The 70,087-nt window shown below is 36.7% G+C and overlaps 7 protein-coding genes and 1 non-coding gene across 15 annotated transcripts in view; 4 read left to right on the top strand and 4 right to left on the bottom strand.

Annotated features, from left to right (window-relative positions):
• The window catches only part of ephx2 (epoxide hydrolase 2, cytoplasmic), an 18,028-nt gene extending 7,690 nt beyond the window's left edge, over positions 1-10,338 (bottom strand). The window contains exons 1-13 of the mRNA XM_017476915.3: positions 10,132-10,338; positions 9,971-10,055; positions 7,824-7,998; positions 7,531-7,721; positions 6,721-6,843; positions 5,366-5,434; positions 5,087-5,182; positions 4,814-4,892; positions 3,783-3,817; positions 3,667-3,693; positions 2,483-2,568; positions 1,971-2,082; positions 946-1,020 (exon numbers count right to left, since the gene is read on the bottom strand). Of these exons, the coding sequence (XP_017332404.1) occupies positions 946-1,020; positions 1,971-2,082; positions 2,483-2,568; positions 3,667-3,693; positions 3,783-3,817; positions 4,814-4,892; positions 5,087-5,182; positions 5,366-5,434; positions 6,721-6,843; positions 7,531-7,721; positions 7,824-7,998; positions 9,971-10,055; positions 10,132-10,229 (1,251 nt within the window). The 5' untranslated portion in view covers positions 10,230-10,338. The remainder of the gene's footprint in view (positions 1-945; positions 1,021-1,970; positions 2,083-2,482; positions 2,569-3,666; positions 3,694-3,782; positions 3,818-4,813; positions 4,893-5,086; positions 5,183-5,365; positions 5,435-6,720; positions 6,844-7,530; positions 7,722-7,823; positions 7,999-9,970; positions 10,056-10,131) is intronic.
• An 8,176-nt stretch (positions 10,339-18,514) lies between these two features.
• chrna2a (cholinergic receptor, nicotinic, alpha 2a (neuronal)) lies at positions 18,515-23,724 on the top strand. The gene is made up of 6 exons (XM_017476524.3): positions 18,515-18,679; positions 19,088-19,230; positions 19,408-19,452; positions 19,732-19,841; positions 20,769-21,843; positions 22,703-23,724. Exons 1-6 carry the CDS (start codon positions 18,598-18,600, stop codon positions 22,826-22,828), a joined length of 1,581 nt encoding a protein of 526 aa, XP_017332013.1. The 5' UTR covers positions 18,515-18,597; the 3' UTR covers positions 22,829-23,724.
• On the bottom strand, positions 23,720-41,985 carry ptk2ba (protein tyrosine kinase 2 beta, a). 3 transcript variants are annotated; one of them, XM_017476520.3, is made up of 32 exons: positions 41,763-41,985; positions 40,587-40,636; positions 38,392-38,634; positions 36,943-37,121; positions 36,773-36,860; positions 36,610-36,689; positions 36,415-36,477; positions 36,240-36,294; positions 36,007-36,147; positions 35,595-35,669; positions 35,232-35,333; positions 34,449-34,566; positions 34,269-34,308; positions 34,123-34,163; positions 33,983-34,027; positions 33,763-33,860; positions 32,341-32,422; positions 32,145-32,245; positions 31,855-31,970; positions 30,295-30,398; positions 30,044-30,133; positions 29,514-29,718; positions 29,333-29,426; positions 27,692-27,748; positions 27,236-27,355; positions 26,816-26,965; positions 26,189-26,224; positions 26,002-26,026; positions 25,722-25,768; positions 25,242-25,376; positions 25,005-25,085; positions 23,720-24,840 (listed from the first exon to the last, which is right to left on the bottom strand). In XM_017476520.3, exons 3-32 carry the CDS (start codon positions 38,602-38,604, stop codon positions 24,625-24,627), a joined length of 2,997 nt encoding a protein of 998 aa, XP_017332009.1. In that variant the 5' UTR covers positions 38,605-38,634; positions 40,587-40,636; positions 41,763-41,985; the 3' UTR covers positions 23,720-24,624. The 3 variants fall into 3 exon arrangements, with proteins under 3 accessions (XP_017332009.1, XP_017332008.1, XP_017332010.1); XM_017476519.3 differs by lacking the exon at positions 40,587-40,636; XM_017476521.3 differs by lacking the exons at positions 27,236-27,355; positions 40,587-40,636 and having other exon boundaries at positions 41,763-41,984.
• Positions 41,986-42,026: 41 nt separating this feature from the next.
• On the top strand, positions 42,027-57,105 carry LOC108270139 (transcriptional-regulating factor 1). 5 transcript variants are annotated; one of them, XM_047157744.2, is made up of 15 exons: positions 42,027-42,133; positions 48,079-49,452; positions 49,544-49,590; positions 49,694-49,835; positions 51,943-52,146; positions 52,922-53,216; positions 53,319-53,379; positions 53,500-53,636; positions 53,768-53,871; positions 53,969-54,044; positions 54,267-54,355; positions 54,476-54,589; positions 55,807-55,944; positions 56,171-56,355; positions 56,493-57,105. In XM_047157744.2, the coding sequence occupies exons 2-15, from the start codon at positions 48,274-48,276 to the stop codon at positions 56,680-56,682; spliced, it is 2,961 nt and encodes a 986-aa protein (XP_047013700.1). In that variant the 5' UTR covers positions 42,027-42,133; positions 48,079-48,273; the 3' UTR covers positions 56,683-57,105. The 5 variants fall into 5 exon arrangements, with proteins under 5 accessions (XP_047013700.1, XP_017332012.1, XP_047013702.1 ...); XM_047157746.2 differs by lacking the exon at positions 42,027-42,133 and adding an exon at positions 43,655-43,867 and having other exon boundaries at positions 52,033-52,146; XM_017476522.3 differs by lacking the exon at positions 42,027-42,133 and adding an exon at positions 43,655-43,867.
• Positions 57,106-57,813: 708 nt separating this feature from the next.
• trnal-cag (transfer RNA leucine (anticodon CAG)) lies at positions 57,814-57,896 on the bottom strand. Its single transcript has one exon. It is a non-coding gene; the product is annotated as a tRNA-Leu (tRNA).
• A 228-nt stretch (positions 57,897-58,124) lies between these two features.
• On the top strand, positions 58,125-60,250 carry dusp23b (dual specificity phosphatase 23b). The gene is given in 3 exon segments (NM_001200660.1): positions 58,125-58,297; positions 59,400-59,693; positions 59,785-60,250. Coding segments are annotated over 2 exon segments (459 nt in total). The 5' UTR covers positions 58,125-58,297; positions 59,400-59,423; the 3' UTR covers positions 59,974-60,250.
• A 1,775-nt stretch (positions 60,251-62,025) lies between these two features.
• txlnbb (taxilin beta b) lies at positions 62,026-67,516 on the bottom strand. Of its 2 annotated transcripts, none has more exons than XM_017477113.2 (10): positions 67,394-67,516; positions 65,864-66,112; positions 65,152-65,243; positions 64,860-65,030; positions 64,562-64,756; positions 63,327-63,446; positions 63,159-63,233; positions 62,980-63,072; positions 62,727-62,822; positions 62,026-62,634 (listed from the first exon to the last, which is right to left on the bottom strand). In XM_017477113.2, the coding sequence occupies exons 2-10, from the start codon at positions 66,099-66,101 to the stop codon at positions 62,116-62,118; spliced, it is 1,599 nt and encodes a 532-aa protein (XP_017332602.1). In that variant the 5' UTR covers positions 66,102-66,112; positions 67,394-67,516; the 3' UTR covers positions 62,026-62,115. The 2 variants fall into 2 exon arrangements, with proteins under 2 accessions (XP_017332602.1, XP_047013699.1); XM_047157743.2 differs by lacking the exon at positions 67,394-67,516 and adding an exon at positions 66,238-66,290.
• Positions 67,517-70,078: 2,562 nt separating this feature from the next.
• The window catches only part of LOC108269676 (gap junction epsilon-1 protein), a 2,206-nt gene continuing 2,197 nt past the window's right edge, over positions 70,079-70,087 (top strand). Inside the window, exon 1 of the mRNA XM_017475635.3 lies at positions 70,079-70,087. This exon is cut by the window's right edge and continues 24 nt beyond it. Coding sequence (XP_017331124.2) covers positions 70,079-70,087 — 9 coding nt within the window.

The raw sequence follows: 70,087 nt of genomic DNA, 5'->3' as shown, positions 1-70,087 counted from the left end.
ACCAAGAAGCATATTGCCGCATATACATTTCCTGCCTTGTTCCTCACTGACTACTGATAAACATCCTGATTGTGACATTTAGAGCTCTAAATCAAGCAGCCCTAATGCACTGGAAAATATATTTCTTACCTCTAAACTCTAGAATTTTGTTCCAGAGAACATTATCAGAATCCTGTATTCATCTAGCTTATTTATAAATACTGTTTTTTTCCATTGTTTCTACATAAATTAGATATTTTTTCAAATAACAGCACAGGTAGTTTCGGTTGTGACATGAACGATGGGTAAATATTGATGCACTTGTTCTAATACTGTACATTAGTGTTTCTATAGTAACAGCTCATACACAGGGACGTGTACGGTGGACGTTCCACATAATCTAAGACCAACAATAAACAAATTTTTTTAATGTTAGTTGTTTAACAAAATAATTTGTATAAACATTGATGTTGTGAAGTTATTTTGTTAGAAGACGTTTATTTAACATGTATGGAAGGATGCTTTCCCTTTTCTCTATTTTCACAGTAAAATAACGGGTTGTGTCTGTGTGGGTGGGTGGGTGGGTGGGTGAGAGAAAGAGAGAGAGCGAGAGAGAGAGAGCGAGCAGCTGTAACATTAATAAATTAAACATTTTAATCGTATGACAGCACAGTCTGTCATGTGTTATTCCTTACATAATTATTCTATTAATGACTGACTTATGGTTAGATTGAACTAACTCATTAATTAATTAATCAATCAATAAAGCATTATTTTAATGTTTTCTGTGTAAAAGTACTACGTCTTTTGCTTCAAAAGACAAAACTGTTGAGTCAATACAAATGATGAAAATTACAAAAAGAAGAAGAAGAAGAAGAAGAAGAAGAAGAAGAAGAAACCTTAAACTTTCTATTGTAATTTGTCACGGCAATGTTTTTCAGCAGCAACCTACACTCTGTCACTTACATTCTCATAACTAGCAGTGAACAGCAGTTTGAAAGTTCTCTCCAGGTTCTTCTCCAGCTCAGCCTCCGCTACACCCTAGATAAACAGGGACATGTCACTCTCCCATTAACACCAAGCTTCATTCAGTCAATAGAGTGCTTGCAAAAATATTCATAACCAAATGTTGCTTTATCGTAAATGATTCTTGACATTTTGCAATCAACAAAACGTGTTGTACATGAAAACAAGCATGTAAGCAAGATAACAGTCCTACTCTGGCAAAAAAAATAATAGTAAAGTTAATTTCACATCACATTTTTTAATTACAAAATGTTTTTTTGTGTATTACTCATGACTGGTGGCACACTCAAGCTTTCAGGCCCACAGACTCTTAAATTAATGTAGGAGAAGAAAGGCTTCAATACTGCATATTTTGCATTGAATAAAAATGTGTTATGACTTATGCCACATTTAAATCCCCAAACGCTTATCTGTCTCATATAATCACACAATTTAGTGTAGTTGTCACAACACCAATGGACTGCTAATGCTGTTCATAATATGGAATAAAAATGTCATTCTTAAAAGGACAGTTTCCCCAAACACAAATCCTTAATACTCACGATAATACCAATATGCCTAATGATAATTCAATGAATAATTCAATTAATGTCTAATGACTAGATTCATCTTCAGAGCTGGAAACTGCTAGGCATAAGCTATGTATAATAACCTACAGAAATCTTTAAACAGGAATTTACACTGCCACGTCCAGCCAGAGTAAAAGATTAAAATGACCTTTCTTCTGAAGGGCCTGAAAACTTGTGTTACTGATCAATTTCGTGATAAATATTAACCAACAAATACCTAACAAGTAAAAAATAAGCTTGCTGTTGTTTTACCTCAGCTCATCAATGCTTGCATAAATGTATTGCATATTTCAGATGTTTTGGGGGGTTTGTTGTTGTTTTAAGTAATATACAATACAATACAATTTGATTAAAACAAACCCTGAATAATTTAGCAAGAGAGAACATATCACTCACAGGCTCCTGGAAGTAGATTTGATATTCAAAGACTGGTATAGACTTAAGTGTCTGCATTGGGTTTTTGTTTGGATCCACAGGGAAAAGAGGAGTGTTGAGAGAAGCCACAGCCCTTGAGTCAGAAAGAACGATCGTTAGATATTTTACCACAAACAGTAAAGCTATGCAGTGATATCAAAGTCAGTATAACTTGAATTTGTAATATTTGAAAGAAAACCATGTATAATATGATGTTTTTCATTGTGAATATTAAGATATTTGAAAACTGGCTGTACTAGATACCCTGTGATAAGAAAGTAATCTGTTGTAGGGTTCTACATAGAAGCTTTATGGGCTCCTCTAGTGGGGCAACTGAAGAACATTCTTTTTTAAATCATATATCATCAAATAAAAAGCTTAAATTGCTGCGCTCATGACCTTCCCAGAACTTGCTAAATATGTAACATGTTATCTAAACTGGGACAACACTGGGACAAGTCATGCTGTTAGAGTTGTGTACTTGACATACATACCTCAGTCTCTCTGGGTAATACAAAGCCATGTTCCATGCAATAACACCACCCCAGTCATGACCCACCACAGTAACCTGTGCAAGGCCCTGCGTTTGAGAACAGAGATGGCATTTAAACCTCATTAGACAACCATATTCTGCTGCAAGACGCTCAGCTTGTTTTTTTCTTAATCAGCCCAGGACTAAAATTGAATTTTCATAATCACTCACGTTATCATTAAGAAATAATCTGTAGTTTTGGCAAATGTGTACAAATGAATTCCAACCATTTTAGTGCCTTGTTCATCTTACAGTGTTCATCTCTGCCACAAAGTAGTTCCCCTGTTGTTTATCTGTCAGTTAGTGTAGAAGCATCCAGTAGTCCAGTAGTCAGTCATCGCTCAAATTAAAATACAATCCCCCCAACCACCAGCTCAATTAACTTTATTTTAGACAATATTTATTTGATTAAACTGGCAACTGCAGTGCATAATGAGTGGATAATAAGCACCTTCAGACTAGAATGACAGTCCTGCGACATCCCCAGGCACCTTAATCACATCACCTCAATATTGACTTCACCATCAAATAAACCATAAAATGAGCACTTTGTTTGCAACTCATCTCAGAACTTAACTGAAACCAAATTCTTTTGTCATTTCAGACTGCAGAAGAGCTTCAAACACACTAGTTCATTTGGCATGAGAGAGAGGTAGTTATGTAGGAAGGAATATTGTTAAAGGAATGTTAAAAGAACCATAACATGTGCTGGTAGATCCTTAAGGTTGTAGGGCTGTTTTTTTAACAAATATATAGAAAGCTTTACACAACATGCTCTATAAAGAAATGAACAAGGCATGAAAATACTGAGTGGTAGTGTCTCATATACTATGCATGTGTTCACCCAGCAAAAAAGCACTCAGTGTTTCAAAGTGTTAAAAGAAATATTTTAATTACTCAAATTAATGTGACATGGAAGAAATATTGCACATTTAAATTGATTTCAAAAGGACTGCAGTCGGGTTTGACAGGTCTACTTGGCATCTTCTATTTTGCACATAGATCTGCTCTAAATATATTTACAAATTTTCCATTTGTAGAACACAATTTCTGCTGGCTTGCACAACCTGAACTGTCAAGTGGTTCTAGGTCAGTTTGCAGGCACCAAGGAGGAGGACTGTAATGGGGTAAAAATTATATACATACCAACCTATCCAGAAAGGTCACCAACTCCTACAGGCAGCCAAAGAGATAAACATTGTCCAATTATTTTCTCTGAAATCTCTGTGTCTATTCAGTTGGGGCTGTGTGCTTTTGCTTACCCGTAAAATATTTTCTTGAGAATACTCAGCAATATCTGCAAAGAAAACTGTGAGTAAGATCAGAGTTGTGTGGTTTAACTCTCCATATCATAATGTCAAGAAATCCACAAAGAAACCAATAACTGGAGGGGGAAACTACCCAATAGTACATTTCCAGGTGAACATTTCTCAGGATCCCATAAGGGAGTACTCAGCATATAAGGTATTAAAAGGGCACAGTTCTCATTTTCATTCCTAGCATGACGTCTAAATCATACAACAAGAATAGAGTCAGAATACATTAAGGTAGGTGTTGCACTTACCTAGACACCCACACCTAATGTTTAAATTGAACATGTATGTCACAGGAGAATATATATAGATATACTGTAAGTATAAGAACTAAACTACTGAAACACTACCAGTCATAGATGTTGGTATGTTGCTAAATGTATTTTATCACTATCAATGAAACATCATCTAATTTCATATTTATAATGGTTACTTAGATGTAGTGATATTTGCACCATTTATTGTTTTGTTATAACAGTTATAATGGTTTGAAAAACATTGTTTTTTTAACATGTACTTTTCAAACTTGATGAGATACGTTTTAAAAAGTTTCAAAAGAAATGGAACATCATATCATAGTGTAAGAGTTAGACCACAAATAAAAATATTACTACAAATGGACTTCATCAATGTTCACATCAAAGGTCTCATGATTAGGAATTCAGTGAGAACCAGAGAAAAAAAAAAATGAAAGTGGATAGCATTTATGAGGTTTTCAATCTCACCATGAGCTTCATAGAAAATCCTGATATTTTTATTCTAATCTCACTCATAAGAATGCTCTGAGACCCTAATCCAATGTGTTTATACATTACAGTATAATTAAATATTAAAATGTTTTATATTGAGACAGTGATATATTAAGAATGATCAACTAGAGAAGAGAGGGAGAGATGGTAGAGAAGAGATATAAAATCAGACTAACAGACTGTGAAATAATATCCAAACAGGGTTAAGGTTAGTGCATTATATGAACTGACCTGCTGGAGTACTCGAGTCACCAAAACCTTTTAGGTCTATAGCAATAGCCTTGAATCCAGCATTAGCCAAGGCAGGAATCTAAAAAAAAATAAAGAATAAATGTCATTTATGGCACTGTAGTGTGCTGGAATCAAACATTCAATCACACATGCTCAGCATTGACAGGACACTTCTCTCTGCTTTCAGAATACTGCCGATTCTCTGAACTACTAAGTTTTATATCACTGGCTCTCAGCTTGAATTTTCACTTTTTTTTTTCTTCAAATTCTTACCTGGTATCTCCAAGAAAACCAGCTTTCTGGGAATCCATGACAGAGCAGGACTGGAGGCCCATCCCCCATCTCCACAAAATGAATCTTCACCCCAGGCTAAAAGAGACAAGGACACTATAACTTCACCATGCTAACCAACAGTGTCAACTCTGCTGTTAACCTTTATCTGCATTCAGTGTACAAGTCTTACAGCAACAACAGCAAATAAAACTTGTAAATAGGGAAGTGCATGCAGTCACACATTCATGACTAGGTTGAATGTCTACTTGCTGCTTTTACCTTAATAGTGACATATCCATGGCTGATCTCTTCAGGATTACAGCAGAGAGGCTGTTGCTCAGTGGTAACCTGTGGATTCCACAAAATGTAAAGAATGTATAGAAATCTGGTTAAACTATCAGTGCTCTGATTCTATTTCTGAATGAACGTATATATTTAATATAATATAACAGTGCTAATCAATAACTGTCCTTTAAAAAGGCTTTTAAAAACTTGCCCTTCAAGTTGATAAGCATAATAGACCAAAATATGAATGGTGGAGACAGCACTTTATTACTTCATATTGATTAGCATACCCACAGGGCTTGGAATAATATACACAAATACCTTTATTGCATTATGAATTATAGATTTAAAAACCTAGTTGGTAATAAAACCTAATGTCTTAATGACACTCATTTAGTGTACCAATGATTTTCTTGTTAATAATTTACAAATACCATTTATGGGACTTGCAAGTCACCATGATGGTGTGTTTTGTTTTGGGTTTTTTTGTTTTGTATTGTTGTTGTTTTTTTGGGAGGGGGGGTTCAGTTTATGTCACACTTTGGTACACTAATGGTTTGCCAAGATCTGAGTCTTGCAGTGAGTCAATAATTATGATGAAAATGTATTGGATTCTATTAAAAATGTCACGTTTCAGGCAACAGCTGGACAAAAAAAAATACGCTGCATGACTTTGGTATAATATCTGTAAATTGATGTGGCTGGTGTGTTTTTATTTTATTTTTTTGCCTTGGTGTAACTTATGTGAACTTTGTCATTTATGGACAATTTTCAGAATCACATTATTACATTTTTGAATATGCTCCACTGAAATAACTGCATCTCTGTTACAACAATTATTACAAAGCCTCAAGTCATGTCCTATGAGGTTATTTTGAATTATTTTTGATGAGTGATTTTAGTGAACAATTAGGGTTCATAAGGGCTCCATGACTCCATGATTTTGATATGTGTTTCTCTGTCCTAGAGTAAATCTTCACTACATCTGATTATCAGCTAAGCGCAGGAAACTGTGGTCACTGGGGCGCACTCAGAAAACTGCTTCAGACATGTTCCCTTTATGAAAGTCACATGAATACATATCTAGCTGAGGAATATTTTCTATTTGTAATTATACTGTTTTATGAACATGGCCTCAATTACTGACCTATTGAAGTCAATTTGATTGGATTCACATTCACAGAAGAAAATAATTACAGTGTGACCAAGAATCAAGTCTGATATGACACTTAATGGATGAAACCATGTTTGAAACAAACAAAAAAATAAACATAAATTTCATTTAAGATTTAAAACAGCACTGAAATGATGGTACAGTATAGTTAAATACTCATATAAATGTTCATTACCTTTATCTCTGTAAATTTCTCTATTTCCATCAGTGCTTCACTGATGCCAGTAATCTTAACAGCTTTCATGCCCAAGCTTTCAGCTGCCTGAACACTCTTTTCATTAACATCCAACCAGATAGACTGAAACAAGAATACAGAATAAAATCACGTTCATATTACAAATGCAATGGCTGGTGAGTATATTAACTTGGGGGCAGTGGCGGCCTGGCGGTTAAGGCTCTACGTTACTGCTCAGAAGGTCAGGGGTTCAAGCCCCAGCACTAGCAAGTTGCCACTGTTGGGCTCTTGAGAAAAGCCCTTAACCCTCTCTGCTCTAGGGGTGCTGTATCATGGCTGCCCCTGTGCTCTGACTCCAACTTCCCAACATGCTGGGGTATGCAAAGAAAATTTCACTGTGCTTTAATGTATATGTGACCAATAAAGACTCATTATTAAATCTAATATTTATCAATGGATATACTTTTAAAGGTAAATAGGGAGCTGCATTAGTGATTAGAAGTTTTTGTAGCGGTTCAAGCCTGTAATGATCTACTGAGTTCATGGAGTGCATCCTCTGCGTGCAAACAACTATTAGCAAGCAACATTTAAACAACTAATTGAACACAAAAACATGCATTTTAGTGATGAATAAAATGTGGTTGCAAGCTAGACAGATATGACTAGTGTAAAACTGATTTGTGTTACATTAGACACAATATAAGTGTATAGTATAACATAAGTGCTCATGAGGTTTCTCTCTCCACCAGTTAAAATAAGCTTAACTCTACAATCATAATCAGCGACAGGGCCCCAGTTGGATATACATGCCTCATGGGGTTTAACATTCAATTCAGCCAAGGCAGTGTGGAATATCTCAGGTTCAGGAAGCCTTGACCCAATGTGGCAAGACTGTACTACCACGTCAAAACAGCTTTCCAGCACTGAGAGCATCTTAGCAACACTGTCCCTCTGAGGAGAGTCATCAACCCAGATATTGGCCACGATACCAGTTTTTATGCCTTGAGGGAAAAAACACAGACAAAATATATATTGTACATCAATATAGGGCACTGTATACTTCTCAGACTTTATGGAAAACTTAGCTACACAAAACTGCATACCATTTCTCTTCAGGGTGGCAGCAGTATCAAGCACATTTGTACTAATCTCCACCTTCCTTATCCCACCTCCCCTCTCCCCAGAGAGTTTCTGGGCTGAAAATGGTGCAGGCAGAGACTTGGGCTCTGACTGACTGACTGCCTCTTTTCCACACTCAGTTTCCAGCTCTGCAAACATCTTTAAGTAACAGAGTCATAAAGTTACAAAGATCATAATGGTGCAACTAATGCAGTGGTCATTACCATGAGACTTACCATGAGACTTACCATGATCAACCCGGTTCCGCATGTGATAATGACCACAATGCTAACCAAACATTTCTAAATTCTAACCTCAGTGTTATAAGGTGTTATCTGGCATTTTGGATGAAAATTAATGAAACAAATAAACTTCATCACTGACAGCAGATACTGACAGATTCTGTTTATTTTGATGCAATCTCCAATCTGGTCTGGTTTGTAAGGTTCTATACAGACAGCATATTGTTTCACCTGCCCTTGACCTGCATGAATTTGGCTACTGGTAAACAGATTCTTCATTGACTACAGCTCTGCTTTTAACAAGATAATTGCTGGCGATCTGATCATAAAACTGCTCAACATGGGCATAGAAACCAGCAATTGGTCCTGATCCTGAAAGCAGAAGGGCCCAGGCTGTGTGCTGAGTTACATTCTTTACACTCTAGAATCATTACTCTCCCCAGCCATGTCTATAACACCATCATCAAAGTATAGCTATCAAAATCAGCTTGCACACTAGTAAGGCATGTTTGTATGGTTACACAGAAGCATGTGCAGTATGTTTAGTATTCTGTAATGTACTGTATATTGTTAAAATATCATATTTAAATATTTAGAAGTCACTCACTCACATTTAATAATTATTTTATCCTGATCAGGGTTATGGTGGATTCCGAGCCTATCCGAGGAAAACTGGGTGAGAGACGATTTACCAAATTATCATAGCCAATCTACATATTGGCATGTTTTTAAATGGTAGAAGGAAAGTAGAGAACTCACAGGAAACCCACACGAAGATGGGGAGCAAAAACAACATAATCTGTGATTGGTCAATGTTAAAAAATTTACTTTCTAATTGTCTCAGTAATGTGATCATGCAAATCTGAATTAACCTTAAGGTGTACGCTTTGTTGAGTTTTGATAACTGGAATGTCAAAATCCATTTCTCAAAAGGGCTCTTCAACCAGATAGGACCATGTAATACTAGTCAAGAAATTGCACATTTCTAACAAAAATAGGAAATTGCGTTCCCATTGAATCCTACCGTTCACTACACACCACTGATCACTACTGTTTGTCCCACCCACGTGCTTCTGTGTTCTTCAAATTAAACTCTCTTCTCTGAAATATTTTACTAGTAACAAAAGTGAGTTATTTCATCCAAAACTGTTTTCCTTCATGTCTATTTCCCAACTGCTAATTACCACAACTTCTTCTTCTTTTTTGTGTTCATAATAGTAATTATAGTATTATATAATTTTGTAAATAGTTTGCAAATACATAATTAGTCAGTTTGTGGTGTAGTTTATTCCACTCTATTTCATTCCATTTTATTCTATTCTACTCTACTCTATTCCACTCTATTCCATTCTACTCTATTCTAATCCATTCCACTCTATTCCATTCTATTCCACTCTACTCTATTCTACTCTGTTCCATTCTACTCTATTCTATTCCACTCTATTCCATTCTATTCTACTCTTATCTATTCCATTCTATTTCACCTTTTATTCCATTCTATTCTACTCTATTCCATTCTACTATATTCCATTCCACTCAATTCCATTCTATTTCACTCTATTCAATTCTATTCTACTCTACTCCATTCCACTCTATTCCATTCTATTCCATTCTATTCCAAGTGTCCAGAAAATCTTGCTTCATCATGCAACATGTTTTGATATCGTGACCATTCAATGAATATGTAACATTTTAGTACGTATATGAACGAATAAGTAACTTTTGTATGTAACTTCATCTGACAACTTCTGGCAACTTTTAAAGCATGCTTTGAGCTACTTTCCCCTGAAATGATTAAGCAACACTCGTCCCAGCTCTCCTTGAACTGGATATTATACCGAGTTGAACTTTGAATTGTGCACAGGGATAGCTGAAATTCACGTTTTTACCTGAGAAAGGGTGATTATCCCTCGTTCAGCACGAACCAGAGCATTCTCACCGCATCCTTTGTCACTCGCGTTCGATATTAAATCCCTAAAAGAAAATTCGGTCTGCTGAAATCGACAGAATTTATTAATAATCCAAAAAAGACATGTAAAAACACACATACCTTGGAATGTTTGAACATGTTTCGAATTTGTGAAAAGGCTGGAGCGGGTGAGCAGTTACAACACCGCCCCACAAGCCGAACAGCACAGCTTTACTCATTGTGGAAAAGCAAAACACCTCGACAATTACACTACAACAGCAACTGGACAACTTCTGCGTACTTGTACAGCAGTAGTGATGACGTTATTCATTATATGGGAGAGCAACAGACCAACTATTGGTAACTACGAAGCCGGTCATAGACGAGGAACTCTAATAGCCAATGAGAAGTTGGATAAACATGGAGGCGCGGCTAAGGTCCATATAGACCAATAGACGTTTATTGCGCGACTCTCCTTCTGAACATGTGAAAATATGTGTGTCAAGAGTGAAACAGAAAAAAGGTGAAAGCTGTAGCCATGAAATGTTATGAAAAATATGTGTATATATATATATATATAGTGCATTACCTTACACGGATAGCATTTTGCAGATACCCTTATCCAGAGTACAGAACATCTCATTGTACATTTTCATAACAGAACAGCTGAGGGTTAAGGGCCTTGCTCAAGGGCACAGGACTGGCAGCATGGCAGTGCTGGGGTTTGAACTCATGACCTTCTAATTAGCAGTCCTTAAAGCCTTAAGCACTTGAGCCACAGCTGATACTGACCGACCGTAATGTTAATACCCTAGCCTGAATAAACTGAAGCCTACCTTTGTTAATTGGTTAGCTATATATATCCTAGTTAATTAATCATTCATGTGTGCCATTTCAGTATAAATAAATGATAATGGCAACAGGATGCACCAAAAAAACTGGCTTGTTTTTGAATGGAAAATATTCCTTGGTCCACTGCTAAAGCCAACAGAAAACATCCATATGAAGTCATGATTTGAAACAGAAACTCATATTCACAAATAGAACATAGGTCTTGCATTGTCTGTGGCCTTATGTCTCACAAAGGATGAATAGGATTAAGAAAAGTAAGTTATGCAATGTCTAGACTTTGGTTGTAACATTTATCTTAAACCTTTTATTGCTGTTAATTTCAGTCACAATGTGTGCGTGTGTGCGCGCGCATATGTGTGCATGTGTTGTGTGTGAGTTTTTGTTTGTTCATCCTGAGTTCATCCTGAGCTCAGGGCCTGCGGTCACATTGTGAATAAACGGTTGTACAGACACTAAATAAATTTCACACTAAAGTCTCATTTTTGGGAACCCTGAAAACCCCTAACCCGTTGTGTTAAGAAGAAGTAGCAGTAAAATGTGTAAACACTCTGAGCTGATATTACGTTTCACACCTTCCCACAGTTCTGGGATGATGTTATGTAAAATATTGTCTGGAACAAAAATTTAAACTTGATACATTTTATATTAACACTTTTGGGGCTTATGCTTTGCACAGTCGGACATTTTGCCTCCAACCATAAACTCTGTATATTCAGTAGTATGGGATCTATGCTCGGCAGCTACTACAGAAGAATAAATTGACTGCATAGCACATTCACACCTTTCCTCAACCGTTAGTGAAAAGGAGATTAATGAGTATGTAGAAATTTCTCACTAAGGTGTGAAACGTCAAATGTCACGCTGTGGTTGAATCCAGTGTTTCTGCTAAATACACCTACCTCAGAAAGTTTGAGCATGTTTTGAATATGAAAAAAGGCAGGAGTGGGTGAGGAGTTACAACACATCCCCGCAAGCCAAACACCATCTTTCCTCATTGGAAAAGATAAAACCCTTGACTGTTACCGTACAAAGGCAATGTGACAACTTCTGAGTACTTCTGAGTGACAGCACATTCACCCTAGGCGTATTTCCTCAACCGTTAAAATAAGGGATAAGAAGGTTTCAAAAAACGAGAATTAACATCAGAAAAGCAACATCCTCAAAATGACAGTTGTGTGTTTAGTGCTACAACATTTTCAGGAACAGTCACAGATTGCAGTTTTACATTAACTACTAGGAGGGCACAAGTACAGCAAGCAAACAAACCCTGGAAGAGGGCATATACACAATCTCTGTATTAAGAGATGCTTATCTTGGGCTGATACAATCAGATAGTGGACATTCTCTCTTGAAGTTGCAGTGTTCGCATTTTAGCAAATTAACGAGGTACTCAGCTGATGTAGTAGTTTCTCACTATGGTGTGAAACACTGGATATGAAGCTCCAATCTTGCACCATGTTTTTTGCAGTCAGCTAGTAGCATCTTTGTGGCTGTACCCAAAGATGTTTGTGAGAGCACAGGGTTCTGGTTAACAGTTGAATGAATTTCTAGACAGGGAGGCATGGTGGCTTAGGGGTTAGCATGTTTGCCTTGTACCTCTGGGGTTGGGGGTTTGATTCCTGCCTCTGCCCTGTGTGTGCAGAGTTCGTATGTTCTCCCCAAGCTTTGGGTTTTCCTCTGGGTACTCTGGTTTCCTCCCCAAGTCCAAAACATGTGTTATAGGCTGATTGGAAAAATTTCCAAATTGTCCAGTGTGTGAATGTGTGTGTGATTCTCCCCTGCAATGCACCTTATCCAGGGTGTCCCCTGGGATAGGCTCCAGGCTCCCCATGACCCTGTGTAGGATAATCAGTACAGAAAATGGATTGTACACGATGGAGAATAACAGAATTGTGTATGCTTTTTATTCAAAATAGAAACAGTGTCAACTCATCCTCAATAAAGTACAACATCAGCACTATTTATGAGTCCTGTCTGTTAGTCTGGGGAGTGCACTATCATGCTATGCTATGAACCCTAATGACTTTGATATACAGTATCCACTAGTTCAGAAGTAAACCAACCTATTGGTCTGGAATATAAGGAAGTAGAACAGAAGGTTGCGTACGTAAGCATGGTTCTATGACTGAGTGGAGGGATGCCAGGCAATCTGAGTCACTTAGGCTGATGAGAATATCCAGATAACCATAGCAGAGACCCTTTTCAGGCTTCTCATGTGGTATCACAGTCATGGTTGCGAGGCAACAACTTTGCTAGGAAAGGCAAGGAAACAAACACACAGCAATACTCCACTAGTTCTGAAGGAAAGCATCCTAGCGATCCTCTGCTTTGTCATAGAAACACAGTTACATACATAAGTTTCTGATTTTTTATTGCCCTCCTTGTATGTAAGAGAGGAAATTACTGCAAGGTTTTTGTGCCATTATTATTTTTTCTTAAGATGTTTGTATTTTTCTTGGATGTATTTCTGTACTGAATACACTGTGGTTACTTTTTTTCATTATGTAATGTGATATAGGAAAGAGACGATTCTAAATCAGTAGTAAAAATCTGAGAAGAGAAATTAATATTTGAATATGTTAAACCTAAAACAGCTAAAGTGACACATTTGCAAGTAACAAGACAGTACATTTTCAGGAGAGGTAGTAATGGGATCACACATTGCATCACAAATCCAGTAGAGTCTTGGGGACTTGATGTACACGTGCATTATGGAGCCTTCATCAGAAACCGACTGCAGAAAGCAGTGGAGAAATTTAGAACCATTAAAAAAAATGTTTTAACAAATGTTTTCTGTTTTAACAAATACCTATAATTATGTTACATTTAATTTAAAAAAAAAAAAAAACTTTTTTTTTTATTTCAGCTCAAACAAACAATCTCCAGTTTCATTTCTGTTGAACATTTCTACTGAACATTCCTGCTGAACATTTATTCTGAACATTTCTACTGAACATTTCTAGTGAACATTTCTGCAGAACATGTCTGCTGAACATTTCTGCTGAACATTACTTTCTTCCTCCCTTCCTTTTCCCAAATATTTCATTGAGAAGAAAAAAACAAACCCAGCAACACACAGCAGAAATCATTCACAGTTTTTTCTTTTTCTTTTTATACTAACAAAGGAAAACAAAATTAAAAGTACAAACACCGAAAAAAAATTTAAGCTTCTGACTTGATGCAGGGGTTTGGGTGGTCAGTTGTGTAGACTACAAATCTTTACAACCTCAGATGTACAAGAAAGTATATCAAATATTATTGTTTGTCGTTAGTTGATAATAATGCAATTTGTCTTTTGTAGTTTTAGCATCACAGAAACTAACCCATGTCCATTATGCACAATGCCTGTACCCAGGATAAACTCTGTTCTCCTGCCCAATTAATTTCACCTCCTAGACCCACACCTAGCACAGGGTCAACTTCCCTCACTTGTTCGAAGGCTGATTTTAGCAGTGGCTTTTAATTTATGTCATAGCGCAACCCTAACTTTATACATCTGAAAAATCTATGACAGTACAGTAACCTCTTCAACCCAAACAGTAAAGTGCTTTTACATGTCTGTATCTACAGAATGAAAACGTCTAAACATTTCTAATGCAAGAGGTTAGAGACAGACACATACAGTGAGGGAAAGAAGTATTTGATCCCCTGCTGATTTTGTACGTTTGCCCACTGACAAAGAAATGATCATTCTATAATTTTAATGGTAGTTGTATTTGAACAGTGAGAGACAGAATAACAACAAAAAAAATCCAGAAAAACGCATGTCAAAAATGTTATAAATTGATTTGCATTTTAATGAGGGAAATAAGTATTTGACCCCTCTGCAAAACATGACTTAGTACTTGGTGGCAAAACCCTTGTTGGCAATCACAGAGGTCAGACATTTCTTGTAGTTGGCCACCAGGTTTGCACACATCTCAGGAGGGATTTTGTCCCACTCCTCTTTGCAGATCTTCTCCAAGTCATTAAGGTTTCGAGGCTGACGTTTGGCAACTCGAACCTTCAGCTCCCTCCACAGACTTTCTATGGGATTAAGGTCTGGAGTGGCCTAGCCAGTCTCCAGGACCTTAATGTGCTTCTTCTTGAGCCACTCCTTTGTTGCCTTGGCCGTGTGTTTTGAGTCATTGTCATGCTGGAATACCCATCCACGACCCATTTTCAATGCCCTGGCTGAGGGAAGGAGGTTCTCACCCATGATTTGACGGTACATGGTCCCGTCCATCGTCCCTTTGATGCGGTGAAGTTGTCCTGTCCCCTTAGCAGAAAAACACCCCTAAAGCATAATGTTTCCACCTCCTTGTTTGACGGTGGGGATGGTGTTCTTGGGGTCATAGGCAGCATTCCTCCTCCTCCAAACACGGCAAGTTGAGTTGATGCCAAAGAGCTCCATTTTCGTCTCATCTGACCACAACACTTTCACCCAGTTGTCCTCTGAATCATTCAGATGTTCATTGGCAAACTTTAGACGGGCATGTATATGTGCTTTCTTGAGCAGAGGGACCTTGGGGGCGCTGCAGGATTTCAGTCCTTCACGGCGTAGTGTGTTACCAATTGTTTTCTTGGTGACTATGGTCCCAGCTGCCTTGAGATCATTGACAAGATCCCCCCCATGTAGTTCTGGGCTGATTCCTCACTGTTCTCATGATCATTGCAACTCGATGAGGTGAGATCTTGTATGGAGCCCCAGGCCGAGGGAGATTGACAGTTCTTTTGTGTTTCTTCCATTTGCGAATAATCGCACCAACTGTTGTCACTTTCTCACCAAGCTGCTTGGCAATGGTCTTGTAGACCATTCCAGACTTGTATAGGTCTACAATCTTGTCCCTGACATCCTTGGAGAGCTCTTTGGTCTTGGCCATGGTGGAGAGTTTGGAATCTGATTGATTGATTGCTTCTGTGGACAGGTGTCTTTTATACAGGTAACAAGCTGACATTAGGAGCATTCCCTTTAAGAGTGTGCTCCTAATCTCAGCTCGTTACCTGTATAAAAGACACCTGGGAGCCAGAAATCTTTCTGACTGAAAGGGGGTCAAATACTTATTTCCCTCAGGAGCTGAAGGTTCGAGTTGCCAAACGTCAGCCTCGAAACCTTAATGACTTGGAGAAGATCTGCAAAGAGGAGTGGGACAAAATCCCTCCTGAGATGTGTACAAACCTGATGGCCAACTACAAGAAATGTCTGACCTCTGTGATTGCCAACAAGGGTTTTGCCACCAAGTACTAAGTCATGTTTTGCAGAGGGGTCAAATACTTATTTCCCTCATTAAAATGCAAATCAATTTATAACATTTTTGACATGCATTTTTCTGGATTTTCTTGTTGTTATTCTGTCTCTCACTGTTCAAATAAATCTACCATTAAAATTATAGACTGATCATTTCTTTGCCAGTGGGCAAACGTACAAAATCAGCAGGGGATCAAATACTTCTTTCCCTCACTGTATCTGATGTTTTTCTTATGTATATTTTTATGCAAAACAATCAAATAATACTTTGTCTTATGAAATGGCTACACCTGTCAGGCAAGGTTCTAAATAGGACTATTGAACACTTGCAGTATATTTGACTAAATAAAAAAAGCCTGTATTACAGCTGTAGAGTGGAAACATTTGAGAGAAAGATTATCTGATAGTTTTAAAATACAGGTAGTGTTCAAATGTTAAAATGAAAATGGGAGTGTGGAACTTGCACATTCAGTAACTTGGGCATAGCAGGCATTAATATATTATCTGAGCAGGCTGACGATACTGTGATGCCAAATTTAAGCCCAGCAGGCAGCTGAATGAGCAGGGCCTTGGGGGGATTACAGAGGGAACAGATTCTGGGCTCTCTTTTTAAAGATGCGTCTACAAAATTATTTCTATTTTTCTTTTGTATGAACACTGAAAGGATACAGTGCAACAAGCAATGGTTTTTTTCTTTAGCCCCGAATAATTCTCCACTTGGAGCGGTTTGTCACTACGTAAGTGAACGTCAGTAAAAGAAGACGATAGTGTTGTAATTTTGATTCTTCATTGAAAGGAGTGTTGTGTTGTAACTTCAGTTACACGCGGTTGGATATACGTGCATTTTTGGCTGACAGCTCTCAAGTCTGCCACACCCTAGCTCACACAATCAGTGAGTGTAATGAGGAAATGTATTCATATGGGGGTTAGAATTGTTTCGTAATTCCAAATATATAGATTACGATCGACAAAAAAAATGTACTGAGATTTACAGAAAATAAACAAATTCACAAATCTATTGAATGAGATCCACAAATATATGTTAGTAGTTTCAATAAATAAATTAAATTGACAAATTAATAAAATGAGATTTGAGATTTTTTATTTATTTATTTATTTATTACAAATATATTTTTATGTCCCAAACACAGCTCTGACCTGTATTCATTTGAGGATCGGATCCTGTGCATTTGTGGATTTTGAAACATTTCTAGCATCAAGAGTGCACACAAATCCACAAACAGTTAGACTCCGCCGTTAGTCTACTCAAACCAATCGGATAACCGATACGTTGTACTGATCCAGTAAATTGAGTTTTTTTCTTTTTTTTTTCTTTTTCTTTTTTTTCTTCTTTTAACCAGTAAAGAGGTTGCAACTGAAACACTAACATCCTCTCATGAGCAGGAAAGGTGTGTAAATGTCTATATGAGTTCCAAGTTACGTTAACATGATATGAGCAATGCATAAGGAAAGCTAAACACATACAGTGATAGCTTAGTTGTGCCTCCCCTGGTCTAGCGACACCAAACTGATAGTCCTGTGTTAGAAAAGTTTTATATTTGATCGGTCTGGTAGTCCAACAGACAGTTTAGACAGTCTCGAAGTAGGGGTTTTAAAAGATTTTTTTGAAGGAAAAGATGTTGTGAACATCTTTTCCCTGGAAACATCATTTCCCTGGAAATATCCACGTGTATTTCTGTCTTGTTTTTCGGCCAGTGTTAATGCAGAAGCAGAATGTTTTGTCTAAAATAGGAAAATATAATTGCGACAGTAGATTTCTAATGTCAGCGGTTGCTCTGTGCAGTACAGACAGGTTCATGACCGCGAAAATAGAAACTGAAAACAGGAAAAACTGGCTGATTTTAGGGTGGGGGATTTAAGGCTCACTTGCGTCCTGCTATTAGTACCTTGGTCCAACATTTTATTCTCAGTGTTGATCTGTTTATTATTGTTGTTGTTGTCATAATTATAACAACGAATCACAAAGTCTAGTCCACAAATATCTCACTTAGCAAATAAAACTGTGCTCTGCTCATATTTAAAATTTAAACCCGATTCACTGGTAGTGCAGTCATCAGTTCCCTGTTTATACCGGACAGGGAATTCCATGGAAAGCGTAACTCCTCCCCTTAATTAGAATATGGAAACGCATTCGTAGCCTATTGGCTGAATTTTCCCTCTCAGGGAGCGCTGAGAGCCAAAACGGGGAGCAGTGTTGCCAGGTGTATGCTTGTCATGTAATTGTGAGAAATTTTTACTTGCCGAAACGAATGGTTTTTGATTCATTCACATATATGCTATTATATTTATGTTTGTTTTATATAAAACTCAGAACGATCCAACTTCATTTTAGGACCCCTGAAAAGTTTATGGCAATTAGATATGTGTTTTAATGCGGCATGTGAAGTGCGCTTCTTTTGTCGTGAATATCTGGCAACCCTAGCGGCACTTACGCTTAAACTGAAGAGCGCAACTAAGGACATCATGTAAATGACATCTGGACATCATTTAAACCTTTCCATAAAACAATGCCATTTGTCGGAGTAAAGGACATGGGACGAGATCTTTTACTATTCTTGGCGCCGTTGCTCTGCTGTGTCTGTGAGGCTGGTAATGCGAGTTAGATATTTAATATATTGTGTGTGTGTGTGTGTGTGTGTGTGTGGGTGGGTGTGTGTGTGGGTGGGTGTGTGTGTGTGTGTGTAAAAATATACTTGACAAATTTCTGATAGGTTATTGGATGGATTTTAGAATGACTGTACTTGAATTTGAGTTTTTAACCTGAGTGAAAAAGTTTCCCGACGTTTGTTTAACGTTTGAGTGTTTTGACATCTTCAGATCTGTCTATTTCCTTGTCTGATGTTTCCCATAATCGCATATATATTTTTTCCCTACATTCTACATGCAAAAATGTAACCATACATTGTCAGATTAATTCCATATATCCTGCCATATGCTTATTTACCTGTACAATTGTTTAGATTCGAGTTTTAAAAATCACCGATCTGTCATTTGCAGATGACTGGACCCATGCTCATGCTGAGGACACGCTCTTTAAAAAACTCTTCAGTACCTACAATAAGTGGTCCAGACCTGTGCAGAATATTACTGATGTAGTAATTGTCAAGTTTGGCCTCTCAATTGCTCAGCTGATTGATGTGGTATGAATAAATTCAATTCAAGCTGTGTTTACACTTTAAGGGCATGTTGCTCACATTCAACAGATTGCTGGTCTGAAAAAGATTAGTGTTTATTTAAAGAGTTTAATACAGATTAGCAAGTCTCTTTCTTTGCCTTTGTACAAATGTAATTACTGAGATTCTGTTGTTTCCTGGCAGGATGAGAAAAATCAGATGATGACGACTAATGTATGGCTGAAGCAGGTGGAGCATCTCATATTTGACTGTGCAATATAAAAGTGTTTTTTTTTTTTATTTCTGGACAATCTACAAATGAAATATATAGAAACTGAGGTGACATGAGTCCTCATAATGAAACCAAAGTCCTTCATGAGAGCTAATTAATGAGATGTTTTACATACATCAATATCACAAATTTTATATATATATATATATATATATATATATATATATATATATATATATATATATATATATATGGCTTACATTTAATTAGAAATGTATCTGTCTCTTTAACTGCAGGAATGGAATGATTATAAACTGCGTTGGAAGCCTTCCGATTATGACAATGTAACATCCATCAGGGTGCCATCAGAGCTGATTTGGGTACCAGACATTGTCCTGTATAATAAGTGAGTCTTATTTGCTCTCCAAATGTGCTGCAAAATATGAAACATACAGTGTAGGAAGCATGTCACAGTAAAATTATTTTGCCAAAACTAAAATTATGTAAATATTTTACATGTTTGCATGTTCACCCTGTGCTTTGGAGGTTACCTCCGGGGACACCGGTTTCCTCTTGCAGTCCAAAGATATGCGTTTTAGGCTGATTGGCATTTAAAAATTGTCTGTAGTATGTGGAGGTGTGTGCGAGTGTGCCCTGTGATGGTCTGGCCCCCTGTCCAGAGTGTCCCTGCCCCGTACCTTGAGTTCTCTAGCATAGGCTCCGGGCTCCCCTGTGTAGGGTATGTGTACAGATAATGGATGGATCTTCCACACATCTAACATAGCTAAAATGATGAGTGATGATGATAAAATGAGTCCTGTCATAGTTCTAGTTAGCATGGGTCTTGAAATATATAGCTTTATATCAGCACTCATATGTCTTTTCTCCTCTGGAACATTAGTGTGTGAAATTAAACAGACAAGCCGTGCAATAACACTTTTGTAGTCATTAAAGCAACTAATGAAACATTAAATGATATGCCTATTTGCAGAACCACAGGCTTTATCTGTGAAGCAGATCTGCGCTCTTATTAAAAATAGAAGAATTAATGTCCCGTTACATCAGATACCAGCTGCAACTTATGCTGCAACCACAGCTCATATTGCTTAGAGTACTGTCTAATTAGAACCACATAGAGGAAAGAGGCACAAATAAGTGAAAGAGACATGAAATATTCAATTCATTTGATGTTAAGGAACATTTAATGTTAATTGTGAAATGTGAATTCAAGTCTATTTTTGCATATTTATCCTTCTTGTTTATAATTTTCTAAATGCAAAAGTTTACAACCCTAGTGACTGCCTAATTGCTATTGATGCTTTTTCTCTTATAGTGCAGATGGTGAGTTTGCTGTGACTCACATGACCAAAGCCCACCTGTTCTACACTGGGGAGGTGCGTTGGGTGCCTCCAGCCATTTACAAGAGCTCATGCAGCATCGATGTCACGTTCTTCCCCTTTGATCAGCAAAACTGCAAAATGAAGTTTGGCTCTTGGACATATGACAAAGCCAAAATTGACCTGGAGCGCATCGAGAAAACTGTGGACCTGAAGGATTACTGGGAGAGTGGAGAGTGGGCCATTGTGAATGCTATGGGTACATACAACACCAAAAAATATGACTGCTGTCATGAAATCTACCCGGATATCACCTATTTCTTCATCATCCGTCGCCTTCCCCTTTTCTATACCATCAACCTCATCATCCCCTGCCTACTCATCTCCTGCCTGACTGTGCTGGTCTTCTACCTGCCCTCAGACTGTGGGGAGAAGATCACACTATGTATATCTGTCCTCCTTTCCCTGACTGTCTTCCTCCTGCTTATTACTGAGATCATTCCGTCCACCTCTCTGGTCATCCCACTCATTGGAGAGTATCTGCTCTTCACCATGATTTTTGTAACTCTCTCCATCGTCATCACTGTATTTGTACTGAATGTGCACCACCGCTCTCCTAGTACTCACAAGATGCCATGCTGGGTTCAGACTGTATTCTTGGGCTTCATTCCACGTTTTCTCTTTATGAAGCGTCCAGAGCCTGGGCAGACACGGCACCAGCAACAAGAGAAGAGACAGGTTCTGAGTCAGTGCTCCAATCTCAGCACCTCTAAAACCTGGCTGCAGCAGGAGACAGATGTGGATGTAGGTGTTCACTGGAATAAGGAGGGCAATGCGGCCACCTGTTCCTTCTCTCCTGCTACATCTTTAAACTTGTCTGACTCTGAGGCCTCACTGAAAAAGTGTAACATTCAACAGCAAGGACAAAGGATAACCCTCATTCAACGATCTGTCAACCCAAGCCATCTGGAGTCTGAACCAAGACTGCCATGCTCCCCGGGTCTACTACAGGCCTTGGAGGGAGTGCAATACATTGCTGATTACTTGCATGCCGAAGACACAGACTTCTCCGTGAGTAAATCTTGAATGTTCAACCCCTCATGTTTTTGAATGAGCTGTTTCTGTGGGTTGCAGTGAAACTTCCCACTAAAATGCAAAATGTTGATTTCCCTGCTCAACCCAGATACATTTCTACTGATGTTATATATGGGGTAGCACATTGTTCCAGCAGGTAGTGTTGTCACCTCACAGCTCCAGGATCCAAGGTTCGATCCTGAGCTCGGTTACTGTTTATGTAGAGTATTTAATGTTCTTCCTGTGTCCGTGTAGGGTTCCTCTAAGTTCTCCTGTTTCCTCCTGCTTAAAATAACATGCTGGTAGGTGATTGGTGACTCTAATTTGCCTTTGTGTGTGAATATGTGTGTGCATGGTGCCCTGACATCCCATTCAGGGTATGTCCCTACCTTATGCCTGGAAGAGGCTTTGGATCCACCATGATTGTGACCAGAATGAAGCCTTTAGTAAAGATCAACGAATGAATGTTAGCTGTGTTAGAGCAGGAAAACATGAGAACATTTAACAGATGTTCTCTTTCTGTTTTACACCAAAATGACAAAAACTAAATTACATGTAAACTAAAAATGTGCATGTCTATATAAAGAACTTTTTCAGTCTGTTCAGGCTATCCTTTTTTTGTCATTATATTCAGTCCACCATATTTAACTGATATTTCATAAAAATCACTTTTTTTGATAAATAAGGGATTTAATCTATCTGTATCTTGAGTAATGACAGCCTTCGTAAGAATTTACATCCCCTTCCACACTCAATACCACTCTGAACTCCTCTTCTTATCATTTCACTCTTCTTATCATGGCCTTTCACATCTTATCAAGTGGGAATCAGCTTTGTGGTTTATGTCCTGTCATAGGTCAAGGAGGACTGGAAATATGTAGCAATGGTGATTGACCGCATCTTCCTCTGGATGTTCGTCATTGTATGCCTGCTGGGGACAGTTGGCCTCTTCTTGCCTCCCTGGCTCTCGGGGATGATCTAGCTGCTTGCCATGGGCTGATAATGACATCAGGTCTCTGAGCAATGTTCAACCTGTACAACCAGGCCAAGACCTGCCCTAGAGACAACTACATTTTTAAAAGGATTGAACATTCATTTTTCATGCTTTGGATTTGGTTGTTACCTTCAATGTGTTAAAAAGAATTTTAATAACCTCGACTTTGCAGACGTTTTCAGGACTGAGGATATTTGGGTGCGATGTCAGTGATGTAATGAGTGTGGGTCAGAGCATATCAGTTCATTCAGGTATTACCTGAGGTCACATTCAATTGTTGTAATAGTTCAGATCCTCTCAGCCGTGACTTCACCCATCGCTCCTGTGCAAGCAGCACTCCTCACCTCTCATTGAATGAGCTGACATTTCCTAATATAATACTGTTTCCAAGCCCTGTCACTTCCACACGGGTACAAAGAACAACCTTCAACGTAATATGCAAAATAAACCTTTATGAAAGAGGCGAGGGATATGTGACCTGCTTAGGAGTAATGCAGTTCAGTTTACACTGAATGTCTGTAGTGTCTCTTTACCATCAACAGCAATTACCTGACAGATCAAAAGGCATTTTTCATTCATGGACACAGATCTTTAAAGAGCCATTGAAAAATCTGTGTCATGTTTGATATTTCTGAGTAGTGTAATTAAGTTGCAGTCATGGACCATGTGGAAAAAGTGTTTTTAGTAATGGAACTATTCTATCCTTGAGGATAAATCATGTTAGGGCTGCCACTGTAATTTAATTAAGAACATGCTTCCTGTGTGTTTTACTTTACATAACTCATTATTCTGAATTTGCACCTGTCTTTCCTCCCCTACTCAATCAGACTGTAATGGCATTTAAACATTCTGTGTATAAATATATTGTCAACAACAATAAACATTATAACATCCTTTTATTGTCCTTTTATTTATAAAGCCTAAATTGACAGATTTATTTGAGCTGGCACTGTTTCATTGACTAATGCTCCCTCTGCTGGTGTGTGTTAGTGACTCTTTGTTGCAGTGACCTTTCTGTAAAAGTTTCAAGTTCAATGTGTTTAGTATAGTTTTACTATTTTGTTACATACAAGGAAATATGAATTGATTACTGATTTGCAAAGGTGCCAAAACATTTAAGAAATATTACTTTTATGAGATTAATCAGAATTTTAATAACAAAATATTACATAAAAATGAGACTTACAATTACAGAGGCATTACACTGACACTTAAAGCATTACATTACACTGACATTTAAAGCAGTAATACTGTCTACTGTAAACATTTAACACAGTTGACTATTATAAGCATTTTATGACTTTTATTACCTATTAACAGGATTGCAGAACAGAAATTCTACATGTTTATTTTCAAATATTTGATGTCCTGACAGCTGAGGTGGGTCCCTTTCATGTGAAAACTCCAGATAATGCATTTGTTCTTTTTTATAAAATAAAAAAAAAAAACAACAAAACAATAAACTCTGATTTGAAAAAGATAAGCACTTTTGAAATTAATATGACTACAAGCATTTTGTACAAGCAATGCAAATAAAAATGTAATATTTAAAATCTTCTTTAAAGAAAGCCCAGCTTTCATTCTAGTATGTAACCATAAATTAAACAAATAAGGTAATGCTGTACCACTGTATCATAAAAGTCTATAGTGATGAGGCTAAAATCGCTTATTTTCTTCTTCCCTTTTATTTTCTAGCAAGGAAATTTGAACAAGGACAGTGGGAAATCTACAGCTTCTGAGCCATATCTTTGGTAAATGAAAATCTACTATCAAGCTAGATCACATCAACTAGGGTTTGGTTTGGCAATATTAGCTCGTACACGGGCCTGGTCCACAGCATCCAAAAGGTTCTTAGAGTCCATAGCCAATGTGTGAGCTGCTGTTAGCATTTGCTTCTTACACTCCTCCTTTAAAGAGGTGATGGCATTCTGCTGGGCCAGCCGCATCTTACTGATCAGCTCTGCCAGGTCCTTATTCAGCAGCTTCTGAGTACCTTCAATCTAACACAGCATAAGTGAGACAGCAAAAGTATATATTTCAGTGGTATTTATGAATCTACAGAACTAAATGTATTTCTGTGTAATGGAAGCATAACCTGACAATTTGGCCTTTTTTCATGCAAACCTGATTATAATTAATGTTTCAGTTCTCTGTTTTATGTTACCTCAGTCCTGACTGACTCATGCAGGCTCGGTAGGACTTCATCCACACTACTGATTAGGTTGCGCAATGTTAGTCCCACATCCTGACAAAAAAGTGACATAGTTACTTCAAAATAATTTCAGACAGGCAAACATATTTACTTGCAATGATCTCAACTTTCAGTGACAATATATCATGGCAGCTCTTGTTACTGCTAAAAGTCAATGCTTGAGGTCATGCTAAAAAAATGTTTACCTACCTTCACCACACAGACATACTCAGTAGCTGGCAGCATATTGACATCGTTTTTGAGTTTCATCACCATTTTGACCATTTCCATCACGTTGTGGTAGACCTTATCCTCCGAGCGGTCCAGTTCTGCTGTTGGAGCTGGCTGTTAACAACAGGAAACCTCAGCATTAATGCAAGTGACAACATGAGTGGAGACAGTTTGGAAAGTCTAATGACAGTACGTATATCGAGAACCTACTCAACAGGCCTGCACAACCTAGTAGTAAGGTTTATAACTCAACATAAACAGTAAACAGTTTAGAATTATTGCCAAGAAGCAGATGGCCTCAGACTGATCAAGTGGTTGTTCTATAAGATCTGTACTGTAAAAGCCTGCTTGTTTGATTGTTGCCAGCTGCTCATTTTGAAAGGTACAAAGCATGGCTTCAAAGAGCTCAGCAGACAATACTGCTATCCTCCTTGCTAGTTGGATTTACAGTGCAATTACCTGTGCGGTCTGTCTGGCTGGCTTTTCCGGGGGACGTCGAAACTGAGCTGAGACAGAGAAAGAGATCGTGCTGTGATTCCCGGTAAAACAGCAATTCAACAGTTTTGAGAAAGTTTTTTTTTTATTGAAATGTAACTAGTGGATAACTGATTAACGAAATTGGAAAATACTATATACTGCTAGAACACATAGGTAAACTTAAATCATACCAACATTTAAAAGGAAAAATGTCTCCTATAATACATATAGCCAAATGGCAAAGACCTTAATGTACACTTACCATAGCCTGTGTCTGTTTCTGGTGGCTGAAACACAATATGTATACATACATAAAAAGCACACCCAGAAAGTGGACATTATAAGAAACAAAAATCAGATCATCTAAAAGCCAGCTATTTATAAGAGGAGGAATTTAAAAAGATTTTGAATAATTGAGCAACAGTTTAACAAAGTTATTAATACAGTACCATATTTATTTGTGGATCATCATGGGCTGTTGGATCCTAAAAGGAAAGAAGACTAGAATTTAATTGCTGAAATTGGAACGTGACACAGTCTAGCAGTTTGTAAAAAATAGTACCAGCCTACTTCTGAAGCTGCAGTTATAGCCAGAAATAACAAAACATGTTGCATGAATATCTTCAATATTTCCTATAGCTTATAACATTTCTGTATTATAATGTATTTATTTTAATATTTTGAGATACTGGAGTGTTTGATTTCCTGTAAGCCGTAATCATCAAGATTAAAACAAGAAAGGCTTGAAATATTTCACTTTATGTGTAATGAATCTAGAACATATGAAAGCTAAACTTTTTGAATTAAATTACAGGAAAAAATGAACTTTTCCACTTTTCCACAATATTCTAATTTTTGAGATGCACCTGTAAAACCATTTCTAAAGCTTTGACCTGTAGACCAATCAGAATGAAGAGTCATAATTTCATATTTATGTGCTTCCGATTTCTGGTTATTTTTTCACTAATTATGTAATATTGAAAATGTAATACTTTTCAGTATTGCTGATGATCATTTTTGAAGGATTATGTATGAAACCACTGCAGTCATTTAGGTTTCCTCTTTTTTTTACTCACCAGCAGTTTCTCCTTTGTCTCAAGCCATTGGCTATCTGCCAGCATCTCCTGTTTCTGTCTCCGAAGAGTCTCCTCCATACGCTGCTTGTCCAGCTCCCACAGCCGTTGAGCATCCTCTACACTGGATGGCTCAAATCCAAAGCCCTTTTTCTTGTAAAAGTAAAGAGATGCAGACATGTAATGCTGGACCATTAAAGCAGAGAATGTGAGTCATTGCACCCGAGGCATGCATTAAAGGTGGGCGTTTGGTGGTGCTGGCAACAAGAACAAAAGCGTAAAAGAGTCTGCTTAAAAGTGATATTTTGCTCTGACAAGACATCATTTTAACTTTCCTAGAAACAGTGTCTATCTCATTTGAGACACAGAAGTTTGTGTGTGTGGTCCATGCACAGGCTGAGGCTTTCCAAACATGACTCTTACCCCCACGCTGCAGCGCCGCGGGGACAAAGGCAGGGTCATTGTGCTGCTGCAGATGTGTGTTGATCGGAAGCCTGGTGGGCGAGCGAGCGCAGGTAAACTAGCACACAGATAGTCGGGGAGCTGGAAAGTTGGCCGCAAAAGAATGAACACAAGCGAACAAACAAACCAAACCACATCACCCGCACATTGAGATAGCTTTTTTAAAGTGGGGCTTACAAACACCCAAACATACACGCACGCACACACACACACGCACAGATGGACAGAGAGCTACATACACTGAAAGACTGAAGCACAATTGCAATGACATGAAGTTGCCTAAAAGGAAGTCTGAAAGCATAACAACAAGAGAGCTGCCAAACATTACACAATTTTAGACTGCTATAGGATGCAAATCTAATGCTGTATTAAAGTATTATCAAGCAGTGACAAATAGCATGCAAGAAAATTGTATACCTGAGTGTGTAGTCTGGGGTTAATAGTGTTAAAGTCTCTGGGTCTCTGTCTTGATGGCTATTATGAACAAGGGAAAACAAAGACAAACAGAGGGTTCACCACATCTCTTCCTCTGAAGAGTCCAAAATGTTACAAGGTCTGCCTTCTCTGGTCATTTTCCCGAGTTGAGTGAAGATTTAATACTGAAATAGCACACATCTGTATTTAGACTTCACATGAAAGTACAGAATTAAGCTGAAGTTGTGAGAGAGTTACGTGCAAGTGTCAAAAACAGAGACATGTCAAGTTACATGTGATTCTGACCTTGGACTTAAGCACATTCTTCTTGTATGATGTAGACTTAAGTGAGGGACATTATTATTTCCAGCACCACTGTCTGACAGTTTGATGTAACAACAATATATCACACTAAAATTTATTTTTTCGGTTGTACACTTAAAAACAAAATCTACGGAATGCCATTTGAGGCACATACTAAATACATAAGTATGACATGAATAGTGTTTACAAAACTTTTTTTTTTTGCACAAAAGACATTGGAGGAGACAGCACCTTAGTCTGAGAGTCTTAGTCTTAATCTCGAGGAGCAATTTAAAAAAAATATCAATAACTATATAAATATATAAAAGTGAGCTATAAGTGTAGCAAATGAGTGTTCAGTCAGCTTATCCTTGGACCTGTAGGCACGATTTACAGTAATGTGCAGTAAATTAACAAAAACCTTATTTTACTAAAATAACAAATCAATAGAGTGAATTAAAAATGTGCTGAAATGTGTTATATCCTGTGGACACAATCCAATTTCATGCCCTTGATTAAGTATGATATGGCTTCTTTAATTTGTGTACACAAGTGCTGATGTGGGATATAAAAAATTTTTTTTTCAAAAGATACATAATAGGACGGTCTGGATCAAGTTCTATTTTACAAGATTTTGAATAATGAGAGTGGAAGCCACATTGTTAAATCACAAATTTGCAGTGATAAACGTGATCATTATTACCAAGACTATTCATGCAGCAATATATTTGCAATATATTCTATTAAAACTAATACTTAATATATAAAAACTCCTATTAGCTGTTCATGTGTTCATGTCAGTGCTTGTCATTTTCATTTTCATAATTCATCAAATTAATCTTTTTTATTCTTTATTTTTAAATTGCCTCTTCCCTTCATGTTATATTGCATTACATATGACAGCATAAAAAATGCAGGTGATTTGCTGAATGGCATACCCAGAAAATTATCATTTCTGATGTCTGAATACACACAAATTTCCCTGAAAATCCTGAAATAATTTTTGGACTTAAATCACCAGCTTTGAACACAGCCCTATAGTTTTTGGACACTGGAAGTCAGTGCATGTCATGTCATGTATAATAATAAAATGTTTACAAATGACGCTGCTTTCTGAGGTGCCTACATCTGTCTGATTTCTGAAGAAAGCATACATGTATCCACAGCTGTCCTACACATCCCATAAAAATTATTCTTACAGCTACCATGATAGATTTCAAAGCACTGCTTATAAGACAACCAACATATGAGACGGAATAGACTGCATGGTATCAAGGCAGCTGTTTTCTGTTTTGAACACCGAATATAACTAAAAAAAGACACAATAATAGAGAACGCTACCTTTGGTGGAGCCTCAGCACTGGCCATCCTTGTGAGACGTGCTCTGTTCCTTTGCTCGTCCACTGCCTGCTCCTGCTCCATCTTGTAAACATCACTACCAAACACAAGGAAAAAGTTAGGATTACAGTGTCATGCACGTTTTCTCATACAAGTCTACAACCATCGTGTTGGTAAGTCATACTTGAGTTTACAGACGAGCTCAGTGAAAGAGGGTCTCTCTTTGGGGTCATAGGTCCAGCAGCATGTCATGAGCGAGTAAAGGGCAGGAGGGCACAGTTCAGGCTTGGGCAGCCGCGTGCCCTGTTCCAGCTGTATGATGACGTCCTTGTTCTCCAGCCAGAAGAAAGGCTGCTGACCCTGATTCATGATCTCCCACACACACACGGCTGAAAGCCAAAGTAGCATACTGATTAGTGCTATTAAATTTGGGTTAAGCACTACATGCTGACATATAAAACAGTGCATATTCATATGTTATTACTATTTCTATAGTTTATAATCAATGTTGCAAACAGTCATTATGAAACTGCCACAGTGTTCAGAGCATGCTGAGTAATGCGTCAGCTTCAATGTGCTTACATTTGGGGTTTCTCAATCAATAAGCTCATCAGTCAGCAATAAAAAACAACAACACTTTTTTGACTGAAGAGGGCACTGTATCTTAAATGGTTGTAGTTTGCTCAGTGATTTGTTGCAAAAGGACTTGCTTACCAAACATCCAGACATCGCTAGCTGAGGTAAATCGCCTGAAATTAATAGACTCAGGAGCCATCCATTTGATAGGCAATCGACTCACAGAGGCTTCAAAAGGAAAACAAATATATAGGGTTTGATGGTTCACAGTGACAAGTGAAATTAATTAAATCACAATGCTCCACAAATCCAAACAGTTCTCTAAATTTCAGATGTCTAAAAAAAGAAAATGTACTTGATTGCAAAAATGGCAGTTATTTTTCACTTACCTTTGTAGTACTCTTCTTCTTCTTCTATGTACCTAGATAAGCCAAAATCACCCAGCTTCACGCAGTCTGGTTTAGCAACCAGAATGTTTCTCACAGCAATATCTCTAAACCCACAAAAACAGAAGAAACTTAGATGTGCAAATACCCTCTGCACTAACAAATTACATGTATTCTTCTTACAGTACATGAGTGCATGGATCACTGTAAAGGTACGTTTTTTAGAACAGCCTATAGGTAACACTCAGGATAATGTGAAAGAGCCAATTTAGATAGCTAGATAGCTAACCATGTAAATAGAAACATGACAGAATTCACATGAGCTAGCTAGCTAGCTCACCAACCTAGCAATCAACTGAACCCCTAACATCATTTGGCCATGTTAGCTAGCCACATAAGATTATCTTTTTTTATATGCTGGTTGGTTTATGTTCATGAAGTAATTACTGAAGTATTTTTTCACCAAATGACTTTTTTTAACTGTTACCTGAGTAATTTCTTTTATCAATAATTTTACTTTTACTAAAGTGAATTATTACTATAGTAGTATTTCTACTCAAGAAATTAAATTAAGACAAAATATGACATGGTATTGCTACCCTAAACAATAATTTAATATATGCCATATAATAAGTTTTCAAATATCTTTAAACTAAATGATTACGTAAATATATATATATATATATATATATATATATATATATATATATATATATATATATATAAAATTAACGACAATACACAATTATACAGTATGTACCCTGTGTTGAATTTACAAATGTTTGCTTTTTCAAGTGTCTTGTGTTTGGTGTTCAAGTATCTTGAACACCAAACACACACACACACAATCACACACACACACACAAATGTAATGCCTTTTAAATGGAAAGTACCTATCCTCCAGCTAACACTTATACATTGTTTAACAGGAAATCATGTGACAGAAGGGTGTACAACTTGCACATCATGCCCATTAAAACATATAACTCATAACTATAACTATGTTTGAGAGTAAATTTGTAACAGTATAAATAAACAATAATAGTTTAAGTCCTTGAAATACACAGCAAAAAAAATACAGAACTTAGTAAACTCTCCCTCTGAAGTCTATGGCTATGCTTACTTTATATGGTCGGCCTAAATTTGTTTTTTTTAATTGTTTTTTTTGTGCCTACATGTGACACATCTATTTTTCTGCCCTGTGTATTTGAAAAAATGTATTTATTCAGGTTAGATTAGCACTTCTGTGATATGCCGTCTCCTTTAAAGGGGAATGAGTAGATGAACAAACTAAAGAGAGGCTGTGAGTTCATGCAGATATGGAACAAAAAGTGCTCAGGTTGTGTTTTGTGGGTTTTAGTGACTATTGTCTGTGATAAACTGATAAAAGTAAGTAATTTGTGGGTGGCTAGCAAAAAACACTGCATCTAACCAACATGGTTCAGCTGCGCATGTGTAGTTGAAGTCAGATATCTTTGCACCAATAAACACATTAGAAATCCAAAGTGTCTTAGAATGTATACACCTCTCCATTTGAACAGTGTATTAGTTATGAGTCCATACCTGTGTACCATATTCACACCCTCCAGGTAAGCCAAAGCTTTGCAGACCTGTAGGCTGTACAGGATGAGGGTTACATTGGCCAGTTTGTGCTGGTTCTCGATCAGGTAATTTCCTAGCTAAAGGAAATGTGTTGTGAAAAGGTAGGGTTAGGAGCAAATACTTAAATGAGTCATGAGCATGAGTCCAAATGAGTCACCAGCAAGGCTTTATTTCTCAACAGACGCCACACAGTAGTTTCAAAGAAAGATTAGAAATAAATCATTTTTTTCATTTTTAACAGTCTCTCTCACCTCACCATACTGGTAAAGCTCCATTACAATCCACACTGGGTCCTCCTCGATGATCCCAATCAGTCTCACAATATGGGGGTGGTCAAGTTTCTTCATGATCACTGTCATAGAGCATTATTATCATTGATTGGTACATCAAATATAATGTATTTATTATGTAACTTTCTTTATAATGTCAAAATGAAAAAGGGTTTACCGGCTTCGCTCATAAACTTTTCTTTGACATCAGCCGTACAGTCCTTGCATGTCTTCACTGCGACACTCACCCTCTCTCCTGTCTGAATTACAATGCCATATTTATTTATTCAGTTACAGCCTGCTCATACTGCATTCACAACTGTTACAATTAATGCTCATTTAATGTCAGAGGTCAGTATATTCTGATTCATAGTTGCCCTGTGGCTGTCAGCAGCTCTAGACTTTACATTTCTCATGTTCATAACTACATGCCTTAGAAAAAAAATCCTCATTCCATCTTCACATGCTAAAACTTTCTGTAGTCAGTTTTTTTTTTTTTAGATAGTGGTCTCACTAGGCATCACCGCTATGATTCTCTGCTCCATGGTATAACAATGATTTTGGATACCTGCTCTATATCCCTGCTTTGAGACACTAAGTACTGATTTGTGTCTATAAGTAAACATTTATGTCATTTGGGGATGTAATTTTGTGCAGTTTTCAGTATAAATAAATAAATAAATAACCAACAAACACACCACAAGTCAAAAGTCTACCCATGAATAGTGTACATGGTTTGAAAACCTGTGAATGGAAACTACAAGTACCTATGCTCTAACTAAAACTTAAAGTAGCATCATGAGTTTAACAGGAAATCATGTGAGAGAAGTATTTGACACCAGGGCATCATGCTCAACACAACCTAGAAGAACATGCCACCTGCCAAATTTGTTCTCTTGCAATTTATTTTTAACAAACTGTACTTAAGACTTAACTTAATTTTACAGTCCATTAGTAATGGCATAAAATAATAAACACAATATGTTTTTGTTTTCAGAGCTTTGTATATTGAAAAAAAAAATACTTACTAAAATATTACACATGTTTTCGCAGCTTTTTGCAGCACTTGTTTTCGAAGGCTAGCAAAAATATCGTCTATAAACAACCTAACCTGTATGGCTATATACATGTGTGAAGTTGGAGTCAGACATCACCATTCCATTAAATGCATTATTTCTGCATCAAAAATCCAGAGTGCCCAATCCCTTCTCAAATTCCCTGCATTGAGGGACTATGAGGGGGAATGCTTCTATACTCAATCATTTCAAGCGTTTTGGGTTTCTGTTTTAACTGAGATAATGATCAGACAAATACAAAACAAGCGTACAGCATGTTTGCAACCTCCGTTGTGAAAGAATAGACTGTATTCAAGTCCTGAAAAGCAGACATACAACAACTACGCTTCAGGAAGCCTAATTAGTTAAATTTCTCTACACTTGTACACCTGAAATTGAAAGCACTGTCACACTTTGTTCATTTTAATCAGTCTTTAATCTTTATTATTTGAGTGTATGACAAAAGTAAATTTGCTGTGATTAAATGTTTATTGGACCTTAAATAAATCTGAAATGTATTTAATTCCAGTACATGTACTACTCACCTTGCTTTTGTAAACCCCTTCATGAACCTCCCCAAAAAAACCTTCACCCAGGATCCGGCCAAGGACAATGCTGTCTCTAGAGATGCTATGCCTATCCACTAAAGAACAAGGAGGATTACAGTACTTCAGGTTGTCGAAATAAAAATTCATTGGTTCTAATCTCTGTAAAGCCATAGTAAATATTAGCAGGATGTGTAGGATTTTCCAATATAGCACATACCTGTTTCGGGCTTATGATCGGGGATCTCAGCGTATATGTCTGAGTCTGTAAAATATATAAACCAGGGCTCATCATTCTTTTGTAAACATCCAAATACTTTATTGAAAATGTTGCCAGAACAAAAGAAACTATTGACTTACTCGTACTTGCATTGCAGGAGGAGGTACTTTCTTTAATTTGACTGAAAATAAACAATAAATCATTTATATGACATAAACCTTGCACGTTGATCATCATAAATAATATGCATATAAAAAGTTTCCAACAGCATAGCAGCATTACTCACCAATGAGGAACAATAGGCAGAGAAATTCTAGCTTCTTTATCTGGAAAATAATATAGTAACAGCTTTTACATAACAACATTAACAAAATACAATGTTTTAGCTAATTCGAGATGAAGACGGCAGTCTGTTCAGATTCTACAGCTGTGACATCAAACATAAAATAACAGTTTTCTCACTCACCTTTTTTTGGTCTCGCGATCAAAGATGTGTCTTTTCCACTTCCTAAACGACAGTGGCCATCTATCAGGTCAGCCATGTTCTCAGCCATTGCTAATGAGGCCGTGTTGATGGACAAAGGCTGTAGGTTTAACATAATTAATCTGACATTATTAAAAAGCTTTAGGTTAAAATTACTAAATGAGCATTTTTCCTGATCAAGCCTGGTCCTTGACTACTTTAAACCCTAAAAGAAAATCTTAAAATAATGTTGAGACTACTTGAAACATTCTACTTGGCTTTTTTTCGTAAAAACCAATTATATTATAATTAAATTAAAAGATTACATATTATAGAACCTATTAACCAATAATATTATGCCATGTTAAAGAACTGCACTACCCCAGCTATCGTCAAAGTGAAAATGCAGAGTTTGTGTCATGTTATGAAAAAAAATGCCTTATGATTTCCTGTTGTAAATCATTTAATATGGCTCTTTTTCTGGCTACTGCTGGAATTTACTCCGATTCACAACAAAATCTGACAATTAACACACTGTAATTCTGTATATATGGATTATATACACAACTCTCCGACAACTCTCCGACTCTTACCATACGAAGCTAAATGAATGGAAAAATCTTTCTTTAGAATTACAAAACAATACAAAATGTCTATAAATTGAATATAAAAAAATAAAGTTTAATCTTGAAATAACTGTGATTAATTTTTAAATATATCCATGAATTTTTACGTCAAGAATACACAGCTTAAAGTGCCATGATGCTCAATGACAATGAATCCTACCTGTTTAGCTCCCTGAATTTCGAGATATAACAGAGCCTTTCCATCATTCTGAAGGGAACATCTGATCTTTTGAATTTGTGTGAAATCAGCTAAACAGATGGGCTATGGAAAGGTAGTGAATAATAAAATTAATGTATAATTCAGTGGAAAGAATATCTTGCTAAAGTATGATAAAGATCACATTTATTTCACTGGCATAGAAAATTGCATTGTATAGAAACACAAAGTGCTTCATGTGAGATCAGAGATAAATGATAAATAAAATATTTTTTATATAAATGCTTTGCATTAGACCAATGGAAATGTGTGTTTATGGTGGTGGTGGTAGTGGTGGTGAAAAGTATACCACTGAAAATTACATACCACTGAATTCTTGTCTGTGCGTTGACAAATGCCTTTAGAGCCAATAACAAGGTCTACAGCTAAACTCCATCCTTGCTACACACATAGAACAAAGGCGGTTACAGATCAATTACACTGCATCTGTTGTGCACACTGATATGTGGGACATGATTACCTAAAAGTATGAAATGGCAACCCTGTAGTACTATCATAAACTAATACTAGTTTGACACATTAAATGGATCTAATTTTGGATAAATGTTCAATAAAATATTGAACAAATTAAAAGCATTGCTTACAGGACATGTTGTATGGGGAAAATTGATGAACATTGATGAACGAAGCCTATGGGTCACAATCTTCACAATCATACCTGCTATTTAAAATACAGGATGTGTGCAGCACTAAACCAGCAGTAATAAACCGGTCTTACCACTAGCTCACAAGGGAAAACTTCCTCATCAAAGCTGGAAAACATAGAGAAAGTTTCAAAGAACTTCATAATGCATTGCTCCTCCTTTAGAGACGAATACTGCTGGAATGTTTGCAGGATCAATTTCCTGAGTTGCTTTGGCTGTCACCAAAAAGAAAACAAGAATTAGTGACTGATCAGTCCCAAACTGAGCATGAGAACAATTAGCCTACATCGATAAAAGTACACTTTACCTTCATACTGCTGATCAATTCCTGTGGAAAGAACAATTCAAGGCCCACTTCTTTCCTGAGAAAAAGAAACATGATGAATGCAATTAATTCCATTGCATTTTCTCATTTTCTTATTAGTAGTCATACAGACAGTGACCGAAGCATGAGGTGTCAAGTGTTTTCAGGTCTAACTTACTCTAGCAGCTCAAAATTAGATTTCTTTTCCAATCCATTGGCATTCATATCTTTGTAAAATCTCCTGTTGGGTGACATAGTGTGGGAATGACGTTTTTAAAAACTATGACCTTTCAAAATTTAAAAACTAAAGTAGTCAAAATTACACATTATGCATATTATACAGAGTGCACAATGTTTTGCAGAATGCTGGTACCTGATCTCCAAGCACCCCAACTGTAAGGCCATGCCATCACTGACTTTACTGGCACAGTGCTGCATATAGTCACTGCGGACCTGTGGAATAAAAAAAAGTTTGCGTATTGGTGCAAGTTTTACCCAACACTGCACACACAGGTTTTGTAATATCCTACACTAACCTGCTGGTAAAAATACAGCATGGTGGTTTTATCTTCTTGCAGCTTCTCCATGAAATCAGAGGGGATGTACCGGATTCTCAAGTCATATCTAATCATTTTTAAGAGACACAGTAAGTTTAAAAAATCTTTTGCAGTGCAACAGAACTTGTGAAGGAGTTTGGAGAGCATACCTCCACTCAGCTTCCACATGTTGCTGCTCATACTTCCTCTCCACCTCCCCCACTGTCAAGTTTGGATGGAGCCAGTGCACTTCATCTGATTTGAGGTGTTTAAGCCGTAAGCCATAGCAGCCAGTGAACTTGATGTTTGGACCAAGCCGTCCACTTTCCAAGATAGACTGAATAATGGCCTGCATGGTAACAATGCCATTACAATCCATAATTACCATATAACATACGAGTCAGAATTTTATTCAGAATCTTTTATGAAGCCTATTATATTTGGACTTCAACAATCTCCAATAAAGTAGGTTAATTCCATACCAAACGCACTCTTACCATGCAATATTGCAATATTGTGCCAGTAAAAAAAAGAGACTTTCAAATGGATTCAAGAAATTTCCAAACATTAATTTTCCAAAACAATTAAATGTTACAGAAAAACTAAACGTTTGTATGTCATTACAAACACTGCCTTAATAGATCACTTTTCAGATAAAGACATCAGTATGTTTGTGTAATATTTTACCTGAAGACACAGAAGCAAGCACAGTAATTCGGCAAAATTATGCAAAATGTTGTGACATAATGTTTGAAATGACCAACCAACTCATTTCTTTCTAAAATGGAGCAACAGTGACCCTAAGAGAACTTATGCGGGTTTTAAATACAAAGGCATACCACATATTGGTTGGGTTTCATTTTCTCTAGCGTACTGTTATATATAGTCTATTGTATTTAAAACTTACAAGTGTCTAAGGCTTCTGAATGCACGTCTGCACGTCTGTGACATTTCCTGTAAATGTCTTTATGATTAGCAACATTTGTATCGACCAAAAACACTATTTATGTGGTAACACCCATAAATCCATCCCATCCATTTTCTATACCGCTTATCATACAGGGTCACGGGGAACCTGAAGCCTATCCCAGGTAGCATGGGACACAAGGTGGGGTACACCCTGGACGGGGTGCAAATCCATAGCAGGGCACAATCACATACACATTCACACACCCATTCCTACACTACGGAAACTTTGGATATGCCAATCAGCTTTCCATGCATCTGTTTGGACTGGGGGAGGATACCGGAGTTCCCAGAGGAAACCCCCGCAGCTAGGGAGAACATGCTTCTCCGCACACACAGGGCAGCGGCAGGAATTGAGCTCCCAACCCTGGAGGTGGTGTTCACACCCATTTATGTTATACATTTCTATATATGTGTAAAATAGACATAAAAGCCCATGGCATATAAGAAGATGTGTAAAATGTTTAATTAGTGCAAGCAATGAGACTCTATAAGTCGATATGATTTTAAATGTCATATCCATAACACAAGAAATGGCCATTACAGTAATGTTGATGATCATTACTAATGATAATACTAATTTAAATTGTAAGATTTATACAGAATAAAAATGAATTTGTATAATCAATTACAAAAGAAAAACTCACACTCACCTTAATTTCCCAGGAACTGTTACATTTCACAAGTTTAAAGTTCTTTCCCAGGTTGAAGCTGTTGCTAATAAAACACACTTTGAGAATCTTCATTGTGCCTACATTCTCACTGAGCACTTCAGAGCTACCTTTACACTTCTGCTGGGTTTCACCAGGCACTGGATTCCAGGACAGTATTCTGCTGTCTCCAGACATCTCCACATAGGCTGTCATAACAGAGACCTCTTCATCTCAACACCAAATCTAAAGAGGTAACAAGAGGCTTTACACCTTTGAAGAGATCGAGGGTGTGGTATTTCTCTTCTCAGAGAAATGGTAGAAGCATTACGAAGACACAAGTGTTGCATAACAGACGTTAGTCTGGAATTACAAAATTCAGGCTCACTGACATGAATCCTGATATTCCAACACGTCAGCACATGACATAAACCATACTTCATAATGACTCCCACAGAGAACATTTATAATAAGGGGAAATAAGCATTCAGACATGTTTATTTTTGATATTGAAGATACTTACAGTGTCCATATTAGTGTACGTATTTTGAGTTTGTACTTATAAATAGGAAGCAAAAAAAGTATGTATTCATAAGCATAAACAAATACATGCTTTTAAAATTTAAATTGATAGGGAAAAAAGTATTTAGACACCACAAATTACCAGCATTAGAAACAAATAATTAGGTTTTTGCAGCATTGTGGTTCAGTTTTGGCCTATTCCTCTTGGCAAACTGTCTTCAGTTCCCCACAGTTATGATTAGTCCCACTGATGGACTTGCAACTTGCAAGATCCTCTATAAATTCTCAGTGGGATTCAAGTCAAGAAACTGGCTAGGCCATGCAAAGTCTTCTTGAGTTGTTCTGGCTGTATGTTTGGGGTCACTGTCTTGTTGAAACATCCATATTCTCCCCAGATTCAGTTTCTTGGCTGATTACGTTCTCTAATATGTTCCAGTACATCGCTCTGTTTCCACTTCCTTCGATGACATGTAAACGCCATTACCATTTGCAGCCCCATATCGTGACTTCACTCTGAGTTTGGTGTTTGTGGGATTGTACACACAACCCTTCTTTCATCAAACATGCTGAGAGGAATTAACACTAAATTGTTCTGTTTTTGTTTTGTCTGACCAGAGTACATTGTTCCAAAAGAGTTTTGATTTGTCAATTTTTTGATTGCATTGCAGTGCATTGCTTATTGTTCCTTGCGTATCAGTTCTTCCTGCTGCTTTCAGCTCATCCAGCAACTCTTTTCGTGTGACTGCTTAGTGATTAGTTTCCACCAGCATATTATCGAACCAACTGAGCTAACTAAATGTTTAATGCATTTGCTGTTTGCTATGGCTCTGTAGCTTTTTTCATTTGAGTGTTGTTTAATTATGTTGTCCCTGAGAACTTTCGGAAGCACTTTCGCCGCAATTGTTATTTATGCATGAAATCTTCCTAAACAGTGGCAGCATCCTTTATAATGACACCAGGTACAATTTGCAATTTTTTTTGCAGCACCTAGATATGGATTTATTTTTATGTAACCCTTACATATATTTTTAATATAGTGTCTGAATATTTTTTATTGTTTGTTTTTTGTTAACATATATTTGTTTATTCTTATGACATTATCTGTGTGAATTTGAAGTGGATTTTTGAGCTGGAAGTATATTAAATACCAAAAAATGTGTCTGAATACTTATTTCCTGTCAATGTATATTTCTTTTCAAAAGCATATGGCAAGCACATTAGGAAGTGAAACAGTTTTTTTTCACATGGGACCACGTTTTCGGTAAGAAAAGTCATTAGGTATCTGGTGAAGAGGATTTATTGCTTTGTTTTTCTATATCTTTTTTTTTCCCTGCAACTAGACAAAACAAGCCAAGCAAAGAGACCCATTTTGACAAAAATCTCTCTATCTCTCTCTCTACTTCAGAAATGCAGAGCTGGTTTCCTGTTCACTTCACTTACTATAGAACTGTTGCACTGCCTGTCAGAAAAAAGTAGCAAAATATAGCAAAATCTAAACAGACAAACAAAAAAAACAGCAAATCTTTGATTAAAGACTCTCCAGTTAAAATGCAGTTATAGGTGCAAGCAACTGAAAACACCCTGCTGTGTGCAGAACTACTGTGTGTTATCTTGTTACTGTTTGTAGCAAACAGTAATGTTATTAAGCATTAAGCATTTCTAGTCTGGGAACTCACTGCGAGCCAGGCTTGCCAGAACCCCATGATGGATGGACTGACACATTGGACTGTGGATTCATACACGGATGTGTGAGGTCAAAATTTATCTGTTAAGATTTCTCTGTTAAGTTACGGTGTTTTCCTCTTGTATGGAAACTGAACATAGTTTGCAACCCAGATCCTGATCCTGCCAGCTGGTCTAATTAGGTCCAATTCCAGCGTACTGAGAATTACGACTGATACGGTATATACAAGGCATATAGAGTGAGCACCTAAGTGGTGCCACTTCCAGTACCTTAAAGTCCCTTGTTAATGTGGCCTTTGACATCTGATACATGCAGCTTGGTTGCGCACACAGTACAAATTTTTAGCTAAGTACACTAAAAATATCATATTCATGGTTTATTTTGTAGTGTAAGCACATCATCTAAACAGCACATGATCTTGTACTACTTCTGTTCTTTAAACAGAAGTAATAAGCACATAATAGAGAAAATGTATTTGCTGGCAAAACGCATTTCTTATATGTATAAATATGAATACGTGTACTGTATATTGGCTTTGGAAATGCATAATAGTGAAAATTCACAGAAATGTGTGAATGTATGTAATGGTTTATCGTTTTGTTTTGTTTTATTAAAGTGATAAGTGGCGAAACAAAACGAAATGTAAGATTGAAACAGGATACTTTAATTACAGCAGTTGAGTACTTTTAGTCATATTTGTAGATAAAAAAAAAATAAAAATAAAAACTCCTGGAGAGCAGAAGTAGGGCGCAGAAATCCCTCTGTTCGTTCAGAAAAAGATTTGGGTTGAATTTTATGGACTACATCTATACAGGCACCTAATGACACGCAGGTCACGTGCGTCACTCTGCTCAACGATCTTCAAACGCATCATTTTGGTTCTACAACAAATATTTTGTTACTTTTTTTTTCACTTCCACTAAAAAATAAATGTAAAAAAATAATAATAAATAAATAAATAAATGTTTTAACTAAAAAATATTACCCGTGAAACCGTTGTGAAAACCAAAGGAGATAATGCGTACAGTTATATGAAGAGGACATGAGATCCTCATAACTTCCTGTGTGTTTACGAGTAGCGAGACAGGTTGTGCCTTATCTAAACAATTTAACTGTAAAGCCAATTCACAACAAAACAAAACGAAAAACAAACGTACATCTGACTGACCTGTTCAAAGCTGAATCGAAAACATTTCTTCTCCGTGTTCTTGTTTTTTTTCTTGTTGTTTTTTAAAATTGGGCTGTGTAACTCTACCCAAACAGCAGGTTGGTGCCTTTAGTCTACTAAAGACTGTAGCAGAATAGTACGTCCCCTCAGACACATGCTACGGTGCTAAACAGGATGAAAGAACAGTACGCCACCATACTATTATAACGGCATACTGTTTATTGCGACAGTTTGCGGCTGTGAACGCAGATAGAAGCCACACCCTCGCTTTCTTTATAAACTTCCTTATTTAAGTGCAGTTTCTGCCTTGCAGCTGCTTTTTACTTCATTGTGCGTTCGTAGTTAGAGATGCCGTCTGTACTTGCCTTATGGTATGTATTATTCATTGTGATTAAGAGTTTAATCAGGCTACCAATCTATGGGTCTCCTTTAATCCCTTTTATGCTGAGTTACTGGGCTTTCACCTTGGTTCCTCTGCCAGTGAATCAAAGTGTGTGGCTTTGGAACAAATAGGTAATGTCAGAGAGATGTTAATGTCTCAAACTACAGACAGATAACTAACTAACAACAAACCAACTCAGCTGAACATTGAAGAACCAATACCCTGATAAACAAGATTTAGATTTATCAATGGTATACACTTATATTGTTAATTAAAAGTGCAATAATCCTCTTTGGTACTTGGATAGAGTTCTAACTTGGCTTTTATTGCAAACGTTTTGTACAAAAGGGCTACAATGCCACCATGTGGAGTAATGATGTGGTGCAAACAATATTGATTTATTTCATACCAGTTTGTGAATATTTGGGTGACCAAAACCACTCCCTAAGCAAAAAAGATAAAAGGTAACAATTTGAGAAAAGTCTGTTACACAGGAATACTTATGAAAATGTTTTTTTTTTTTTTTTTTTTTGAAAAAATGTACAAACCTTTCCGGAGGCTACTCATGGTCATTATGCACCTGTTATTTATTGAAAGTATCTGTAATTTTTTTCCTTAGATGAATTGACAGTTGAGTCTTTCACTAAGTATTTACAAGTACCATTATATGCAATTCACCACTGAAAGTAAGTTTTAAGTCTGAAGTTGAAGAAGCATAGTATTACAACCCTAAATTCTCTGTAGTCTTAAGAACGACCATCTCAAGCACAGCCTTTTCCTTTCATTTAGTGTGGTTTAAATTAACTTTACAAATAATACACTATCACTGAGCATAGTACAAAGTATCATTGAACATAGTACAATTATATGCTGTGTTTATCAGGTGCAATTACCATAATGTGTGTTGCTTCAGCAATACATACTCACTAAATTACTAAACCACATGAGGTATTATGTGAGGAATGAGTAAGAAGTTCATTATTACCTTATGAATAGCATGTTCAGTCACAAAAAAATTAAGAATGAAGGCCTCTTGATCTTACTCTTACTATTACTACTTCTGTAAAAGCTACGAGATTTAAATTTGCTTTGCTTCATGATGATTTATCTATATTAATATATATATGATTATTTTTTCATAAATGCTCAATTACATGACTGAAATGCAGAATGTGATGAAATTAATATAGGCCGTTGTTTAAGTTTATGTCTTACACATCAGTTATTCTCCCCATTTCAACCAAGGGAATCTTAACAAGCATATTTTTATTATGCAGATTTTTGTATAGTTTAATTGAAGCACATTAACAGAAGTTTGTCCACAACTGTCGTAACTCTGGTCTACAGGCGGGTTTTGCAATGAACAGCACAACACTTAGGTTGAGAAAATAGTTTGTGGTTATGCTCAGGAAGCCTCAGAGCATAGAAAGAAAAAGACTGCATTTCCTGAACTTCCTTAACCACCCCCCCACCCCCACCCCCCAACACCACCACACACACCCCCAAGCTGTCAGAAATAGAACGAACTATAGGAGATACATAGAATTCCTTACTCAGCAGTACATATGTTGACTTCCTCTGTTTGGCCAACATCTCGACATCAATTTTTAGTGGTTGCTTTTTTAAGATGATGTGTGTGTAGACGGCGCTGGATGTGTTTGTCTCTGCCTTTACTGACTTGGCTTACAAAGTGGACCAAACTTATTGAAAGAAGAGAGCAGAGGTAAGACTTGTCAGTGATCGTTTTGCTGTGGTACACTTCAACCAGTCATTTACAAATGGTGATTATTTAACACGTTTCTGATTAGCCATTACCATTGCAATTTAGATATTAATATTATGGAGTAATATGCATATAGTGGGCATGCTTCTTTTTTGGTTATAGTGTTTAGTCACTGTAATATATGTAATTGAAGCCGTTTAATTTGGAAGAGCTACAAAAAATTTTAAACTATTTTAAACTACTATGAGCTGAGGTGTGTGTAGCTATATACTGGTATTAATTAAACGAGCTTGACCAACATATACTGTTAAGTAATATTGCATGCACATGTTTGTGTGTGTGTATGTGTGTGTGTGTGTGTGTGTGTGTGTGTTATTATATTCAATGTACAGAAGGGTGACAAATTAAAGGAACAATAACATAAAGTGTCTCAGTAAGGTGCTGGGTTGCCATAAATCAACAGAACAGCTTGTGCTTCAGCATTTAAATCTGGTGCTATGATTTTCATATATATATATATATATATATATATATATATATATATATATATATATATATATATATATATATATATATACATATATATATATATATGTATATATATATATATATAATTAAGTTTCGTTTTATTAAACATGATATGTCTATGATAAATTTACAGACAAACTGATGGCTGTTATGTTCTAGGATTGTAGGAGTGTAGTGCTGCATTTATTTGAATCAACTTGTCCCCTTCGAGTGAAGGGTCACTGCAAATCAGTACAAAGTTCTTCTCTCACCTTTATGCTGTAATGAAATGCTTCTATCCTGATGGGAATAGTCTCTTGGACACTGATAGTGTCCCTATTCGCAGGGTATGGGGGCGCACTGAATGGTTTGATGAGTATGCTGTTGTATGATGTAATGATGTAAATCATACGCTATGGTCTTCACATTCACCAGATCCCAATGCACCTATGGGAAACCGATATGGCGGATAGCCCTCTCCACCACCATCATCAAAACACCAATTCAGGGAATATCTTTTAAAAGAAACTCTTCAGTATATATAAACTTGGAGAATCAATGCTAATGTACATTAAAGCCATTGTGGAAGCTTGTAGTGGTCCAACCGCTTAATTCTGTATATCCTGTATCTTTAGTATATTTTAATACAAGGCATTTATGAATTGTAGTAACTACATAGTAATTAATAACAGTCATTAATAACAATAATTAATAACAGTAAGCAAGAGTAGACAAGAGTAGACCATTGTATCAGGTATAACTTATAAAATAAATAGCCAGTTAACACATATAAATAACTCATTGTTGATAACTTACTTTATTATAACAGTTATCAATATCAATTACTTGTATGTACCATAAATGTATGTAAAATTGATTGCATGGAACACAGCAACTTCATACTGAACATAATTTTGACTGAATGACAACAAATGAGCTACTAGTGACTGGCAAGTTAGTCAAGTGATTAGATATTTTTGGATTAAGGAAGTGAATGTGCCAGTATAGATTTGGAGAGGGATGCAAAAAGATTATAGACTGTATCAAAATTTATATATGTCATGCTTTCTTGTTAATCATATAATATATGCTCTTTATGTATCATATATGCAATCAAGGTAAAATGGAAAGGTCTTATAGTTGTTCCACTAAGTGGCTGAAGTCTTTGACATTCACTATTCTCTTAGTCACACAGCAGAGTGAACTAAGGATGGAAACTCTCAAAACCGCAAAGCCACTCGAGCCATTTGACACTGACGTTTGATCTGATTCGCATATCGGCTTAGCAACACAACTATTTACAATACTTTAAAATAAATTTTCCCATATTTTCTCCTTTATCTAAATTATGCCATATAACTTCGAGTACAAAGACTGCTAATGTCACTATACAGTATCCTGGGAAATTGTTGTAGTTCTGGTTATGGTAGTTCGTAATGAAGTGCATAAGAAAGTTTGGAAACACTAAATATGTTAGACCAATAGTAAATGACTAAGCAATACTTTAAAATCCTCTTTAGTGGCATCAATAAATTAGCCACATATATTTGTAAATATTATTATTTTAAAAACTCAATTTGTATAAGAATTAATTTTTTTAAAAGAAAATGTCGATTTATGCAGCCAGGATTTCAAAGGTTTATTGGTGATCTTTGTATTAATGGCACAAGGTAACATGTACACACATACTTGCCCTCTTTTTTTGCTTACAGGCATGTATGCATAAATATATTTTTTTTAATCTACAGTACTCTGCAAAAGTATCAGACACTTCAAGAAATGCTGTAAAGCAAAGATGCCTTCAACAATAATTAAATTAATTGTGTCTACATAAAAGTCAATATTTTTTGGTGTGACGACTTTTTGCTTTACAAAATGCACCAGAAGTCTCAGGTACACGTTATGCATTTTCGAGAATCTCCCGGCATTCTTAAGCAGACTGAACAGCCTTCATTATGTTTTTTGGCTAAAACGTGGTGTATTATGCAATATGTTGCTTTCTATACTGACAAACAAACACTGTTCTGTAACATTTAGGTTGGAAAACTCATTTTTGGACATATAAAATGTTTTTGTACTGACTCAATAATGCCATAAATGATTTCCATTAATGCAATAAAGTCATAAAATAAACATCTATAACAAAATTTGTATTTTAAAAAATCAAGGTAAAATTAAGGTAAGACTTTTGCACAGTACTGTACATATCATAAGTAGATAAACCTCAAACTGTCATTTAACTATTCAAACCAATGCACATGACAGGAAGTAATAGAATAGTACATGTATAAATTACATACATATTCTTGAGTGTGGGTGAGAGAGGAAGTCTCGGACTGAGTCATGGTGTGACTTAAATGAAGGCGCTAAAAAGACCAACATACAGAACACACGCCGTTCTTTTTTTACATGTGGACAAATCAGATTGATCTGTGTTGTAAGATTATAATTTCTTATATATTTTTGGAAAGACTGAAAAGACTACAATGTTTCAGTTTTTTTAGTTGAGCATTCATGATAGCATACCTGCATTCATGATAGATACCATTTTCTCGTTATTAATGTATAACCATTTTATTAGGTGGCAGAGTAACTGACTGTGATGGCCATTGGGTCATACAACCATCCTGAGAGATTGTTTGCCTCTCATGTATCTAGTTTTGCTTGGTTATCTTGCAAGCTCTCATACAAGTTTGGGTTTGCTGTATTTTAAAACATTTTGGTAAAACTATTTGGGCAGAGATGGTGTTCAATTAGGGACTCAGATTTGTGCATGAATGCTTCTAGACATGACTTGACCTAGAGTAAATACTCTGGAAAGTTGACCCTGGAAAAAAACAAATACTCTTTAGCCTAGACTTAAAGATTGAGACTGTGTGTGAGTCCCGAACATTTATTGGAAGGCTGTTCCACAACTGTGGTTCTTTGTGTAGATTTCATTATTCTAGATACCAACAAAGGACCTTCACCTTTTGATCAAAGCAGGTGTGTCGATTATAAAAGACCAGAAGTTCACCCAGGTACTGTGATGTGAGACCATTCAGTGCTTTATTGGTCATTAGTGGTATTTTATAATCAATGCAATATTTTATTCGAAGGCAATGAAGAGTGTATAAGACAGGGGTTATAATGGCAGCTATGAAAAGTTCCCTTGCCAGCCTCTCCATTATCCTCTCTGTTGATGTAAGCTTTGCCACTTCAAGAAACCAAAAAGTTCAAAGTTCTTTATCTTGAAGGTTCTCCCATGGCAGAAACCTTACTGGCCATTATAAAGCATTGACACCCAAGACTCCTTCCATAAATGTTAAATAAACATGTCCTCAACAGAGAGGGTAGAATAATTTTTCTACGTTTGTTACATATAATGTTTAAAGTTTAATGTAATTTTATGAGGTGATGCTGTACCTTGTACAAATTGTGTTTCAATTGTCCTAGCGATAACATAGCAGTGTTTTACATATGTAAAATTAAATGCTTCCTGATAAGGATTTGAGTCTTAACCAAAGTTCATGTCTAAAGACTTGCGATTTGACTCGGACTTTGCACCTGAGGGATGTGAGTCTTGATTTGGGCTTGCATAAAGTTCATTCATGTAAAGTATGAAGTTTCGCTAATATTTCTCCTATAATTGTATAATATATCTTACTGACATTAACCTCTTATATCATCCCAGAAATGTTTGTTTGTTTTTTTTCTTTCCATAGGGAATGACCCGCTCTTCTACATTCAGCTTTTATGCAACACATACCTGGAAAATGATCGTGGAAATATTTGTTTTTCATCTTGAGTAAATGCAGTTAAAATCAGTGCAATTAAATAGTCTGGCTAAATTAGCTCTATAAGGCCAGAAAAAGAAGAACATTAAAGGCTAGAATCATTGACTGATCTCTATTTCCAATATGACAGAGAACCTATATGAGATTAATGACCTAACTAATGGCAGTAACAGCTTAACTCTTACAAGATCTGGTTATGGTATACATAGTACAACATCATTACAACCATCACCAGTGTCTCCACATGTTAACCAAAAGTATATGCCATCCCCTACCACTCCACAAAATGAGCTTTCTCCACTACTTGAAATATCACAAGATGAAGGTTCTTGGGAACATAATCAGCTTGAGAAGTCAGCATCTTCCATGTTAAGTGAGACTATGAATTCCTATTTTGTCTACCCCTTTAATGTTGCTGAAGCTTTACACGGACTGGATTCATTTTCCAAGGCCTTTCCTGGAAAAAACCCAAATACTGTTTTTGGTAACAGTGTAGGGGAAAAGAATTCAGAAGACAATCAAGTGTCAGAGATTTTGCTTTCACCCCAGAGAGGAACACCTTCAGCTGCGTCAGATAGTGAGCCCTTTAGTCCTGTAACCACGCAGAGTCATTCACAGCAGTGCCATAATCAGCTAATGCATCATCCAATAGACAGCCAAAATATGACTCATAATCCCTACCAAAGCCACCAGCAATATTATGGATATCAACATCACAAACCACAGCTGAGAGAGAATAATTCAGTGCCGTTATACAAGGTACCCTTCTATAAGTCTCAGAGCCAGTATCTTCTCCAACCGTATGGAAATCAAATCCACCAGCAGCAGCTTGCTTCTTATTCATTAGCCCAGCAAAAGCAACAAATACCACTAGATGTTCAGGAGGGCCATGAGTCCATTGGATCACCAACCGATAGCTACACTGAGGACTATAAAACATCTGAGCAACCAGTTTTCCAGGCTGGTCTACAAACTTCCCATTTCCAGGGGTCACAAAATTTTCTCTCACTTTCCCACCAGAGTAATCTCTACCAGCAGCAGCAAACAAATGAGCTATCACACTCATTCCCTTTTAAGCAAAATCCTTCTTTTGAAGATCACTTGGGATCAGTAGACATGCCAGGATATTCCAATCTAAAGGAGGAGGTTTATATGGATTTAAACTACCACCACAAACAGGAGGATTTCTATAGTTCCCATTATCAAAATGTGGGGTCAGGGGCCAATCAGACTGCTCCGTCACCAGCTCTGAGAGGAGGAGTATTTCATCACCTTAACTCTTACAGACCACCTTGTGGACAGGTAGTGCATAAAAAAAAAAAAATAACTCTATGGTTCTGTTATGATTAAATTGAGGCAAATTTTTACCAGTGTCTGCCTTTCTTTCCATAAGACGCGCTCATCAGATGGCCAAGAGGACCAACTTTTATCCTACTACAGGTTGGACATACACATTATTAGGAATTTATTATGAAATAATTTCGCAATGGATTTTAAGTTTTCATGTCTTGATTTTAGCTTATTTTGGGTGTATTTTTGTTAGGACTGAAGCACTGACACCTGGAGGGGCAAAAACAAAGCTGAAATGCATTTTATGCCTCCGTGAGTTTAAGAGCTTGCCAGCTCTTAATGGCCACATGCGTTCCCATGGCGGATTCAGGACACATCCCACAACACTCAAAACTGTAAGACCATTTACACTGGATTACTATTATAATCAAGACATACAGTCAGGTCCATAAATATTTGGACAGTATCACAATTTTGGTAATTATGCCTCTGTACACCACCACAATGGATTTGAAATGAAGCAATCAAGATGTGATTAAAGTGTACACTTTAAACTTTAATTCAAGGGTTCAACAAAAATATTACATTAACGTTTTAGGAATTACAGCCATTTTTATATAGTCCCTCCATTTTCACAGGCTCAAAAATAACTGGACAAACTAACAATTATAAATAATAGTATTATTTTTAATACTTTGATGCAGTCAATGACTGCCTGAAGTCTGGATCCTGTGGACATCACTAAATTCTGTGTTTCCTCCCTTGAGATTCTTTGCCAGGCCTTTATGACAGCTGCCTTCAGTTTCTGCTTGTTTGTGGGACTTTCCGTCTTCAGTTAGTGAAAACCATGCTCAGTTGGGTTGAGGTCAGGTGACTGACTCAGCCATTTAAGAACATTCAATTCCTTGCCTTAAGAAGCCCTTAAGTTACTTTTGCAGTACTTTTGGGGTCATTATTCATCCGTACTGTGAAGCTCTGTCCTTTTAGTTTTGCAGCATTTGACTGAATCTGAACAGAAAGTATAGTTCTGTACACTTCAGAATTCATCCCGCTACTTCTATCAGCAGTCACATCATCAATAAACACCAGTGACACAGTTCCTCCAGCATGTTTGACATATTATGTGGTATGCTTTGGAACATGAGCCCTTCCTTTCCTTCTCCATACTCTTCTCTTCCCATCATTCTGGTATAAGTTAACCTTGTATCAGAACTAGGCAGGCTTTTTTAGAGGTTTTTATTTTTTTTAGAAAAGTCTAATCTGGCCTTTCTGTTCTTAAGTGTTATGAGTTGTTTGCATCTTGAGGTAAACCTTCTGTATTTACATTCATTAAGGTGTCTCTTGATTGTAGACTTGACGATAATACACCTACCTCCTGCAGAGTGTTCTTGACTTGGTTATCTGTTGTGAAGGGGTTTTTCTTCAACATGAAAAAAGAATTCTTGTAATCCATATTAGTTGTCTTCCATGGTCTTCCAGGCCTGAGCTCACCAGTGCATTCCTTCTTTTTAAGAATGTACCAAATTGTTGATTTAAATAAAGCTTCTGCTATCTCTCTGATAGGTCTGTTTTGTTTTTTCAGCCTAATGATGGCCTCCTTCACTTGCATCGACGCCTCTTTAGACCGCATATTGAGAGTTCCCATGAACCGCTACCAAATGCAAATTCAACACTTGGAATCAACTCCAGACCTTTTATCTCTTTAATTTGTCATGAAATAACGGTGAAACTGACCACTACTGGCCATTAAACTGCTTAGCAGTCAATTGTCAAATTACTTTTGAGCCGGTGAAATCAGTTAATGCAATGTTTTTGTTCAACCCCTTGAATTAAATCTGAAAGTCTTCAATTAATTCACATCTTGATTGCTTCATTTTAAATCCATTGTGGTGGTATACAGAGGCAAAATGACCAAAACTGCATCACTGTCCAAATACTTTTGGACCTGACTGTATCTTTTAAAGCCGTTCTTAAGAGTCTGGTACATTTCATTAATAAATATGGCCAAGAACCGCCTACTTTCACAGAAAGAAGCAACTAGACATGGCAGATGACAAACCACAGATCTTTTTTTACAGTCCATCAGCAACAGCCATAGATGCCAAAAACCACAAGAATTACAAGACTTAGCTTTTTTTCGTTAATGTTGGTATTATCAATTAAAACAAACAGCATGCATATTGTGAAGTTTAACACATCAGAAATGTGCAGTTGACTCCTCAACTCTTCCCACAGCATCACTAAAATGTAATGGCTCCAATTCCTCATTGTACAATGGTCATCATACCTATGCTACTGGCACTAGGTCTATTACAGCATTCAAAACTATAGTATTATGTGAAGCATTCTGAGCACTGTTGTGGTCCCAGGATAAACCAAATATCTTCATAAATGGTTCAGCGTAAAATGTTTTTAAAATAATATAATTTATATAATTCAAGTTAATATAATTAAGTAAGACTTAATCATATTTAGTTCTTATTGTAAATTTCTTTTTCTTAGGTTTCATTACAGACTGATGAACAAATTCAGCTATCTAAAGAAGCAATTCCAATTGATCCCATGGTGTTCCCTGTCTCTGTTCCTGTAAAGGATTACTCAGTTCCCTCCAGGCTTCCAAATAACTTTCATAACCACCTGAGACATACTGATTTGGCTGACTCAGATGAGAGTCGTCCACAGCGACAAAAGGTTCTCACTTCACGTGTGAGTGTCATTGCTCCCAATTTCCCTATAAAAATCATTCATCAATCTTTCAAATAATGGGCCTCAGTTATCAATCTTTGATTATAGTTGTGTGTAAATGTTTGCATAAGTCAAATTGAACTAAAAAATTAAGCCGGATTTACAAAGTTTCATAAATGCTGATTTTCTTCATATTGGTGTGTGTATGTTGATAAAAGGCAATCACCTGTAAATTACCGGGCGCTTACAGGTCACAGCTGATTTGTGGTTGGTGACGCCTATAAAACTACATAAAAGGGACAAGTTCACAGGGCAAAAAGTGCAAAATAGCCACTAAACAGCCAAAAAAGCATTTTGAATCGGCATATCCAACTGAGTCACCACCAGAAAAGGCCAAAATATGAAGAGAAATGACAGAGATGAATTCGGTATCATCCATCCATTTATAAATTATACCGGTCTCTATATATCCATTGCCTCATAGAGGCATCATGTGCTTTGAGTAATATCAATTCTGCGATGTGCACTACCTCAGCTCAGACCATAGCTCATTGCAAATGATAAGATTTGAAGATGATCAATCAATGTGTATATTAGTTATTATCTCCTTAATACCATTTTTTTGTGTAAACTCCTATGAATGATTTACACATTAATTAGTTCATATCCAGCTTGATGAATGAAGCCTAATCTCAGTGTATGGGTCAGCAGAGTGATCTAAAAAAACATCTCCATTACCCTTAAAGGTACAGAAATATTGCTAATTAACGAAATTTTGCAAATGCAAACATTCTAGGCAAAGAGTTCAGTAGGAGTTGGAGAGTGTGCAGCAAAGCAAGAGAAAAAGCGGTATCGCCACTGCCTGGTGCCACTTGTAATTTCGCCATGTGACGCTGGTCTCGAGTCCAGAGGGCCGGTGCTTTTCCAGAGCCAGCTGCGTTCTCCAGGCAGCTGTGGAGATGACGTTCCATACACTCCTCCACCGATGCTCAGCCCTATACGTCCTGGCTCTGGCCTTTTCAGTAGTGTTAATGCAGGGCACCCGTGCACTGCAGCACAGAATGTTCCACGAGTTCACTTGTGCAAGGACAGTAAGTGTCCACTTAGATATTTATGTCACTGAGACACACACACACACACACAAACACAAAAGGAAGATAACATGTGTCTTTAATGCTTTTAATGTGTCACAGGTGAAAAATATGACTGCAATGCGACATTAGATTCATTGGATAAATCAAGTAGCATTAAACCGTAAGTAGAAACAACAAAATAATAATAATAATAATAATAATAATAATAATAACAATTGATCTATTACTGCTAGATGGCAGCATAAGCTAAAACTAGTTTTTTAAAAAATATATTTTGCAGCCGGATCAATATTGGTTGCGATTTTCAAGCAGACATTCCAGATATTCAGAGTCGCTCTAAATTGACAGAGGACATCCATAAGGCAAACCTGCTGTGGACACCCTGTTATTTGGATACCCCTGAGAAGCAGCAGAGAGGTAAGCTCAATTAAGACACTGTAAATGTAAAGAATGTTCCACTGAGCAATTAATTAATGTAGGAATGCTGCTTTTACAAAATAAATTGTAAGATTTTCTGATGGCCAATTTGCACTTCTGCCTGATCCAAGTGGATGATCTTCTGAAGATGGCATGCTCCAGTGTGCTTCCAGGAGGAGGGATGAACACAGAATACACTCTCCATTGTCTTTTTGAGTGTAGTGGTGATATCATGGTGAGAACGTCTGATTAACTTAAATATAAGCACTATTTTCAGGACTAGCTTTATTAAATGTTGCTATTTTGCATGTGGTTTTTAAATCATTTTTCAGACAACCCTGGAGAAACTACTCTCACTGACAGCACTGAATCATGTATCCAGCCGTCACACAAATTACCATTATGCTGGTATTTGACTGCATTTGTGTCTTCTGAAATATGTGGACTTGTACTGTAGTTAATTTGTAGTAGTCAGTTATCGTCTCCTCATAATGTTCTATAAACATTACTAAGTAAATAATGTTAATAAACAATAATAATTTCATAAGATCCATAGTAACATTGTACATATTTGTTTTGGTAATGGTTAATCATGGTCATTCCCTTTTTGATCCTCATGCTATAATCTAGGATCAGATAAATGGACTCTGCAAGAAAAGAGACAACTAAACAAGGCCCTATTAATTCACAACAAAGATTTTTACCTAATTCAGAAAATGGTAAATACTCTGTGATAAAAACAATACAGTCTACAAAATATTTAGCCATGCATTGTCTTTCATTGTGCAGACTGTGTTGTAATTAGTGTAGTGATGTAAAGAGATGTGCTTTAATGGTAGGTGAAGACAAAGTCAGTACCTCAGTGTGTCGAGTATTACTACACATGGAAGGAGAAGCTTCGACTGGGCAGGAGATTTAGCACAGGTCCAATAACACCAGGCCAAGTGAAAACGGTGAGATAGCAACGTCTTCTCTCTTTTTACACTCCCCATGTTTCTATAGTGCTGTGAAAAAAGTATTTCTTCTGATTTCTTCTGTTTTTGTGTATATCTCATACTAAATTTTTTCAGAAATTAAACCAAAATTTAAGCTAGGCAACCTGAGTAACCACAAAATACAGTTTTTAAGTGATAAACTTATTTACTGAAGCAACTGGATTATACAGCAAGACAATGATCTAAAGCATAGGAGTAAATCCTAGTCCGAGAATAAGTGAAAGACTGATCTCCAGTTATCGAAAGCATTTGGTTGCAATTATTGCTGCTAATGGTGGCACAACCTTTTAAGTTTAAGATTTTAAGTTTAAGGGGGCAATTAGTTTTTCACATTGGTGATAGGTGTTGGATAAGTTTTTCTATATATAAAAAAGTTTTATATTTAATATTATATATATATATATATATATATATATATATATATATATAATATTATATATTTAATATATTTAATATTAATATATTAAATATATGTATTTTGTATTGTGTGTTTACTCTGGTTGCCTTTGTTTCATGTTGTATTTCATTTGAATATCTAAATCTATTTAGTATGAGATATACACAAAAACAGAAGAAATCAGGATGGTGCAAATACTTTTTCACAGCACTGTAAGTATGTGCTTTATTCTTAGCACCTATCAACCAAAAATCAAAATCAAGTAAACGCTGCAATTTTTCAAAAAAAAAATTTTTTTTTTAATTGCCAAAAAAAAAATTTTGTTGACTTGGGCCAAGATGCATAATGTGATATCGTCATAATGCACATTCAGCCAAAGCCCTCTTTGATTCACATGCGTTGAACATGAGTACAGCTAAAAGTACATGTAGCAACAGCTGCAAGGCCATGCAAAATAATTCTGTGCAATTGCTATTTCACCAATTCAAGTTTTCCACAAAAAAAAAACTGCAAGTTGCATTGCAAATTTTGAAAAAAGCTGCAGCAAAATCAAGAATTTTTGGCCGCAACAATCACAAAAAAACTGTGAAATCCTATACAGACTGACATGTTGTTAAAGTAACTAGGACAATTGTTTCATGCACTGAAGCTGTAAATGTGCGCCAGTAACTTTCCTTTTATATTGTAAGAACTTGTGAACCTATTGGGCTACATCTTGTACTGTTAGTCCATAGTTGTGGTCTTAATAATTATTACAATGTGCCATTTGCTCTTATAGAATAAGGGTCACTTGAAGGAAGGCAACACCAGACAACCTGCACATGAAACAAAGAACAAAACTGTAGCGCTGGAATTTTCTGAACTGTCTGACAACGTCAGTGGTGCATTAGTTTGTGAAGTACCCAGATCTGGGCCTGTAAGTTAATCTTTACAGTAAACAAGATTCTAATGATAAGGTCACACGAAGACCTGATCTGCCTCTACAGTGAAGCTTCCGGGGCTTTGTTATATTTCCTGTTAGAAACTGAAACCTGTCTGTTGATTTTGTTGCGTTGGTTTTTAATTGCTCTTCTACATTTTACATTAGGTCTGTATGTGTTGTATTAATATGTAATGTATTTTTTGTTTCTTTTTCAAATCAGATGTTTAATGGGAATGAATGGAACCAAAGTAATATAGGTGGGCTGTGTAATTCTCCAGCTGAACATAACAGACCCAAATCAGCTCAGCACTTTGCACCAGGCTCTGTAAAAAGCTCACCTTCAAACAGTTCAACAAGTGGAGACACTGACTCAAATCTCATCTTCCCCTGCACTGAATGTGGAAAGTAAGATACAGTTGAGACAAGTGAAATTGACATGGAACATTTTTTTCCCTAGTTAGTTACATGGTCTGTATTATTTATATCCTTCAGGCTGACACAGTCATTAAACCAGTCTATCATTTTTAACCATGTTTTCACAGAGTGTTTCTTAAGGTGAAAAGTCGCAATGCTCACATGAAGACTCATCGCCAACCAGACGATCCACAGTTTTGGCAGCTTCATAGCCTTCCTGAACAGGAAAACAAGACAATGACACCTGCCAGCCCTACTGTTGGACTACTTCAACTACCCCTAACTCCTCATTCTCTTGCAGCAATAATGGAGACATAAAACTATTATATATTGCAGAAACACTGCAACAAGCAGAGTGCCTCTTACAGCGCCAGAATCTTAAAGAGTAATATGGTGACCTCTGCTGAACTGGACCAAACTAAGTGGAACTGATGTTTAATGAGTCAGGTGTCAAAATTCTGTCCAAAATATGATTGTTCAGAGATCTTATGAAACAAATGTCTATGAGGCTTATTAATAGTGAGATGCCATTTGTTGGTGTAAACAAAGGATCAGTTATTTTAGTCCTCAGAATATCTTTATTAACATAAAGAGATGCACTATAGATAAAACTGGCCCAACTGGCCAAATGTCATTATACTAGGACTTGTTGTTGTGTCAGGTCTTGCAGTGTATAAAGTGTCTTGTGTGACCAAAAGCACTGTACAAATAAAACAACTACATTGTAAATGCTTTATAAAACAGTTTCCCGTTTCTTAGGTGCACACACCTTCTATCGAAATATCTGGCCATCAGGTTCAGCTAACTGCTAAGCTGAGAATGGTGCATCACCCAAATATGTGGTCTGTGTGACGCAAAGACACGGTCATATCAAAGGCCACACAAATCACCTCAAACACGTTTCCTGCTAAATCCGACCCGACAGCTCAAATTATAAATTACTATTATAAACTTACCGTTGTGAATCGGGATAAGGTGAGGAGACAGTTTTGAACACAGATTTTTTTATTTTTTTTTTACATACTTGCTCAATAATTGATTTCTGTTCATTTTTAACCCCCAATTTTTTTTTTTGATACTGCAGCTTTAAGTAGACTGTCTCTTGAAAAAAGCAGAATATTAAATACTGTAAAAAAAAAAAAAAAAAACAGTGATCTCTGCTGAACTGACTAAAGTTGTATGCGTATAAACTTTTAATGTTAAAATGTAGAGTTTAGTTAAATAAGTACTTAGCTTAAATAATACATTACACAAATCACACATGAGGCCACAAGAGTGTTTCCAAATAATACAATGCAATTTAGTGGTATATGAGTGTATACAATTTCATATATATTAGAGAACGGAGGTAGTCCATGCATGCTAAACTGAACATACTAAAACTAATACGAAAATTTTAGCCTAAAAAAGGTGATACAATAATAACAACAAAAAATAAAAGTATGGTACTGTCAGAAGTGGGATTCGAACCCACGCCTCCAGGGGAGACTGCGACCTGAACGCAGCGCCTTAGACCGCTCGGCCATCCTGACATAGCAAGTGTTTACTTTTGTATTACTTAAATGGGTTGAGCTACATCAGTATGCTTAAATAATATATCTATATGTATATCCATCTATCTATCTATCTATCTATATATATATAATGCAAACGTTATTGTCATTGAGCCTGGTCGGGCTTTAAAACACGAGACTTTTATCGTCTGCGTTTTCATATTTAACCTTACTAGTTAACGACTGGTGACAATTTAACAGCGGGTATTTTTAGTTACATGCTAGCTAACTGGCTAATTTAGCTGCTTAGCAAGTGGTTACGATGCAAGGCTAGTTACTCATATTAATGAATACGGTTCTTTGGAGTGTGGCTATCATTAAATATGTAGTTAAATATAAACATTATTGAAAGCGAACTTAGTCTTCAGAAACTGACTGAGGTAAGTTAAGATATCTAGATAATTCCACGTAACAAGCGTAGCTGCTATACACGGTATCAAGTATGAGTTATTGAAAGTTCTAACGTCTGAATTATTGTGGAAACGGTTAGGCAAAGCAAAAACTAGCTAGCTGGATTGCTAAATTCATAGCTAGCAGCGGGTGTGTTTTATAGTCAACACTGTCATGTGCCCGTGTTAACAAATTGCATGGTTAAGGTCAATAATAATATATAATATTAATATTGATATAATAATATTACATTTTGTTTTGGAGAATATGGTTTATCGTGCGACACAAGTAAGCTGTTGTCTTTAGTTACAATTGCATTAGTCTAATAGCAGTAATAATCATAATGTTTAATTGCAAAGGACCTCTATTTTTTGCCTCTATACAAGCCAGTTGAGACCTGGTGGCTGAATATTTCCAAATATTATATATTTAAATCAAAATTGCTCAGCTTTAATAATGTAAGCAATGGAAATCGACCTGAATATAGGAAGGAATTAGGAAGGTTTTAAATATTATTGTACAGAGGTCAGGAACTGAATTTATGGCCAATATGTGGAGGGGACCAGAAGGGTCCTGGATTAGAAAGTTTGCATTTTCAAAAGATGGAAAGAGGACCACACTCAGAGAATACAGAAATTTGTGGAATGGCGCTATTTCTGTCTATGTATGATTGATAGCAGTGTATGTGAGAAACTATCCAAGCCATAGGCTTTTAATTAATGAGTGCATAAATAGTTGGTATCACTCAGGTGACAAAAATGCGTATTGTATTTAAAAGTGATTTAGGCCCCAAAACACAGTATGTAATGTATGCATATTTTGGTTCTTCAAATATACAAAATTTGTGATCGAAAACAAAACATCTGATATGTACTGGTCAGGTGAGGTCAATGAGGTGCTTCACATCTGAAAATATAAATTACAGCATGATGAATGAACATTGATTCTGCTTTGGGAGTGCATGCTGACTTTGCAAAAGTACAACATTCAAAATGAATTACTATCTACCCTAGATGTAATGTTATTAAATTATGGTAAAGTTCAAGTCACAAAATATGGTGATTTTATTACCATATTAATCTGTGTTTACAGGTCAATAGTAGACTGTTGAGAACAATGGCAGCCACTCCACCTCCCAACTTTTCTTGGGTTGATCCTCATAAATTAGCTGGACTGGGGATGCCAAGGATGACAGCCCATTATCAATTTCTACTAAATAATGGAATTAAACACTTAATCACTTTGTCTGAAAGAAAGCCTCCTTACCATGACACTTGTCCAGGGTTGACTTTGCATCACATTAGAATACATGACTTTTGCGCTCCAACTTTTGATCAAATCAAGCGCTTCTTGTCCATAGTGGAGGAGGCCAATTCAAAAGGAGAGGTAAAAATCTAAATGTAATCTATAATAAAAACATTGTTTCTAGTGTAGTACTGATATTCATGTTTTCTAACTTGGATCTTGTTTATGGTAGGGGGTCGCAGTGCACTGTTTGCATGGCTTCGGAAGAACTGGAACTATGCTGGCCTGCTACTTGGTGAAGAGCAGAAAAATCAGTGGGATTGATGCCATTAATGAAATTAGAAAGATACGCCGTGGTTCTATTGAAACTCAAGAACAGGAGCAAATGATAGTGCAGTTCTATCAGCAAAATAAATGCTGATGTATATTAATTGTTCTGGAATTGTGCTGTTTATACAGTTGTCTTTTATCTTTACAGTGACTGAGTCAACAAACTATATAAAAGTGCTATGTAAAATAGTTTAGTTTTGTGTATGTTTCAGACGGAGCTTTTAAAGTTTTTTTAAAGTACTTGCTAAAACTAATGAGATATCCCAAAGTCACTATTACAATTTATGGACACCTGCAGTATGCGCAATCCTGTACCTTCACATTTGTAATGTTAATAATCAGTGTTACAGCATTATTAAAATTCAAATTCAAAATGTATGGTGTATGGATGGTTGAAAAGACACAAATCAGCTCCTTGATCCCATTGACAATATGACTATAACTTCAAACCTACAGATTTTACACAAGTTCTGATATCTGACAAGTTCTGTTACTCACACATTAGAATTATTCTTTATAAAAATGCAATTATAAACAGGGTTCGTACAAGGTGCTTGAAGTGCTTGAATTTGGCTTTTTTGAAATTTAAGTACCAGAAAACCTTGAAACTAGCCATTTTTTATCTAGTGGTGCTTTAAAGGTGCTTCATTCAATATGAAATCGCTACAAACTTTAAAGTGTTTATTTTTGATAGAACATGAATACACTCCTTTCACCCAATATATGCCACCCGGCTGCAGCCCCTCTCACTGTGACAGAGACAGCTCCGGTCCACATTTCAGACCCCTTTAGTGACTTTGGGCAAAGCTTAGCTACTTTCCATAGAAGAAAGTCGCCAGTAATTGAGTGTAGTGATGGGAAGTTCGGATAATTTTACTGACTCAGATCTTTGAATCTGATTCAGCAAAATGAATTAATCCTTTTTTCGAGTCATTTGTTTTTTCCGTTCATTTCAGCAGAATATAATTAAAATTTTACATGTTAAATTCCCCAACACATCTAGTACTTAATAAACTATAACATAAACTATAGGCTAATGCAGCCAAGGCCGAATTATGAGAAACAGAAATTATTTATTAACAGCTTAGCATTAGGTCTATTTATAGTCATATTATACTTCCGATCGGAAGTATCAATTATTCAAGTTTGACACACTTGTCCTTATTATCCATGATGGTGTGGGAGATGGTGATTGATTCCAATAATGAGAAAACCAATTGCCTGTGGTCATATTTGCTGAAGTTCATGTGGAATCAAATAATAAATCTTACATCTTTATATGTAATCCAAAATACTTCGTCCAGTACTTCGATTATAATACGAAGTCCAAGAGTTCAAGCTCAAATTTAAGGACACATATAGAGCTAGTATAGATGTGTAATTGGTGAAAAAATAACTGAATAAACATTGATGTATGCTACATGGTAAACATATACTTATTATAATATCGTAACAATTTCTGACTAGGTCATACATCAGTATTTGGTTGTGGCACTGAATCATGACATTGTGCTGCTTGTTTTTGTTTTCAATGTGATTGTCTGTGGTGAAAAACTGTGATCATCTTCTACAGAGGGTGTGCCATACACCAAGTTGGAGTTGAGCAATTCCTGGTCTTGGTCTTGGTTTTTCATTGAAAAAAACCAGGGGATATTTTGCAGACCTACAAAGTTTGAAGGTGGACTTGCATAACTTGGGATTGCATGCATTGATCAGGATTATAATAAAGTTTCAAATGAATTTGGAGCATATTTGCTGTGACCAAAAACTACTTTATACTTTATTTGAAATTCTTGAATATAACAATCCTTTGAGTTGATAAAGATTTTTCAAGACTTTTGCTAATTTCTACAAGTTTTGATAATTTATTCCTATCAGTAGCTCTTACATCAGATTCCTACCATTTGCTTACCCCTGTGTCGTATTTGTAGCACAGTTCATGCTAAGTACACATGCTTGTACATAGATGACTTGGTATAGTGTCAGACCTTGAAAATACATTATGAAACTGCTGCAGTGAAAAATCAGAGGAAGTAAATTGTAGATGACCTTTCCAGCAGAGGTTTATTTGCAGTCAACTAATATACAGTAACTATGACTAACTTGGCCTGTATCAAGAAATGAAAAGTCAAAACACTTTTAGTTGTAGTCACTTGGACAACATGTTTATTTGTTAAATTATGACAGCTTCTTTAGTGAGTAATAAAATATGAAGGTTTTTTAGTCAAGAAGTTTAATCAACGGTCTCCATTTCTTTGTCTCTAATCTCTTGATTTTTATCAGACAGTGTTTCTGTGGATGGGGTAATCTCTTCTTCGAGATGAAACTCCAAGTCAGTGGTGTTCTCTGCAGTTTCTTGGGACACCTGTAAGCTCTCAGAGTGTTCTGAAACCTCAATAGCTTCTGCAGGGAGAACTGCCTGCTCACAGATATGAGATATTGTAAATGTTGCTGCAACCTCTTCAAGTCTGGACTTTTCCGCCTTCAGTTTCTCTATCTCTTTAGTAAGAGGTGTTGCAGCAGTTGTGGGCTCACTGAGTACTTCTTCATGGGTCTTCGCTTCCTGATTGATGACTTTTATTTCTTCTGCTATCTCCACTTTTGTTGCTGTGTCTTCTGCAGCTCCGGGTGGTTGGCTTTCCTGTAGCTTCTGATAGAGGCTCCTTCTCTCTTCCTGAAGTGCTCTGCAGAGATTCTCCAGCTTTTGTGTCTTTAAAGTGAAAAGCTCAAACTCTTTCTCCTTCACTGCTTTCTACAAAGGACGAGGAGAACATAATATGTTATTTTCAAAACTGGGCTCAATAATAGTAAACTTCTGTTATATTAGTTAATAGAGTTTCTTACATCTGCAACCATTTCAATAAGAGTTTTATTACAGCCATCAAATCGTGATTTCCATGAACTGGCCTCCTTTTCTAGCTTTTTCATCTTTTTTGCCATCTGCAAATATAGATCTTAAACACTTAATAACCTCAAATGTTGTTTAATTATTTGTGTTACATGGTAAAAGAGTAAAGTTGAACAAAGTATGCTAATAGTTGTTTTTATATTTAGATATAAGTTCCCTTAATTTCTAGATTTGTTAAGAAGTACTTACTTTATCTATGTCTTGTTTGAAGCTGGCATAAACCCCACTGCTCTGTGACACAGCTCCTTTGAATTCATCAAATTTCTCGGAATACACAGCAAGCTGTAAAATTAAGAAACATTGTATTAACCTAACAAAATACAATTATATAAATAAAGCTGGAAATTATAACATTTAATGCTGTTTACCTGGCCCTTCATGTCAGTTTCATGCTCTTTCATAAGTGTCACTTGTAGTTTGGCTTCAGCAGTTTGCTTTAGTAACTGTCCATAAAGAAAAACAAAAAAGGGCTGTATTAATTTAGTGCATGTAACATGTGATCATATGTGTGAACTATCTGAAATCATGAATCTCACATGCGCTCTCTCCAGCTTGTGCTTCTCTTCAGCATCTTTCAGCAGTGCTTTTGCCTGAGCAAGTTTGGTCTCCAACAACTTCTGCTGTAGGTCTCTATGCTTGAACACTTTCTCAAGATTCTGCAACAGTCAGAGACAATAATAGAGCCAATTTCAGTCCATAGAATAGGCCTTATGCAAATTATTCCATTTACATATTTTTTAAAAATGCTCTTGCTCTGTATACAAATCTTTCCTAAATTTAAATTAGACCTACAGTAACAACACCCCCACCCCCCCCCCCCCCCCCCCACCCCCCACCCCCCGGACATTGTTAGGGGATGTAGAGCAGTTTGATTGATCACCTAGTAGAATGACACAGTTGATAAATAGGAGATCTGAGCCCAGAGCTGCACTAAACACCAAAGTCAATAGTTAAGGAAGATATACTGAGTGTTTAAATGGCAATGTAAATGGCAAAGTTGAAAAAAAAAACAATTAGTCCCTGTGTATTTGAGCTGGGAACAGTGAACAGTGAATGAGATGTTGAAAGTACAAGAGGAAGCATGTCAAATATCAGTACCAGTACAATTTTTTTTAAAAAAAAAAGAAAGAAAGAAAGAACACAGTGTCATTAATGCAAAGCAGCATTGTAATACAGCACCTCTGGTATTCTTCTGTTGTGACCTACACAATGATCTGTACACAGTGTGTCCCCCCCCCACCCCCACCCCCCACCCCCAGGTCTTTCAGAGATGACAAACGTCAATATAGGGCTTAATTTTTAGCATCCGAATCAGATGTGTTGTTATCAAATGTTTTATGGCTGATGAATGTTTTGTTCAGATTATTGTGGAAAAAGGTGCAACAGCACCACCAATGGTCATAAAATATACAGAATGGTATGAAGAAATGACAAAGGGGCTGCTGACACAAGTGTCCATGTTTCCTGGTTTTGAATTTTTTTTTTTTTTTTTTTTTTTTTTTTTTTTTTTTTTTTTTTTACAATGTTTGGTATTTGATGAGAGCATATGGACTTGCACGTCCCAAATCATGAATCATAAAACCAGAATGCAGCTGCCTTTAAGATTTTATCTCTCCCATCAAATATAAGCACCAGCCATCAGTGTTTGCTTCCCATTGTGAAGAATCCCCATCCTGTTAAATACATGACTAGGTTCAAATAAGGTTCCTTGTATCTAACACTGATGCATTTAGTCCAACAGCAACTTTCACATTGCTGTAACGTGACATACCGCCTCTCGCTGGTCATATTTGGCAATGAGGCCTTTGAGTTTCTCAGCCAGGTCGCTGTTCTCCTGGCACAGTTTGTTGTTGCGGTTGCTGTGCTCCTCGATCTGGGCCTGGATGTCTGTAAGTGTGTTTTGAAAGTGAGTAGTGATCTCCTTCCTCTTCAGGTCATCCTCACGGCATCGCTGAAGTGTCTCCTCCTGACAAAGGGGCTCAGGTAAATATGCATCATTTCTTCTGCACACTCACATTGAAAACCCACAATTGTACAAAAGTCTTAATGAGGTTTTTAGACAGTCACACCTTAAGTGTCTTGTTATGTCTCTGCAGCTCTCTGCAAAGACCCTCAAGTTTACTCCGGGCCAGCACTGCTCTACTGTGCTCACTCTGAAGCTGATCTTTCTCCTTCATCACCTGCAGCAATTTCTTCTGTAGCATCTTTAACTGCTTCTGATCTGAGCGGTACTCTTCCAGCTGTGGACAGCACACACCGGGTTTATTTATGACTGCCCCAAGACCATAGTTGATATGACTTAAAATCACAGGAACACAAAATGCACATCCTGCAGCATGGGTTATAGGTGTCTGTGCTCACCAGCTGTGCATGCTTCTTTATAAGAGCTTCCAGTTTTTGCTCAGGATTACCAAGCTTGTTCAGGCTTTGCATGAGAAGCATGGCCTCCTTCCCTGTTGTGACATAGATGGTATATTTAATTTGATATCACAGCGCTGTTGAATTCTGTAATCAGAAGAAGTGGATTAATTTTCTCTAACAGTACGGCTATGACAGTAGTTCCACCTGCAAGGTTTATATAAACCTTGAGTAAACGTTTTCTGTTATAATTCTATAATAACAACTTACACAGGTACTTATACGGTGGATGCGCTACATAAACTGCTTTTTTTTTCAGCTTGTAATTGTTCATATGATGACATTTTCTGTGAGGGAACTTTTATTATGCATTTGTAAGGAGTCGCTAGTTTCAGCACTCTAGTTTCAGTAACAGAAAAGTCAGAAAGTAAAGCGGTAAAAGAAGGTGAAGGGTTTTGTGGTTTCTCAGTACCATGGCAAGTTGCTTTTTTTTTTTTTGTCTTATTAACTTCAAGAGAGAGAAAAAATGGACACTGGTAAGGAAATGACTGTTTGTATGTGCTATAACATATGTGATTATAGTAAATAACTTGTTTCTTAGATGTTCCACAACATTAAACATTACTATAACAAAAAATCATGACTTGTTCTTTGGGGTGATAACTCTGGGCCACTGTGCCATTCATGTAATGTTCAACAAGGAAAAGTGCCTCACCAAGGCCTTTCAGCATTTTCTTTTCTAGCCTGGGGTCCTTGGCCTTTCCAGAGTCTTTTATGTCTGTGACTGCCTCTTCCTCCAGCTCCTCATTCTCAGCTGGCTTCTCAGCTGCCTGATAAAAACTGATGATGTCCTCTAATTGCTTATTCAGGTCCTCAGTAAGGTCAGGGGCAACATCCACAGTGGGGATGCTGTTAAGGGTCTGTACCTCTGCAGGCTGGCTACAGTTCTCCATTCTTATAGTCACTGGAAGACAAGAAAAGGTTACTTAAACTTGAGCATTCTTGTCTCAAAGCAGAGGGGTCAGTCACTCATGCAAAAGAGCAATGAAGGAAAAGTAAAATCAAAAAGGGAAGAAACAAGCGTCAAACCTGTAACAACAAACAAAGAAAACAGTGTTTCGAAATGCAGGAAATGGCAAACCCTGAGGAAAATAGATAACAGGTACTGTCAGTAATCAGGTGCGTGGAAACTAATATCTGGACTGGATCCAGATGGAGTTAAGATGGCTCCTGGAAGGGATGTGGATTCAGATGTGACAGTTGTGTTACATTGATCATTACATCATTACATCAATCTGTATTCGGTTAAAAGAAACAGCAGCTCATAAGAGATAACATCTTGTGTGTCTGTTGCAAATGGCAAATTCTGCATATACTAAGACTGTACCAATTTTTTTTTTCATTGGATTTGATTAGGGTGACTCAGTGAAATTCCTATGAATCCTTATTCTTATCACTGACACCTAAAGCGAAGCTTTTGAGATATACTTTAAATATAAGTTTCCTTAACCTATGAGGTAAATAAGGTGAAGTAACAGAAGTTAGTATGATGGATGCTTTCTAGTATTACTAATTGGCTTTTGTGCATGTGAGAAACATTGTTTAAAAGGTCATAAAGGTTTAAAAGACATATAGGTGACAGTTCTAAACTTTGAGGTTGTTTACCCCTGGAGTTACGCTGCTTATTTTCATTGCTCATTTGGTTAAATTTAGCCCCTGTCCAAGCTGATCACCCCCTGGCGTCACAAGCATAGCACATGGCACATGGCACCTGTTCTAGGCCAGCTGTCTATTTTAGGCTCTTCTTAATATGGTCAACTTATTTATTATTGTTAAGCATATTTCTTTCTGCATCAATGATCATATCCTTGATATGTTTTGCTTTTATTTTATTATTTGATCTACTGTTTAGACCAAAACCTTATCTGTAATCTTTAAAAATTAATATTATATTTTGCTTTTCAGACTGCCCAGACTATTGGCACACATTACCTTTTAAATTACACACTGCAACTGCTTGTAGTTTTACATGAATCTTATCTCTTTATAGCACATTCTTAGACAAACACAGCATGCACTTCTAAACTATGACATGGGTTTCACATTCTTCATGCGTGACAGAGTGGTAAAACAATCTATACTATAATGACAGATGACTGGAAAAAGTCATTCATTTGTGAAATATATATAGCAAGTGGTGTTATTTGGTGTCTTGAGTTCAGAAGAGAATTCCAACAGTACTCACCAGCAGCAGCAGAAAAGTAGACAGAAGAAGAGTGAAGAAAGGCGCCGAGTGCCTGCCCAAGCAAAAACAGCAGCTGTGATGGGCAGACCTCAAAATAATCTGGTAGGACGCTATTCAAACCCAGTCTGGTACACCCAAGAGTTAGGGCACTCTAACAATGAAGGATTTGGCTTCATTTAAATTCATTGTACTGCATAAACTTGTTTGTTAATAAGTACTATGAAATGGGAACATCATCTATTAGCACACTGAGCAATATTTTCTGAACAAACTGATTGATTAATTATGAAATTGCAGTACTGTATTAATGGGCCTATTGGTTATGATGTAATATAAAGTTACCAAAGTCAACATGATTGTATCATGATTAAAAAGTTTCATACAAGGTAAGCCATATGAAAAGTAATGAAGGTACATGGTTAGTGTGAGGGGTTGCATTGTTTTTTTTTTATTTGTTTGTTTGTTTGTTTGTTTTGTTTGGGTTTTTCTATCTGTATGAATTCCAATAAAATCACTCATTGTGGACAGGACCAACGTTGTTTTTTTTTTTTCATTCTGGACACAATGCTAACACTTATAGGTTAGGTAGCTTTTTTGTTTCACACATTATTATTATTACAGTTAATGTAGCTTTTAAAAATACCCCCTAAAAACATTGTCTGCAGTCAGATCACACAACAAGATTCTTTTCCTCAGCTATTACTAATAATCATTCAGAAACCCAAACAATATAATTAACCCTGTGAAGCCTGACACATCAAATAATAGCCAGAAAATTCTTCTTTTTTTTGATTGAAGTGTTTATTGGACCCTATGAGATATATATATATATATATATATATATATATATATATATATATATATATATATATATATATATATATATATATATATATATATATATATATGCTTTTTTAATCCTTTTGATACATCAGGCATTTATGGCAATTTACTGATCACAACAATGTTTATTTTAGAAGCACAAACAGATCTTGTTCATTGCATTTGAAACATTTCAGTTGGTTTGGTTCTTCTTCTTTTTTTTGTTAAAAACAAATTTGTTTATAACCTTTTTACAACCCCAAATTCCAAAAAAGTTACAAAAGGATGGAAACAGCTGGAGGAACATTTTGCAACAAATTAGGTTAATTGGCAACAGGTCAGTAACATGATTGGATATAAAAAGAGTATCTTAGAGAGGCAGAGTCTCTCAGAAGTAAAGATGGGATAGAATCTTGATAGAAGCATATGTTGCTCTAAGACCTGTATATATCACTGTACTACTTTGCCATCTAAAATACACACAAAAAAGGAATGACTAATACACATAACTGTGTATTTGGCACTGTGGTAGGTATAAGGCAGATTGCAACATGAAATGCAATACAATGACGATTTAGTGATTTATTACCTTATATACCTGCTGTATCCTATTTGATACACATATTTTCAACATGGGGGGCGGTTAGTGGTTAGCACATTTGCCTCACACCTCCAGGATCCGGGGTTCGAGTCCCGCTGGGTGTGCGGAGTTTGCATGTTCTCCCCGTGCTGCGGGGGTCTCCTCTGGGTACTCCGGTTTCCTCCCCCAGTCCAAAGACATGCATGGTAGGCTGATTGGCGTGTCTAAAGTGTCTAGTAGTATATGAATGGGTGTGTGAGTGTGTGTGATTTTGCCCTGTGATGGATTGGCACCCTGAACAGGGTGTACCCCGCCTTGTGCCCAATGCTCCCTGGGATAGGCTCCAGGTTCTCCGTGACCCTGAAAAGGAGTAAGCTGTAGAAGATGGACAGATGGATTTTCAACACAATTTTACTATAAAATAAGGTACGAAATGTTAACTCATTATATGTTGCTTCAATAGAGTAAATATTCATATTGAAACATTAGTAAAAAATATCAATGTTATTCTTGCCGTAACTTTTTCAAAATTAGCAAAGCCTTCTCTGCGAAAAACTTGCGAGTCGTTACATGAAAGCAGACATTTTGGATATGGGCTTTAAAGGCCTACTACTGCCTGCAATGGCCGGATAATCCACCAGAGGGCAGAAGACATGTAGCCTTTCAGATTGCATACAGCAAGTTTTTCAGGAAAGCATTGATAAGGTTGACGATGCATAGGTCTCAGAAACTCATGTATCAAATATGATATAAATGGCGCTCAAATTGTGTTCATTATGAATCATCATAAATTTTGCTAATGGATTAAAATAAGGTGTGTTTAGAAATCTCTTTGTCATCACTACCTTTTAATAGGCCTGCCTCTTAACATTTTTAATACAATAATGAAAACAAAAGAACAGAACACTGTGAAATACTTGAATTTCCATATGTTAAATAGCTGTATTTGATCACCCTGATGTGTTAGTGTGGGTGTGAAACACTATAGGACTGCCATTGTTGCCATTTTCACTGACACAGCATTAACCTCCTTGTGAAAAGAGCTTTTAATAAAGTGTCATTTGCCCCTCTCTCAGGTTGGGATGCTTTCACAACATGAGCCTCTGCTCTGAACAGACAATACCATCACCTGGACATCTGGATATTAGATCACAGATGATCATGCTTCATGGAACCCTGAATTTTTACTGAGCAACTTTAGTGCATTTGGGAAAAGGAGCACACTGGGACACTTATTTGATCAAAAAACAATTCTCTGATGGATTACAAGAATCTATAGCTGAATGGAAAGG

This window comes from Ictalurus punctatus, chromosome 9, assembly GCF_001660625.3.
Source record: "Ictalurus punctatus breed USDA103 chromosome 9, Coco_2.0, whole genome shotgun sequence".
In the NCBI taxonomy this organism is placed as follows: domain Eukaryota; kingdom Metazoa; phylum Chordata; class Actinopteri; order Siluriformes; family Ictaluridae; genus Ictalurus; species Ictalurus punctatus.
Note: the sequence above shows the minus strand (reverse complement) of the source record. Positions and strands in the feature narration are given on the sequence as shown.

What these genes read in the sequence shown, in the direction of transcription:
- chrna2a (XM_017476524.3), top strand. Translation starts at nt 18,598, where the DNA reads ATGCCATTTGTCGGAGTAAAGGACATGGGACGAGATCTTTTACTATTC. An exon ending in CTGCTGTGTCTGTGAGGCTG is followed by an intron (nt 18,680 to 19,087) that starts GTAATGCGAGTT and finishes TGTCATTTGCAG; the next exon opens with ATGACTGGACCCATGCTCAT. An exon ending in TTGCTCAGCTGATTGATGTG is followed by an intron (nt 19,231 to 19,407) that starts GTATGAATAAAT and finishes GTTTCCTGGCAG; the next exon opens with GATGAGAAAAATCAGATGAT.
- ptk2ba (XM_017476520.3), bottom strand. Translation starts at nt 38,604, where the DNA reads ATGACAGCCTATGTGGAGATGTCTGGAGACAGCAGAATACTGTCCTGG. An exon ending in CTCCTGCAATGCAAGTACGA is followed by an intron (nt 34,028 to 34,122) that starts GTAAGTCAATAG and finishes TATATTTTACAG; the next exon opens with ACTCAGACATATACGCTGAG. An exon ending in ATGAGTCAGTCAGGACTGAG is followed by an intron (nt 24,841 to 25,004) that starts GTAACATAAAAC and finishes ATGCTGTGTTAG; the next exon opens with ATTGAAGGTACTCAGAAGCT.
- LOC108270139 (XM_047157744.2), top strand. Translation starts at nt 48,274, where the DNA reads ATGACAGAGAACCTATATGAGATTAATGACCTAACTAATGGCAGTAAC. An exon ending in AGTGTAGTGGTGATATCATG is followed by an intron (nt 53,872 to 53,968) that starts GTGAGAACGTCT and finishes ATCATTTTTCAG; the next exon opens with ACAACCCTGGAGAAACTACT. An exon ending in CACAAATTACCATTATGCTG is followed by an intron (nt 54,045 to 54,266) that starts GTATTTGACTGC and finishes GCTATAATCTAG; the next exon opens with GATCAGATAAATGGACTCTG.
- txlnbb (XM_017477113.2), bottom strand. Translation starts at nt 66,101, where the DNA reads ATGGAGAACTGTAGCCAGCCTGCAGAGGTACAGACCCTTAACAGCATC. An exon ending in TAAAGAAGCATGCACAGCTG is followed by an intron (nt 65,031 to 65,151) that starts GTGAGCACAGAC and finishes TGCTGTCCACAG; the next exon opens with CTGGAAGAGTACCGCTCAGA. An exon ending in AAACTGACATGAAGGGCCAG is followed by an intron (nt 63,073 to 63,158) that starts GTAAACAGCATT and finishes TTAATTTTACAG; the next exon opens with CTTGCTGTGTATTCCGAGAA.